This window comes from Tachyglossus aculeatus, chromosome 14 (assembly GCF_015852505.1).
Source record: "Tachyglossus aculeatus isolate mTacAcu1 chromosome 14, mTacAcu1.pri, whole genome shotgun sequence".
NCBI classification, from domain to species: domain Eukaryota; kingdom Metazoa; phylum Chordata; class Mammalia; order Monotremata; family Tachyglossidae; genus Tachyglossus; species Tachyglossus aculeatus.
In genome coordinates this window covers 18,956,222-19,023,375 of record NC_052079.1, presented here as the reverse complement: position 1 = coordinate 19,023,375, position 67,154 = coordinate 18,956,222, and the positions used below count along the sequence as shown (strand labels likewise).

At 49.8% G+C, this 67,154-nt stretch overlaps 3 protein-coding genes across 3 annotated transcripts; 1 reads left to right on the top strand and 2 right to left on the bottom strand.

The window, feature by feature from the left end:
• The first annotated feature begins 4,920 nt into the window (after window positions 1-4,920).
• On the top strand, window positions 4,921-6,049 carry LRRC10 (leucine rich repeat containing 10). The gene has a single exon (XM_038756437.1). The coding sequence runs from the start codon at window positions 4,971-4,973 to the stop codon at window positions 5,763-5,765; it is 795 nt and encodes a 264-aa protein (XP_038612365.1). The 5' UTR covers window positions 4,921-4,970; the 3' UTR covers window positions 5,766-6,049.
• A 12,678-nt stretch (window positions 6,050-18,727) lies between these two features.
• On the bottom strand, window positions 18,728-35,245 carry CCT2 (chaperonin containing TCP1 subunit 2). Its single transcript, XM_038756785.1, has 16 exons — window positions 35,164-35,245; window positions 31,566-31,640; window positions 31,407-31,472; window positions 31,204-31,315; window positions 30,022-30,098; window positions 29,550-29,662; window positions 29,177-29,379; window positions 27,420-27,520; window positions 27,202-27,329; window positions 25,507-25,610; window positions 23,913-24,032; window positions 22,496-22,624; window positions 22,249-22,352; window positions 20,621-20,720; window positions 19,693-19,834; window positions 18,728-18,973 (listed from the first exon to the last, which is right to left on the bottom strand). Exons 1-16 carry the CDS (start codon window positions 35,164-35,166, stop codon window positions 18,943-18,945), a joined length of 1,608 nt encoding a protein of 535 aa, XP_038612713.1. The 5' UTR covers window positions 35,167-35,245; the 3' UTR covers window positions 18,728-18,942.
• A 6,065-nt stretch (window positions 35,246-41,310) lies between these two features.
• On the bottom strand, window positions 41,311-60,768 carry FRS2 (fibroblast growth factor receptor substrate 2). The gene is given in 7 exon segments (XM_038756727.1): window positions 41,311-43,822; window positions 43,824-44,483; window positions 50,340-50,503; window positions 50,924-51,082; window positions 55,935-56,121; window positions 56,810-56,901; window positions 60,733-60,768. Coding segments are annotated over 6 exon segments (1,539 nt in total). The 5' UTR covers window positions 56,876-56,901; window positions 60,733-60,768; the 3' UTR covers window positions 41,311-43,519.
• Window positions 60,769-67,154: the final 6,386 nt, after the last annotated feature.

Below are 67,154 nucleotides of genomic sequence, written 5' to 3'. Positions count from 1 at the left end.
TGGGCAAGTCGCTTCACTTCTCTGGGCCTCAGTTACCTCAGCTGGAAAATGGGGAATGAGACTGTGAGCTCCACGTGGGACAGGGACTGTGTCCAAGCCGATTTACTTGTATCACCCCCACCCCCACCCCCAGCACTTAGTACAGTGCCTGGCACATAGTAAGCACTTAAATGCCACAGTTATTATTATTATTATTATTATTATTATTATTATTATTATTGTTGTTGTTGTTATTAGGGTGTGTGAGCCTCCCTTTAGATGTGCCTGCCTCCCTTTCCAGGGGACACCACAGCTGGTCATTTCAGAAAGATTTTCTTATTTTCACCAAAATTTAGGGAATGGAGAAATTGACTTCCAGGCATTATGATCTATCTCGCACTTGGATTTGCACCCTAATTTACTGCCCCCCTGGACCCACATCGCTTATGTTCATATCCAGAATTTATATATTTGTCTCCTGCTCTAATAATAATAATAATGGCATTTGTTAAGCGCTTATTAAATGCGAAGCACTGTTCTAAGCTCTGGGGGGATACAAGGAGATCAGGTTGTCCCATGTGGGGCTCTCAGTCTTAATCCCCAATTTACAGATGAGGGAACTGAGACACAGAGAAGTGAAGTGACTTGCCCAAAGTCACACAGCTGACAAGGGGCAGAGCCGGGATTAGAATCCATGACCTCTGACTCTCGAACCCGGGCTTTTCCCACTGAGCCACGCTGCTTCTCGCTCTAGACTTTGAGCTTCTCTGGGCCTCAGTTACCTCATCTTAAAGTGAGGATTAAGACCGTGAGCCCCGTGTGGGACAGGGACCTTGTCAAACCTGATTAGCTCGTCCCTATCCCAGTGCTGGGCACATCAATCAATCAATCAATCAATCGTATTTATTGAGCGCTTACTGTGTGCAGATGGTAAGTGCTTTACAAATGCCATCAGAACAAACGGGTAGCCCCTTCTGTACCCATTCTGCCTTTGGCCGCCTCAGAGAGAAAGGGCTTTTGTCGCCCTATGAAAGCCCTAAACCCTTGGGGAGTGGGCAGGTTAAGGGGTTAAGGAGATGGGGTGCTGAATAAGGTGTTGGGGGACGCATAAAGTAGGTGAGGATAGGGGTGGGTGGCTGTTTTTGTGAAAAGAATAGGCAAATGAGTCAGCGAGGGAAGGAGGAAGGCCGTGGGAGGGAGTGGAGAAGACAGGAGTGTGTGTTTGGAAGGCTGAGGAGAATCCTTCCCTTTCAAGGAGTCTCTCTCCCTCCCTTCCTATCACCCTCTGTCTCTGTCTTTCTTTTTTCCTTCCTCCTCTCCTCCCTTTCCTCTCTCCCCATTTCCCTCTCTATCTCTCCAGCCAAGCCCAGGCCCAAGGAACCACAAGTCTTCAGCGGCGGCGGTCTTAGAAAACACCCTTGTCTTCCCCTCATCGTCAACGGGCGGTCGCGTGTCAGGGAAAACACAGAATTCAGCAATTCTGGTTAGGTCACCGTGACTCTTTTCGATAACCCGAAAGAGTGATTAATGGGTAACTCAGGATGCCCGTTAAGGGCAGATGGAACTCGTTCTGTACCTCTCCATTCCTCTCCTGTTCAGGGGGTGGGAGGGAAGTACTCCGGCCAACCAATCAATCAGTGGTACTTATTGAGTACTTAATTTGCGCAGAGCTCCGTACTTAGCACTTCAGAGAGTACCATATAGTTTATAGACAAGATCTCTGCCTTCAAGAAGTCAGCAGTTTATAGTCTTGGCTCTGTCGCTTCTAGTTGGGGAGTTTCCCACCTATCCAAGGCACAGAGAAGTGAAATGACTTGCCCAAAGTCACACAGCTGACAAGTGGTGGTGCCAGGATTAGAACCCGGGACCTCTGGCTCCCAAGCCCGGGCCCTTTCCACTGAGCCACACTGCTTAGATAGTGCTCTACACACCCCTTTTAGACTGTGAGCCCACTGTTGGGTAGGGACTGTCTCTATATGTTGCCAATTTGTACTTCCCAAGCGCTTAGTACAGTGCTCTGCACATAGTAAGCGCTCAATAAATACGATTGATGATTAAAATCATACGATTGACTGACCGACTCCCGTTGAGAGCTGATGGCAGTTTCTCAAAGGATCCTTGAACTTTAATTCCGTAGGATTTTCTCTGGGTGATGATGATCGCATTTATTAAGCGCTTACTATGTGCAAAGCCCTGTTCTAAGCGCTGAGGAGGTTACAAGGTGATCAGGTTGTCCCACGGGGGGCTCACAGTCTTAAATCCCCATTTTACAGATGAGGTAACTGAGGCACAGAGAAGTTAAGTGACTTGCCCAAGGTCACACAGCAGACATGTGGTGGAGCAGGGTGAGCTTTCCTCTCCTTGGGTAGACTTGAAGTCCTCTCTGAGAATTTCTGGCTTGTCTCATTCGGCTCTTCCCAGTCACGGAATCATTGAAATTTCAGCCATTTTCTCCGTAAAAGGAATTATAAACACGGTGGGTCAGTCACCACAAACCACCCCTTTTTTATGGTATTCCTTAAGTGCTTACTGTGTGCCAAACACTGTTCTAAGCACTGGGGTAGATATGAACTCATCGGGATATTCACAGTCCTTGTTCCACATGGGGCTCACTGTCTTAATCCCCATTTTCAGAGGAGGGAACTGAGGCACAGGGAAGTAAAGTGACTTGCCCAGGATCACACAGCAGACAGGTGATCTTGGAGAAGCAGCGTGGCTCAGTGGAAAGAGCCCGGGCTTTGGAGTCAGAGGTCACGGGTTCATATTCCGGCTCCACCAACTGTCAGCTGTGTGACTCTGGGCAAGTCACTTCACTTCTCTGTGCCTCAGTTCCCTCGTCTGTCAAATGGGGATGAAGACTGTGAGCCCCACGTGGGACAACCTGATCACCTTGTAAGCTCCCCAGCGCTTAGAACAGTGCTTTGCACATAGTAAGCGCTTAATAAATGCCATCATTATTATTATTATTATTAATTGGAAGAGCAGGGATTAGAATAATAATAATAATAATTGGCATTCGTTAAGCGCTTACTATGTGCAAAGCACTGTTCTAAGCGCTGAGCACTGTTCTAGAACCCAGGTCCCTTCTGACTTCTAGGCCTGTTTTCTATCCATTTAGGCCACGCTGCTTCATCTACACAAAGGACCTTGCCGCGACTCATTGTGGGCTCATTATGTTTATTGTTGTGTTGTACTAACCCAAGCGCTTAGCACAGTGCTCTGCACACAGTCAGCGCTTAACAAATACAATTGAACGAACGAATGAATGAATCCTCTTCACATCCTGCAGACCCGCTCGCCTCATCTTCAAAGCCCTACTAAAATCACATCTCGCCCCTGAATCTCTCACCTCCCCACCCTGTTCGCTGCCACTTCAACACACTTCCACATCACTTACACACTTGTTTACCCATCCAGCCCCCTCCCCAACACATTTGCATAGATATTTAAACTCCGTCGCTCCCTGCCCCTGTCATTTATTTAAGCGTCCGTCTCGCCTGCTGGACTGTAAACCGAAGGCAGGAACGGTATTTTCCGACTGCATTGTACTCTCCCGATGCCCTGCACACCATAAACGCCCAATAAATAAGATTGAACGACACTGCAGTGGATGTTTTCTGGTAAAGGGAAAACACTTTTCCTTGGGCAATGCCCGAGATCTTTCTGTGTGTCGCCCAGCTTCGTGGAGCCAGAACCAGAGCTGAACAATCTTCTGGCCCCGAGTAAGGACGACAAAAATGCTACATCCTAGCCGATAAGGATTCTTTGGAGTGCTTCGGTCTGGCTAGCCTAAGTGGGAATTGTTGACAGGTTCGCATTAAACTATCCAGAGACAGCCAGGCTTTAAATCACACCCTCCCATCAATCATTCAATGACTGAGCACTTACTGCATGCGGAGCGCCGTAAGAGGTGTTCAGGAGAGTACAATACGGAGCACCAACTTTTCATTTTGTGAGTGAGGGCGGAGAGGGAGCAGATATTTTCTGGGGGTTGTTGGGGAGGGAGATAGGTTTCAAAGAGCTAGTAGGGCAGAGAGCCGTTATTGTGTGTCTTTTCAGTCCTGACTGAAGACCATCAGGCCCCGTTAAAGACCTGGGATGCGCCAGTCTGAGAGCCCAGCATTGAAAGCTTTGGGGTGACCGCTCAGGGGAATGGTCAGGCCTAAGCACCCCAGCTCCAGCAGGGAACTATTTACTAACACCAGGCTCCTCTCTCCAGGAGCCTCCGGCCATTTTCAGCCCAAAGAGTGAGAAAGGGCTGGTTTGACCCCATTGTGATGGTCAAGGCGAAGCCGACAGATTTTTTCCCCGAGGAAAACTCAGAACTTCCACCCGGACGGGACACCCCGACGGGGACCGGAAACATCACCTCATTCATTCGACCGTATTGAGCGCTTACTGTGGGCAAAGCATTGTACTGAGCGCTCGGGAGAGCGGAATATCACAATAAACAGACACGTTCCCGGCGCACGACGACACACCCGACACGTCCGCTCAGCCTGAAATTTGGTGGTTAGCTCTGCTTCAAAATCCAGGGGTAGGCCCGGGGCTGGCAGATCTTACCGTGCTCTCCCAAGCGTTCGGTACGGCGCTCGGCAAACAGTCAGCGCTCAATAAATACCCACCGGTCGATCCGTGAGTTCACCTAGGTGAGCGGGCCCCCTTCCCCGGCCCGGCGATTCGGACCAGACGGGCGGAGGGGGGCCGGGAGAGGGGGACGGGGGCGGCTCTCCCTTTCTCTCAGCCCCCAGCCACCTCGTCCCTCTCGACGCCGCGCGAGCGGGCCTTCGGGGTGGCGTGCGTTTTTCCCATCACCCCACACTCATTCCGTTATCAGGGACATTTCTCAGCTCTCCAGACGAAGGGGGTTGCCACGTAAGTGGTGGGATATAACGGGGAGCGCGGAGGGGCCTCCGGGAGACGGGACCGTCCCCGCCATGGGCAGCGCGGTGAGCTGCCCGGCGGCCTGGGGCCCCGGGCCCGTCGGGGAGATGCCGGCTGACCGTACGGTGGACCTGAGCGGCCTCCGCCTGCGCCTCCTCCCGCCGCGGGTCTGCTCCTTCGGGGACCTGGTGAAGCTCTACCTGAGCGACAACAAGCTGGCCAGCCTCCCGCCCGAGCTGGGCCGGCTCCGCCACCTGCAGATCCTGGCCCTGGACTTCAACAAGTTCAAGGCCCTGCCGCCGGCCGTGTGCGCCCTGAAGCAGCTGGGCATCCTCTACCTGGGCAACAACAAGCTGCGCGACCTGCCCGCCGAGCTGAGCCTCCTGGGGAACCTCCAGACCCTGTGGATCGAGTCCAACCGGCTGGGCCGGCTGCCGGCCGTGGTCTGCGAGCTGGGCCTGCTCAGGACGCTGCACGCCGGCTCCAACGGCCTCCGCCTCCTCCCGGCCCAGCTGTGGCGCCTGCGGGAGCTCCGCGCCATCTGGCTCTCGGGCAACCAGCTGGCCGACTTCCCCCCCGTGCTGCTCCGCATGCCCGGCCTGGAGGTCATCGACGTGGACCGCAACGCCATCCGCTACTTCCCCAGCCTGGCCCACCTGCCCGGCTTGAAGCTGGTCATCTACGACCACAACCCCTGCCGCAACGCGCCCAAGGTGGCCAAGGGCGTGCGCCGCGTGGGCCGCTGGGCCGAGGAGACCCCCGAGCCCCAGCCCGGGAGACGCCGCAGAGCGGAGATTGCCGAGGAGGAGGAGGAGGAGGCGGCTCGGGAGCTCCAGCCGGGCCCCCCTCTCCCTCTTCTTCCTCCTCCTCCGGCCGTCGCCACCACCACGGAACCGGACTGACCAGAAGCGTAGGCCCCACGGAACCGCTCTCTGCCCCTCTACGCTGGAAGCTCATCGGGGTGTCTGTTGGATTGTTTTATTCCCGGCATTCAGTACAGTGCTTTGCACACAGTAAGCGCTCGATCCGTATGACCGACCGACCCCTGCCTCACGTGGCCCAAGAGGACTGTGGCCGATGGGCCGACAGAACGTAAGTGGATTTAGTGGCGAATAGGGGATCTCGGTGTGCTTTTTTTTTTAATGGTATTCGTTAAGCGCCTACTCTGTGCCAGGCAATGATATTTACCGAGCACTTAATAGGTGCAGAGCACTGTACTAAGCGCTTGTACTAAGAATTAGAAGGCACATTCCCTGTCTATAACAAACTGACAGCTTAGAGGGGGGAGACAGACAGACATGCGCTGTACTAAGTGCTGGTGTAGACATGGGCTTATCAGATTCATTCATTCAATCGCATTTATTGAGCACTTACTGTGTGCAGACCACTGTATTAAGCGCTTGGGAAGTACAAGTTGGCGACATATAGAGACGGTCCACGGTCTGTTCCACATCATAGCCTTATTCCTCATTTTTATAGATGAAGTAACTGAGGCGAAGAGAAATGGAGTAACTTCCCAAGGTCACCCGGCAGCAGGCGAGCGGCGGAGCCGGGATTAGAACCTAGATCCTTTTGACTCCTAGGTGGGTGTCGGGGACCTGGGTTCTAATCCCGGCTCCAGCACTTGCCCGGTGTGCGCACCTGTGATCGTTTCTTCACTTCTCTGGGTTTCGGTACCTGTTGTCCCTCCCCGTGAGCCCCAGAGGGGACAGAGACTGTGTTTGACCTGATGATCTTGTATCGACCCCGGCGCTTAGTATAGTGCTCGGGACATAGAAAATGCTTAACCGGTACCACATTTATTATTATTGTACTTGTCATGAGAAATCCCCATTTCTGTTCCAGCAACCCTCTGGGCCTGAGAAAAAGCTTCAATTTCAGATCACCGAGCAAAGAGGCAGCGTGGCCCAGTGGATAGAGCCCGAGCCTAGGAGTCAGAAGGACCCGGGTTCTAATCCCAGCTCTGCCACCCGTCCACCCCTTGAACTTGGGCAAGTCGTTTCACTTCCGTGGGCTTCGGTTACCTCATCTGTAAAATGGGGACTAAGATCGTGAGCCCCATGTGGGACGGAGACCGTGTCCAATCCGATTAGCTTCTATCTACCCCAGCGCTTAGTACAGGGCCTGTCACTTAGTAAGCGCTTAACAAATACCATAAAAACAAATTAGACTGGTTTGACTGATAGACCGTTTTCTCCTAAGCACCCCGTACAGTGCTCTGCACACAGTAAGCACTCAAATACGATTAATTGATCGATATTCCCAAGGTTTGAGCCACTGCCTGGGGGAGATTGGGTCCCTTTATTTACCCTCTTACCGGAAATTGTTTGGAGAAAAAGTCCTCTCCCCACACAGACCATGGGGCTCATCGGAATCACATCCAGCTCGAGCCGCCTCTCTGGCTATCGGATACGCCCGAGCTGGAGTTGAACCCGAGGGGTCTGAGGCTCCCGGATGATAAATGAGGAATGCTTCCACCTACTTAAGGACACATCGGCATCACAGACCGCACTGGGAAAAGGAAGAAGCAGGACGGGCAACTTTCCTCCCGTCGGGAGCCGCGTTCCACCGGGGCCCCATCCGTCCAGCTGGGGACGACCACCGAAGTCCGCAATCCGAGAGCGGAGCCGTTTTAAGGGTATTGATGGCGAGACGTCCGGTTAGCCGGGATTCGTTGACTTTGGCCGAACCTCTGATGGATGTTAATTTAACGGCAGAGCGCCTTGACTCCTCGAGACCCCTAAACGCCGACTACGGGAGGGCGTTCTATTCTGAACTCAGTACCGTAACCCCCGGGGTATTTCGGCAAAATGGCTTGACAATCCTAACGTGCCATGTGGATGACGCAGTAGGCCTCATTTGGTATCATTTATTGGCCATCAGCCCACAGGACGCCCTGGGTCAGATTTGGGCTCGTTGCTTTGGGCTCTTTGCTCACCCATTTGCTTTTTCTTTGTGAGTAGCCGCACGGCATCGTGGATAGAGCCCGGGCCTGGGAATCAGAAGGTCATGGGTTCGAATCCCGGCTCCGCCACATGTCTGCTGTGTGACCTTGGGTAAGTCACTTAACTTCTCTGAGCCTGTTACCTCATCTGTAAAATGGGGATTAAGACTGTGAGCCCCACGTGGGACAACCTGATCACTTTGTACCCCCCCCCAGTGCTTAGAACAGTGCTTTGCACATAGTAAGCGCTTAACAAATGCCAACATTATTATTATTATTATTCTGTGTTCTAATCCTGGCTCTACCCCTTGTCTGTTGTGTGATCTTGGGCAAGCCACATCACTTCTCTGGGCCTCAGTTACCTCATCTGGAAAATGGGGATCAAGATTATGAGCCCCACATGGGACAGGGAAAGGGACTGTGCCCCACCCGATTTGCTTAGTAGTGTCCGGCACATAGTAAGCGCTTTACAAATGCCATAATAATAATTACTCAAGGATTCTACTCAAGCACTGCTTTTCTTTTTTTACCACCAGCGTTGTCCAGAATAATGACTTTTCAACAATCTATAATAATGCATTAGAAGTGACTCACTATCTTGTGCAATGTTTTCCTTTTCATAACACTTTTAATAATAATAATAATAATAACAGTAATGGCATTTATTAAACGCTTACAATGTGCAAAGCACTGTTCAAAGCGCTGGGGAGGTTACAAGGTGATCAGGTTGTCCCACAGGGGGCTCGGAGTCTTAATCCCCATTTTACAGATGAGGGAACTGAGGTACAGAGAAGATAAGTTACTTGCCCAAAGTCACACAGCTGACAAATGGCGGAGCTGGGATTTGAACCCATGACCTCTGACTCCGAAGCCTGTTCTCTTTCCAGTGAGCCACGCTGCTTCGCTGCACTTTCTCTGTCCTTTTTAAATTTGGAGGTTTCCTGAATTCTTAATGCAAGTCCAAAGGAAAATCTGCACCGTGGATTGGTTTTTTCTTTTCCTGGAGGGGGGAAGAGGTCTATGAGTCTTTTACATCTCAGCAAGTTTTTTAAAGTTGGAGAGTATCCCGTTGCAAGGGCCCTTTTGAAATATTTTTAAATACCAATTTAGATATTTTCTTTCCATTTGGAATTTTTGTAATGATTATAAGTATACGGGGGTAGATTGGCAGTCAGTAAAATAAACCGAAGAAAAAACCATGAATCTCCCTAAGGAATGTAAGGCAATATATTTCCACAAATGAAAAAGCCCCCAAATTCCAACATTACTAGAATTCCACAAAGCTGGGGGAAAAAGTGACTTCAAAGGCTTACACAGAAAATGAAAACTTATGATTTTCCATAAACACCACGGATCATCCCAACCAGGAGACGTATTCTCATCCTGTGACTCTCAACAGGCACTGTGAGACAGAAAATCTTTGAATTGTGTCTTGCTTAGAAATTCACTGTTGCTTTATTATTGATTTTAAAATATGATATGCATGTGTTGCCCCCAAATTTTGCACTCCCTTGCAAAATGAAAATAAAAACAAAGGTTTCAGGCAATTGACTTTTCTGTCCGTCTGCCGTGATATTTTAGTTATTTGTGGTATTTAGTAAGTACTTTTAGGTAGCAGTAGTAGTAGCAGTGCTAGAAATAATAGTAGTAATATTATTCATCGAGTCCAACAAGTCAGGGACACATTCCTTGCCCAAATATTTACAAATGGAGTAAAAAAGGGAAGTACTTGAATGCATAACTGAATTGCATATATGCAAAAATGTTGAGGATGGATGAGGCTGTGACAGTGCTTTGCACATAGTAAGCACTTAATAAATGCTGTTAAAAAAAAGTGCTGGAGATTGCTGATGGTATTATATGACTTAGAGTGCCGGTAATTAATTGGGAAAGGCTTGTTGCAGGAGGTGGGATTTTAGGAGGTAGAGCCAAGCACGGTGCTAGATACCTTTTTTCCTTTTAATTGCATTTGCTAAGCCCTTTACTCTGTGCCAGGCACTGTATTAAGCGCTAAGGTAGATACAAGATAATCAGGTTGGACTCATTCCATGCCCCACACAGGGCTCACAGTGTTAATCCCCATTTCACAGATGAGGTAACTGAGCCACAGAGAGGTTAAGCGACTTACCCAAGGGGACACAGCAGCCAAGTGGCAGAGCTGGGATTAGAACCCAGGTCCTTCTGTTTCCCAGGCCTGTGCTCTATCCACAAAACCAGGCTGTTTCGCCACCTCTCACTCATCCATCCACACTAGGTTTAGGCTTTTTTACATGAATAAAAGTTATATGACCATATAGCTAAAATAAAATCTCTCACTTTCCAACTCCAAACTTTCATTTTTGCAATACGAAGTTCGGGAGCATTTCTCATTCCAATGGTCTCCATCCCCCCCATCTTACCTCCTTCCCTTCCCCACAGCACCTGTATATATGTATATATGTTTGTACATATTTATTACTCTATTTATTTATTTATCTTACTTGTACATATCTATTCAATTTATTTTATTTTGTTAGTATGTTTGGTTTTGTTCTCTGTCTCCCCCTTCTAGACCGTGAGCCCGCTGTTGGGTAGGGACTGTCTCTATGTGTTGCCGACTTGTACTTCCCAAGCGCTTAGTACAGTGCTCTGCACACAGTAAGCGCCCAATAAATACAATTGATTGATTATTGGGCATTTCCTGCATTCAGAGCACTGTATTAGCTTGGGAAAGGACAACAGCAAAGACATTAAATATCACTTACACCCTCTAATGATTAAAATTCCTCTTTATACTGAAGTGAATATATTAGTCTTCCATTTGTCTCAGCCTTTCATAAATTGCCACTAAATATTTGATAGTTTGAGGTTTTGGCTGGAAAAGTTATGAGCTTTCCATACGGGTTGTGCCTCAGGATTATTATAATAATAATAACTGGCATTTAAGTGCTTCCTATATACCATAAAAAATACCATAAAAAAACAATAAAAATTAGGGAGGAAATAGCACTCCTTCTACAGGAGTCTTGAGGGGATATCCTAATCTGCCTAGTAACGAGGCACCCACCTGAGCCCCACGTGGGACAGGGCCTGCGTCCAACCTGATTAGCTTTGGATCTACCCCAGCATTTAGTACAGTGCCTGGCATGTAATAAGCGCTTAGCAAATACCATAAAAAACAATAAAAATTAGGAAGGAAATAGCACCCTTTCTACCAGAGTCTTGAGGGGATATCCTAATCTGCCTAGTAACGAGGCAACCATCTGAGCCCCACGTGGGACAGGAACTGCGTCCAACCTGATTAGCTTCGGATCTACCGCAGCATTTAGTACAGTGCCTGGCTCATAATAAGCGCTTAGCAAATACCATAAAAAACAATAAAAATTAGGAAGGAAATAGCACTCCTTCTACCAGAGTCTTGAGGGGATATCCTAATCTGCCTAGTAACGAGGCACCCACCTGAGCCCCACGTGGGACAGGGCCTGCGTCCAACCTGATTAGCTTTGGATCTACCCCAGCATTTAGTACAGTGCCTGGCATGTAATAAGCGCTTAGCAAATACCATAAAAAACAATAAAAATTAGGAAGGAAATAGCACCCTTTCTACCAGAGTCTTGAGGGGATATCCTAATCTGCCTAGTAACGAGGCAACCATCTGAGCCCCACGTGGGACAGGAACTGCGTCCAACCTGATTAGCTTCGGATCTACCGCAGCATTTAGTACAGTGCCTGGCTCATAATAAGCGCTTAGCAAATACCATAAAAAACAATAAAAATTAGGAAGGAAATAGCACTCCTTCTACCAGAGTCTTGAGGGGATATCCTAATCTGCCTAGTAACGAGGCACCCACCTGAGCCCCACGTGGGACAGGGCCTGCGTCCAACCTGATTAGCTTTGGATCTACCCCAGCATTTAGTACAGTGCCTGGCTCGTAATAAGCGCTTAGCAAATACCATAAAAAAAACCAATAAAAATTAGGAAGGAAATAGCACTCCTTCTACCAGAGTCTTGAGGGGATATCCTAATCTGCCTAGAAACGAGGCAACCATCTGAGCCCCACGTTGGACAGGAACTGCATCCAACCTGATTAGCTTTGGATCTACCCCAGCATTTAGTACAGCGCCTGGCTCTTAATAAGCGCTTAGCAAATACCATAAAAAACAATAAAAATTAGGAAGGAAATAGCACTCCTTCTACCAGAGTCTTGAGGGGCTATCCTAATCTGCCTAGTAACGAGGCAACCATCTGAGCCCCACGTGGGACAGGAACTGCATCCAACTTGATTAGCTTTGGATCTACCCCAGCATTTAGTACAGTGCCTGGCACATAATAAGCGCTTAGCAAATACCATAAAAAAACAATAAAAATTAGGAAGGAAATAGCACTCCTTCTACCGGAGTCTTGAGGGGCTATCCTAATCTGCCGAGTAATGAGGCAACCATCTGAGCCCCACGTGGAACAGGAACTGCGTCCAACCTGATTAGCTTTGGATCTACCCCAGCATTTAGTACAGTGCCTGGCTCATAATAAGCGCTTCGCAAATACCATAAAAACCAATAAAAATTAGGAGGGAAATAGGACTCCTTCTACCGGAGTCTTGAGGGGATATCCTAATCTGCCTAGTAACGAGGCAACCATCTGAGCCCCACGTGGGACAGGAAATGCATCCAACCTGATTAGCTGTGGATATACCCCAGCATTTAGTACAGTGCCTGGCACGTAATAAGCGCTTAGCAAATACCATAAAAAACAATAAAAATTAGGAAGGAAATAGCACTCCTTCTACCAGAGTCTTGAGGGGCTATCCTAATCTGCCTAGTAACAAGGCAACCATCTGAGCCCCATGTGGGACAGGAACTGCGTCCAACCTGATTAGCTTCGGATCTACCGCAGCATTTAGTACAGTGCCTGGCACATAATAAGCGCTTAGCAAATACCATAAAAAACCAATAAAAATTAGGAAGGAAATAGCACTCCTTCTACCGGAGTCTTGAGGGGATATCCTAATCTGCCTAGTAACGAGGCAACCACCTGAGCCCCACGTGGGACAGGGCCTGCATCCAACCTGATTAGCTTTGGATCTACCCCAGCATTTAGTACAGTGCCTGGCTCGTAATAAGCGCTTAGCAAATACCATAAAAAAACAATAAAAATTAGGAAGGAAATAGCACTCCTTCTACAGGAGTCTTGAGGGGATATCCTAATCTGCCTAGTAACGAGGCAACCATCTGAGCCCCACGTGGGACAGGGACTGCGTCCAACCTGATTAGCTTCGGATCTACCCCAGCATTTAGTACAGTGCCTGGCACATAATAAGCGCTTAGCAAATACCATAAAAAACCAATAAAAATTAGGAAGGAAATAGCTCTCCTTCTACCGGAGTCTTGAGGGGATATCCTAATCTGCCTAGTAACAAGGCAACCATCTGAGCCCCACGTGGGACCGGGACTGCGTCCAACCTGATTAGCTTTGGATCTACCCCAGCATTTAGTACAGAACCTATCTCATAGTAAGCGCTTAGCAAATACCATAAAAAACAATAAAAATTAGGAAGGAAATAGCACTCCTTCTACCCGAGTCTTGAGGGGATATCCTAATCTGCCTAGTAACGAGGCAACCATCTGAGCCCCACGTGGGACAGGAACTGCGTCCAACCTGATTAGCTTTGGATCTAGCCCAGCATTTAGTACAGTGCCTGGCTCATAATAAGCGCTTAGCAAATACCATAAAATACAATAAAAATTAGGAAGGAAATAGCATTCCTTCTACCAGAGGAAGCAGCGTGGCTCAGTGGAAAGAGCATGGGTTTTGGAGTCAGAGGTCATGGGTTCGAATTCCGCTCCGCCACATGTCTGCTGTGTGATCTTGGGCAAGTCACTTAACTTCTCTGGGCCTCAGTTACCTCATCTGCAAAATGGGGATGAAGACTGTGAGCCCCACGTGGGACAACCTGATCACCCTGCATCCTCCTCAGCGCTTAGAACAATGCTTTGCACATAGTAAGCCCTTAACAAATTCCAATTATTATTATTATTATTACCTTGAGGGGATATCCTAATCTGCTTAGTAACGAAGCAACCATCTGAGCCCCACGTGGGACAGGAACTGCGTCCAGCCCAACTCGCTCAGATCCACCCCAGCGCTTAGTACAGTGCCTGGCACATAGTAAGGGCTTAACAAACACCGCAAGTATTATTCATTCATTCATTCAATCGTATTTATTGAGTGCTTACTGTGTGCCAAGCACTGTACTAAACGCTTGGGAAGTACAAGTTGGCAACATATAGAGATGGTCCCTACCCAACAGCGGGTTATAAAAGATAACAGGTGGGATATGGGGTCTTACAATTGGAGGAAGAACAGGTTTTGAATCCCCATTTTACTGATGAGGAAGCTGACCGAGTGAAGTGATTTGGCCAAGGTCACAGAGCAGGCAAGTAGCAGACCTGGGACTGGAACCCAGGTGTTCTGACACCTATTTTATTTATTTATTTATTTATCTTACTTGTACATATCTATTCTATTTTATTTTGTTAGTATGTTTGGTTTTGTTGTCTGTCTCCCCCTTCTAGACTGTGAACCCGCTGTTGGGTAGGGACTGTCTCTATGTGTTGCCGACTTGTACTTCCCAAGGGCTTAGTAGGGTGCTCTGCACACAGTAAGCGCTCAATAAATACGATCGATAGATTGATTGATCGACACCCGGGCCTGGGTTCAACCCACAAGGTGACTCTGGCTCCCGTCACTCACCTTCTCATCCCAGGCATCCTTCGAAACTTCTGTTCTTGGTGCCCTTCTCTTCTAGCTCCTTGCCCACTCTCTCTCGGTGAATTCTTCCGTCTTCTCGCATGGCCTCATTGTCGCCTGCTCCCCAAATCTCTCTCCCCAAGCCCTGACCTAATAGAACAGTGCTTTGCACATAGTAAGCGCTGAATAAATGCCATCATCATCATCATCATAATCATCATCATAACTGTGGCATTTGTTAAGCGCTCACTATGCGCCAGGCACCGTACTAAGTGTTGGGGTGGACGTAGGCAAATCGGGTTGGACACAGTCCCTCCTGTCCCATGCGGGGCTCACAGTCTCAAACCTCATTTTACAGATGAGGGAACTGAGGTCCAGAGAAGTGCAGCGACTTGCCCAAGGTCACACAGCAGACAAGTGGTGGAGCCGGAATTCGAAGCCACGAGCTTCTAACTCCCAGGCCGTGCTCTATCTGCCACGCTGGTCCTTAGTTTGGGTAAGAACACCACCGGATTCTCTCTCTCCGAAGCTGCCTCGCAAACCTCCGCTTCCTAAAAACCCAAGACGTCTGTTCACAAGTAGAACCCGGGAGGGTTGGTCAGATAGGAATGGCTCCAAAGTGGTTAGTATGGTGATTTGCACAGTGAGCGCTCAATAAATACGACTGAATGAATGAATAGGGGAGGGAGAGGAGGGTGTTCAGAAGTGGGGGGCTCGCGGGGCTGACGGGTCAGCTGCGAGAAAGGCCAGGCAGCCATTTCTGGGGAGAGGAGGAAGGGGAGACCCAAGCGCTTAGTACAGTGCTCTGCACACAGTAAGCGCTCAATAAATATGATTGATTGATTGACGGGAGAGTTATTACAGTAAGGACTCCCTACATCATTCAGAGCAATCTCCGTCACCCACAGAGCAGATAGTTCTCCAGCAACTCCATCAGCAGATCGCTGCCTGAATTCTTCCCCGCCGTTCGTGTGCAACCAGGCTCCGGAAAGGGAGCTTTTGTCTCACATCCAATATGTAATGATGATGATGATGGCATTTATTAAGCGCTTACTATGTGCAGAGCACTGTTCTAATCTCATCTAAGCACTGTTGAATCTGATGAACAGATTCAAAAAGCACAGAATTTGATCTGTAATGCTGCAGAAGATACCTTGGGTCCCTTTGGGATAGGTGATTTTATATGTGTATAAATATTCATATTGTGCGTTGTGTATATACACACGTGCACAATATAGGCATCTAGAGAGCTCTACATGCATATCTATACAGATGCATGCATATATAGATATAGCATATCTTGATATATAGAGATGTGTATATATATGTAAAGTTATCTAGATATATGTATATATGTATACATATATGTATGTATATGTAGTTATCTAGATTTACCATAGCTATATATATATATATATATATATGTATATATGTATACATATATGTATGTATATATATATATATGTATATATGTATACATATATGTATGTATATGTAAAGTTATCTAGATTTACCATGGCTATATATATATATACATATATATATATATAAGCAGCATGGCTCAGTGGAAAGAGCCCGGGCTTTGGAGTCAGAGGTTATGGGTTCAAATCCCAGCTCCGCCAATTGTCAGCTGTGTGACTTTGGGCAAGTCACTTCACTTTCCTGGGCCTCACTTCCCTCATCTGTAAAATGGGGATTAAGACTGTGAGCCCCATTGGGACAACCTGATAACCTTGTAACCTCCCCAGCGCTTAGAACAGTGCTTTGCACATAGTAAGCACTTAATAAATGCCATTATTACTATTATTAATAAGCATGTATATGTAGATATAGGTAGTTATATATGTAGATATAGCTACATTTATCTGGAGAGAGGTATCTGCCACAATGTCACACTTTAGCAGATGGCTTGGGTAGTTCCATAAAAGCCATAAATTGGCTGTCATCCCACAGCTCCGTGGAACTGTGCCTTGAGGCAGACTACCCGGTGCTTATGTAGCCCAACACTGTATCGGTTATTTAGGCAAATGTTTCTTTTTAAAATTCTCTAGTTCCCCTAAAACAGTGACCTGAAGGCGACTGCAGAGTGCTGCCAATAGAATGCTAGTTAACTAACTAGACTGTGAGCCCACTGTGGGGTAGGGACTGTCTCTATATGTTGCCAATTTGTACTGCCCAAGCGCTTAGTACAGTGCTCTGCACATAGTAAGCGCTCAATAAATACGATTGATTGATTGATTGACTGATTAATACAGAAACACGACGGAGCCTCCGGTTGCCTTCTTGAAAGCCCTCATGTTGATAAAAATACAGTATCGTTTCAGTGGTAAACAAGGAGTTCAGACAATCTTCTCTTTCAGCAGTGCCCTAGAGAGAATGCAGACAGCCCTCCACCACCCTCGAGGCACTTCGGCTTGCTGCGGGACGGCACGATGACCATGGTGACTGGACACCAGGCCTTCAGGGAGATGAGGAATGGCTTAGTGGCTAGAGCCTGGGCCTGGGCCTCTAATCCGGGCTCTGCCACATGTCTGCTGTGTGACCTTGGACGAGTCACATGACTCCTCGGGGCCTCAGTTACCACTTCTGGAAAATGGGGACTAAGAGTGTGAGCCCCATGTGTCCAACCCAACTACCTTGCATCTACCCCAGCGCTCAGAACGGTGCTTGGCACATAGCAAGCGCTTAACAAGCACCATAATAGTAATAAAAATAATGAGGCTCTAGACTCTTAAGTTCATCGTGGGCGGGGAACCTGTCTACTCTGTTTCATTGTCCTTTCCCAAGCGCTTAGAACGGCGTTCTGCACACCGTAAGTGCTCAATAACTACCACCAATGGATTGATCATTTAGACTGTGATCATTGATCATTTAGATCTTTTAGACTGTGAGCCCACTGTTGGGTAGGGACTGTCTCTATATGTTGCCAATTTGTACTTCCCAAGCGCTTAGTACAGTGCTCTGCACATAGTAAGCGCTCAATAAATACGATTGACTGATTGACTGATCAGGCTGATATGGTGAGCAGCGGGCTCTCCAGGAAGAGGAAAGACTGACCGACGATAGTCCAGATGCACGGCCTCGGGCCGGAGGGAAATGGGAGAAGTCTGGGAAAGGCCACTGCTGCCCACCAGAATAAGCCAGAGGAGGCCGGAGGCGGAGCCGGCCAGCCCTCTCCGGGTGGGGAGGGTTGTTACCCCCCCAAAACACACTGCTCTAGCCTTCCGGGCCCCCTCAAATGCCCATTCTTTCTAAAGACAAGAGACCCACGTACCTCTGCCCCTCCTCCGTGAGTGGAGATTTCCGTCAATCCGTGTTGCAGGTTGCTTTTGTCCAGTTCCAGCTAGAACAACAAAGCTGATGACCACCGTAGGCCCACATTATCCCCCAAGCACTTAGTACAGTGCTCTGCGCACGGTAAGCGCTCAATAAATACGATCGAATGCTTGAATGAAGGGTGGGTGCGTCATATGTCTCGGTGAAAAGCACCTAGAACAGCGCTTAACAAATACCATTATTACAACTATTATTAAATCACCCCCATTTTCCTTGGGGGCGGGCATAATGTAACTGGAGTTTTCCTCCTTAGAAAAGTCCCTCCTCTCAAGGTTCAAGGCAACGCTATTTATTTATTTACTCCATTTATTTATCTTACTTGTACATATCTATTCTATTTATTTTATTTTGTTAGTATGTTTGGTTTTGTTCTCTGTCTCCCCCTTCTAGACTGTGAGCCCGCTGTTGGGTAGGGACTGTCTCTATGTGTTGCCGACTTGTACTTCCCAAGCGCTTAGTCCAGTGCTCTGCACACAGTAAGCGCTCAATAGATACGATTGATTGATTGATTGAACACGCGGCAAAAACCGTCTGGCGGTTTCAATTTCAAAACAGCACTCTCATTGCCGAAAATTAAGTGGGTCGCAGATGCTAAACGAAGGAACAAGTAAATGACAGAGAGGCAGTAAACTAGGCTTTCATCCGTGAGCTGCTGTGCCCCTCGGTCCTGTCTTGTATAAAACTAAGATAAAGGAAAACGACGGAAACAGTGGCAAATAACCCTTGCCCCATTTTATCTCTAAGGTAAAGGACTTGCACGTCTAAAAGTACATCAGCCAGGACGGTAGGCGCCCATCCGTGCCAAGCAAACCGTTACCAAATCTGGGTTTGAACGTCTCAGTGAACCACAGGACAAGATGGGAATGACTAGTTTTAATGACGGACGCCTTTCCTCCAATTGGTTTCGTGAAACGGCAATAAATTAGACCCATTTTCAAACCAAAAAATCAGCACGGCGCCCGCGACTTGGAAATGCTGTTCTGAAGGAAGGCTCTGCTCCCTGGCCACCTTGGGGGATCACGTCCAACCTGGCGACGGTCGGGTCGGCGTCCGTCGAGCCCCCGGGGTTGGCCTAGCAGGGGTGATGATCTGGGACGCGTTTCCTGGGGGCGGATCGGGGAGAAAATACCCGTCAGTTTTAAAAACGGAACCCGGTTAAGGTGAGCGGCCTCTCCGAGCCAAAACGCAAACAGGTATCGCCTCCAAACCCACGTTACAATAACTGAATGGGCCCGCGTTCCTCCGCCACTCCGAGGCTTTCAGCGACCGAAGCCCTGGGAAATAAAACCTTTTCAAGCTATCATTTTTACCTCTAACGCACAATTGGTATATGGAGGTCTCTCAAAGCTGGCAGAAGGCTTCACTGGTCTGATGTTCCCTGGTTGGCTGGGACGCCACTGAACCAGATCCGCAGACCTCGCCCCGCACCCAAAGCTCAGATAACCGGGAATTGCTTAGAATGGTGCTCGGCACACAGTAAGCGCTCAATAATAATAATAATAATGGCATTTATTAAGCGCTTACTATGTGCAAGGCACTGTTCTAAGCGCTGGGGAGGTTACAAGGTGATCAGGTTGTCCCACGGGGGGCTCACATACGATCGGAAGAACTGAACAAAAGCTATTCCACCTCATTTGCGGAGGTTTCTCCAGCCGACCTCTCAACCCCTCAGAACACCGCGGGACGCGACAACGATTCTCAGTGAATGTAGAGGCGGGAATGTAAATCCACAGCCAACCTTGGGGCTAACAGCTTTTCTCTTAACTTACCCCCCTGGTTGGTTGACCCCATATTTTAAAGAATTTTAAAAGGAGCAGGGTACCTGGGGGCGGCTTTAATAATGTTGTCTACGCGGAGAATCACTTCGGCTGCTTCGGCCGCGCTCAGGAGAACTTGTCTCTTCACTTGGAAGCTCTCAGTTATGCCCAGGGTGGCCATGTCTCCAATTGTTCCCTCCTTCATATCTTGGGGGGGAGAGGGAGACAATTCTTCAGGTTAGTGGAGGAAAAAACTCCAAAGCCAAGCTTAAAAACCATGCGAGTTTTTGGTCAAATAGCAAACTACAGGAGCAGAATCTTGTGAAGAAGGGTGAACTCTGGGCATTCACTTCTTGTAATTAATTATGGTATTTGTCAAGCACTTACTACGGGCCAGGCACTGTACTAAGCTCTGGGGTGGATACAAGCAGATCGGGATGAAAAAATACAGTCTTGCAGCGAAAACACGGCTCCCAAAGGAGAACCTTAGAAAAGTATGGCTTAGACTTGGACCGGGCGTCTGAAAATCTGGGTCCTGGTCCCAAAACAATCCATCCACTTTATACCAATTACAGCCTCTTTTTCAATATTCTTACGGTATCTGGTGAGCGCCTGCTCTACATCAAGCACTGTTCTATGCGCTGGGGCAGAATCGAGTTAATCAGGTTGGTCAGTCAGTCAATCGGATTGAGCGCTCACTGCACACAGAATACCGTACTAAGGGCTTTGGAGAGTACGCTACAACAATAACCAGACACATTCCCTGCCCACAATGAGCTTACTAAATAGCTTATTAAACTTATTTAATAAATGGGGAGAGCAGCTGTTCTTTAAGAGCCAGGTGATGGAGAACTTGGTACAGTGGATGATTAGCTATAAGGTATTTTCAGCTCCATTAAGTTTTCGAAGATGAGAACAACGTTCTACGGGGCAGACGGACACTCCCCCGCCCCTGAACACCCCCAAACCCTAAAATAAGACCCCATTTCTCACCAAGTCCATACGTTGTCTTATTCTCGCTGTGGGCAGCTCGGAGCTGAGCCACCAGGTCTGCACTGTCGTAGCCGGCGTTGTCAGCGATGATGGTTGGGAGCTGAGGGAGGAAGAAGCACGCGGTCAGTGTTAATCCATTCGGGTGCCTTAGTTATCTACCCAGGTGAAATAGGAAAGAAAAATAATCCTCACGGGAAGGCAAGCGAGATCACCCATCTGAACGGCGAGGAAAACTAATCCCTTTAGCTGCACTGCTGATTCCTTGGATTTTGGTAAAACCTTTTTTTAATGGCATTTACTGAGCACTTACTATATACCAGGCACTGTACTAAACTCCAGGGTAGATGATAATAATTATGGCATTTGTTAAGCACTTACTATGTGCCAAGCGCTGTTCTAAGCACTGGGGTAGGTACAAGGTAATCAGGTTGACCCACGTGGGGCTCACAGCCTTAATCCCCATTTTGCAGATGAGGTAACTGAGGTACACAGAAGTTAAGTCATATAGCAGACAACATGTCCTCCGACTCCCAAGCCCTGGCTCTTTCCACTACGCCACGAGGCTTCTCTAAACAGCTAATCAGGTTGGACACAGCCTCCTGTCCCTCATGGGGCTCACCGTCTTAATCCCCATTTTACAGACGTGGTAACTGAGGCCCAGAAGTGAAGTGACTTGCCCAGGGTTCCCCGACAGGTGGCAGAACCAGGATTAGAACCCAGGTCCTTCCGACTCCCAGGCCCGAGGTTCTCAACCTCCGGGCCACCAGCTCCAGCATCCATTTTTAACAGCTGAAACTCTGACAGTAAGAAATGCTGTGGGCTCCCTCTCCAACTTATAATAATAATAATAATGGTATTTGTTAAGCGCTTACTATGTACCAAGCACTGTTCTAAGCGCTGGGTGGGGATACAAGGTGATCAGGTTGTCCCGATGGGGGCTCACAGTCTTCACTCCCATTTCCCAGATGAGATAACTGAGGACCAGAGAAGTGAAGTGACTTGCCCAAGGTCACACAGCTGCCAAGCAGCAGAGCCGGGATTAGAACCCACGACCTCTGACTCCCAAGCCCGGGCTCTTTCCACTGAACCACGCTGCTTCTCTTATGGATGTTTTCCCTAAGGACGCCATTCATTCATTCATTCATTCAATCGTATTTATTGAGCGCTTACTGTGTGCAGAGCACCGTACTAAGCGCTTGGGAAGTACAGCCTAGAGCGCTAGAGAAGCAGCCCGGTCTTTGGAGGCAGAGGTCATGGGTTCGAGTCCCGACTCTGCCACATGTCTGCTGTGTGACCCTGGGCAAGTCACTTCACTTCTCTGAGCCTCAGTGACCTCATCTGTAAAGGGGGGACTAAGACTGTGAGCCCCACGTGGGACAACTTGATCACCTTGTATCCCCCCCCAGCGCTTAGAACAGTGCTCTGCACATAGTAAGTGCTTAACAAATGCCATCATTATTATTATTATTATTATTATTATTACAAGTTGGCAACATCTAGAGACGGTCCCTACCCAACAGTGGGCTCACAGTCTAGAAGGGGGACGCGAGGAGACGGCCGGAGCTACCATTTGGGCCCGTCCCCGGAGTAAATTCGTTTCCACCCCATCGGCTGCGGTCCCAGCTCACCATTCTCAACGCCTTCGCAAACGACTCCATCGCCACGGCCTCCTTGCCCGGTGTTCTGTTGGCAAGCTCGGTGACGGCATGGGCCATCAGCATCTCCGAACACCCTGTCAAGGGAGCGAAGGCGCCGCTCGTTATCGTTTGCGGGACACCTGAACTCTAGGGAGCCGTGCCGCCCGGGCCTAAGGGACAAGGGGTAGCCTCCCCGCGGGCCCGAGGAGCCGCCGTTCCTCCGCCGCCGGGCACTCACCGCCTCCGTAAACCGTCCGGGAATCCTTCACGGTCTGGGCCAGGACGCAGAGGGCGTCGTGCAGGGATCGCTCCGCTTCGTCCAGGATCTGCTGGGTGGCCCCGCGGAGGACGATGGTGCACGCCTCGCCTAGAAACCAGGCCGCCCGTCATCATCATCATCTATTCTATTTATTACATATCTATTCTATTTATTTTATTTTGTTAGTAGGTTTGGTTTTGTTCTCTGTCTTCCCCTTTTAGACTGTGAGCCCACTGTTGGGTAGGGACTGCCTCTAGATGTTGCCAATTTGTACTTCCCAAGCGCTTACCACAGTGCTCTGCACATAGTAAGCGCTCAATAAATACGATTGATGATGATGATGATGATGATGACGGGAAGCCGGCGGATGCCGACTAGGTGACGGCCTAGTATCTATTCTATTCCATTTATTTACATATCATCATCATCATCAATTGTATTTATTGAGCACTTACGATGTGCAGAGCACTGTGCTAAGCGCTTGGAAAGTACAAATTGGCAACATCTAGAGACAGTCCCTACCCAACAGTGGGCTTACAGTCTAAAAGGGGAAGACAGAGAACAAAACCAAACATACTAACAAAATAAAATAAATAGAATAGATAGGTAACATACTAACAAAATAAAATGAATAGAATCTATATGTAATAAATAGAATAGATATGTAAATAAATAGAATAGCGGGCAGGCCGAGCGAGGAGGGAGTGTCGTCCCTCCACTCCCCCCGAACCTCACCCCACCCAAGCCCCCGAGTGCGGGCACTGCCGGGGAAGCCGGCGGATGCCGACTAGGTGACGGCCTAGTATCTATTCTATTCTATTTATTTACATATCTACTCTATTTATAGTGCAAAGCACTGTTCTAAGAACTTAAATAATAAATAATAATGATGGCGTTTATTAAGCGCTTACTATGTGCAAAGCTTTATCCACTAGGCCACACTCCGTCCTGATTCATCACCCCTTTCCTTACATGAATGGGTAATTAAAGGACTATTTAAACAAGCCTTACATTTTATAGACGGCATGAAAGCGCGCGTCCAGGGTACATTTTGGGTGAGATGAAAATGCAGTCTCACCACCGACCCAACTGCTGTCTACACAAAAATCCAGATTTCTCGGTAGTTGGCACGTTCTGGGCCTTTCAGTTCTCTAAACCGGAATGTCCTCAGACTCCAGGATTGACTCTTGTACTCCACTCTCCCAGGTGCTCAGTACAGAGTACAGTGCCCAGTACCCAGGTAAGCGCTCACTAAATACCACTGACTGTAATTCCACTCAAGACGCCTCTCCTCCGGGCGGCACCACAGTCTTCCCGCGAGTCTTTTCCCGGAAAACGGCGGGGTGGGTCTCACTACCTTTTAATGTCAACCTTCGGCGTGAACAGGGGTCATTACCTAGTGCCACTCCGGAGAAGTGGATGAGTTTGTCTTCTCCAATCATGACTTCTTCGATGAGCTTGCAGCTCCCGAGCTTTACCAGCTCTGGGTGGTCAAAGGTGGAGGCGATTTCACCACCTGCGAGCAAAAAGTCCTCGTTAAATTCGGGACAAGGCTGGATATTTCAGTTGGCACCAAGGAGCCCACGCAGACGGCCCCGGTTAACTGTACCTCCACGGAGTTAAAGGGTTAAGTGAAGTTTCTCGGGTTTTAATTTAAATTCAACTACTAAGTTCAGAATTGAACTCTAACGATCTGCTCTAGCGGCTGCCAAAGCCTTCCATCACATCTCGTAGCCAATCTTTTCCCCAATTAGAAGTTTTCTCACACATTGTCAACCTCCTACAGGATTTTCTTTCTACTTTACGCTCTTTCGAGAGCCCCTTGCTGGCCTCGCTTCCCTGTCCGAGATGTAGAATTTTCTCTACTGATAAATAACGATATTTGCTGAGCGCTTACAAAACACCAGGCCTCGTTCGAAGCGCTGGAATGGATACACAGTCCCTCACACTAACCCCCATTTAACAGGTGAGATAACCAAGGCTCAGAGAAAAGACTTGCCCACGGTCACACGGTAGCAGACAGGGGAGGAGCCGAGACTAGAACCCAGGTCCTTCTGACTCCCCGGGCCGTGTTTTATCCGTTAGGCCACACTGCTTTAACACGCAGAGCCCACCTGGCCGGACGAGAGGTCAGAGGGTGGTTGTGGAGGGCGGGAAGAGAGGACATCGGTTATGGGTTTTAATCCCGACTCTACCACGTTTCCTCACTTCTCCAAGCCTCGGTCACCCCATCTGCAAAATGGAGATTAAGGCTGAGCTCCATGCAGGACAGGGACCACTTCCAACTCGATTTGCTAGTATAATAATAACGGTGTTTGTTAAGCACTATACTAAGTGCTGGGGTGCATACAGCAAATCGGGTTGGACACAGTCCCTTGTCCCACGTGGGGCTCACAGCTTCCATCCCCATTTTACAGATGAGGTCACTGAAGCGCATAGAATAATAATAATAATAATGGCATTTATTAAGCGCTTACTATGCGCAAAGCAGTGTTCTAAGCGCTGGGGAGATTACAAGGTGATCAGGTTGTCCAACAGGGGGCTCACAGACTTTAACCCCATTTTCCAGATGAGGGAACTGAGGCCCAGAGAAGTGAAGTGACTTGCCCAAAGTCACACAGCTGACAGGTGGCGGAGCCGGGATTAGACCCCATGACCTTCAGATTCCCATGCTGTATCCACCCCAGCACTTACTACAGTGCCTGGCACATGGTAAACGCTTAACACCACAACTATTGTTACCATGATTATTATTACAGTGGTTGACTAGTAGCTAACAGCAAATATCTTGTATGTAACAACACACACTATGCACATACTAAGCGCTTAACAGGAACCATAACAATTACTATTATTATTAATACAGGGGACAGTAGCCACCTGGGCGCACAATGAATATCTTGTCTTAACTGATCCTATGAGAAACCCCGCGACGGATTGCTATGCATTTCAACAAACTCTGCCACCGAGTAGACTGCCGACTCCCTTACCTGTCACGAGAGCTAGGCGCTCCACGCCGGCGAAGTCTGCGTGTTCGATAGCCATGACGCCCGCGGCACCGAACAGTTGTTCGGGGTAGTTGTAAATCAACTGCCTACAAAACAGACGGACACAAAAAGGCAGAAGTTCTAACAAGTCTCCTGATAACCTAGCCTTAAACTTCCAACACGGTTTCCATAAGCGGTGCATATTTAACAGTAGGCCGGAAGATCACTGCGGGCAGGGAAAGTGTCGGATTCTCTTGTATTGTACGCTTAGAACAGCGCTCTGTCCAGCACTCAATAGACGCCATGGATTGATTGCTTTTTTAAGTGCTAACCATCTCTGGGATAGGTCGAACCTCAGACGCTGAAGGTGGTGTTACTTACTGGGTGTAGTCAAGTCCTAGGTTCCCCTCTGGCAGAACTTGGTCCTGCCCCAGCGGACGATTACCTAAAATCTGGGCATCTCCCACCAGTCTACGGCCCAGACTGGAAGCACATCTTCTTCAGCCCAGGCTAATAACCATCATCAAAATAACGGTCTTTGTTACGCGCTTTTATGCGCCAAGCTCATCAGGTCCCGCAGTCTAAGTAGGAGGGAGAACAGGTATTCTCCAGATGAGGCAACTGAGGCCCAGAGAGGTGACGTGACCTGCCCAAGCAGGCCCGTGATGGAGCCGGGATTTGAACCCGGGTCCTCCGGGGCCCAGGCCTGACTCTGCCCTACAGGCCACGCTGCTTCCGAGGGGTACTGTGTATGTGTGTGAGAGACTGAAGAGCAGAGAGAGGCAGAGACAGTGGTCCCATGTGTTCTGGTATACTCTCATCACAGTGCTTGGCACACAGTCAGCGCTCAATAAGTAGGATGGTATGAATGAATGAATGAATGAAGAGGCCCAGGCTGGAAAAGCTTGCCCTTGCTTAGGAACCCGGGGCCATCTGTTACCGCACACGTGCCCCACTGGAAGAACTGTTCTGTTCTGTCAGATGGAGGTGTACTGACAGAAGGCTCTGGGTGAGAGAAAAGGTGAGTTCAGGTAAAAAAGAAAAACGCCTTACACTGTAGGGGCCTGTTTTTTTTTTAAAAAAAAAACCTGAAACTCCTCCAGCAGTCTGCGGAAGCAAAGGCTTTTTCAACTGCAAAAATGATCCCTTCCGCTTGTTCCCCGGGTTCCTCAACTGTTCACGACTCGTGGCTTAGTGGAAAGAGCCCGGGCTTGGGCGTCAGAGGTCATGGGGTCTCATCAGGGCTCCGCCACTTGTCAGCTGTGTGACCCCGGGCAAGTCACTTAACTTCTCTGGGCCTCAATGACCTCATCTGTCAAATTAAGACAGATTAAGACTGTGAGCCCCACGTGGGACAACCTGATTACCTTGCATCTACCCCAGCGCTTAGAACAGTTCTTGGCACAAAGGAAGCGCTTAACAAATACCATCGTTAATATTATTATGATTATAAAGGAGCGCTAATGGTTCGACCCCGAAAGGGACGTTCTTGGGACAGTCACTTCAAAGCCAACCGGAAGCCTCGTGGACAAACTCCGTGGCCGAAGTCAACTTTACACTGCATCCGCTAAGTACCACAACCACGCGTTTTGAAGTCCCAAGATCAGCGGCGGGTTTTTCGGAACAGAAATCAACCTCGGCTTAGCCCCTCTGACACTGAGATATGTGAGACTGTTCCGCCTTCCACCCACAGCCTACCTGTTAATAAAGCAGTTTATTCCGTGCTTCAGAATGCGCTCCACTTTCTCCTTCATTTTTTCCTTTTCCGCTTGTTCTATTTCTGCCACTTTGGCTGTGGAGTCCACCCTGACTCGGGAACCGAATATCTACGGAGAGTGACAACATCGCCGGTGAGTGATTTTGATGAGACACCCAGGTGGAGGACCAGACTTCAGTAAATAATAGGAGCCGCTTACCTTTATTTTGTCCGTGTCCATGCCAGTGTTGGCAATGAGAATCTTCGCATTTTCGACTCGTTTCGGTTGATTCACTCCAATTTTTTTATCTAACAGGAAGCCTGTGTTAAAAGAAAACCGCCGTTACGCTTTTGCAAATTGGGCACGCAAAAGAAAAGATAAGAAGCCAGTCTTCGGTGAGCCGCCCAAGTGGATTCTGCTCCGCGTGGCTATAACAGTCCCCCAGAAAGGTTTGAGCCCCCCTCCTCGGCATTGCTCCCTCGAGACCCTGGGCCTAACCCCCGGTAACTTCAGTCCAATCGCTCCATCAATCGTCTTTACTGAGCTCTCGATAGGGAGGGAGAGAAAATTCTTCTGCTGCTTTACCCATGAGGGTGGACCACGGAGCAACCGGGGCTCTTTCAAGACCAATGCGGGGGAATAGAGCAAAAATCCGTACGGAACTAAGGGAAACACTCCTCATCCATCAGCTCCGTGCTTACTGTGTGCAGAACGCTGGACTAAACGCTTGGGAGGGTGCAATACAACAGAGCTGCTGGACACAATCCCCAACCTCAAGGAGCTTAAGGGTTCCTATGCTTCCCCTCTACTCCCAATTAGCTGGGTATATCTGTGCGGTCGGTGTGACCTATTTATTACTCTATTTATTTATTTTACTTGTACATATCTATCCTATTTATTTTATTAGTATGTTTGGTTTTATTCTCTGTCTCCCCCTTTTAGACTGTGAGCCCACTGCTGGGTAGGGACTGTCTCTATATGTTGCCAATTTGTACTTCCCAAGCGCTTAGTCCAGTGCTCTGCACATAGTAAGCGCTCAATAAATACGATTGATTGATTGTGACAGGCCAACTGGCCCAGGAATCAAGTTGGTGGATGGCACTTTGCATCGTTAAAGCCACGGCCTCTCGTGGCTACGTAGTTCTGTGGACTTTCAATCAATCAATCAATCGTATTTATTGAGCGCTTACTGTGTGCAGAGCACTGTACTAAGCACTTGGGAAGTCCAAGTTGGCAACATATAGAGACGGTCCCTACCCAACAGTGGGCTCACAGTCTAAAAGGGGGAGACAGAGAACAAGACCAAACATACTAACAAAATAAAATAAACAGAACAGATAGGTACAAGTAAAATAAATAAATAAATAGAGTAATAAATATGTGCAAACATATATACAGGTGCTGTGGGGAAGGGAAGGAGGTAAGATGGGGGGGATGGAGAGGGGGACGAGGGGGAGAGGAAGAGAGACCAAGGACTACAGCCATTTAGAAGCAACCTGAGTGAGGCAAAAGGGTTAGGCCACAGACACGGCTGCAGTAAGTTTCTCAGTTGTGCAGGAAAACGGATGAATTCAGCGAACTGATGACTGGATTCATCCTCCCCACCACTGGTTGTCCCCCAAGGCTCTGCCCCGGGTCCTTTACTTATAATAACCATAACGACGATATCTGTTAAGAAGCGCTTACTACGTGTCAAGCATTACTCTAAGCGGTGAGTTCTCCTCTCGCCACTTCCGTACCAACGGGGAGACTTTCCCCCCCACCACCACGCTTCCTTTTCCAGCAGCTCGCAATTTCGGTGTCATCTCTGACTCTTCGATAACTTGAGTCGGTGGTGCACCAGAAATACTGCAGATGGGTACTGCAGGTGACTTTTTTTTGCAGATGAGATAAACGAGGCTCACAGAAGCGGAGGGGCTGGCCCGAGGTCACAAGGCAGCCAAGGACATTCACCCGGCACTTCAAATCACACCCACCTTCGTCTAAATAGGAATCTGCCAGGCTCCCTCCGAGTTTCTTGATAACGTGGATGGCTTCTAGGTTGCCAGAGCCTTTCAGCCTGAGCACGGCTTCTACGGCCAGCTTAGTGAAGTGGTCTTTGTGATGGGTCAGCAGCTTTGAGGAGAGTGTGGTGCTCGCAATGTTCATCAAATCCTCCCGGAATTTAGCTTCATCGTTGCTGAAACAAGCACAAGTTACAGCGAACCTTCATGCCCTTTTCCCTTTTTAATTTAATCTTCATGACCTTTTTAATTTATTTACAATCTACTCTATTTCTCCCGGCTATAACCAAGAACGGGACCGCCATTTAGCCCCGTAAAATTCCAGCCGATACTTTAATGAACCAACCCGTGATCCACTGTAGCATTCAACAGAGCCTCTCGGGCTGCTTTTGTGGCTTCTCTCCAACCGGCAATGATGGTCTGGGGATGAATCTTCTTGGCAACCAGGGATTCCGCCTCCTGACAAGGACAAATGCGACGGGTGAACCGACTGAGCACTTACTATGTGCAGAGCACTGTGTTAAACACTTAGGAGAGTCCAACACCAACAGGGTTGGCAGATACACTCTCTCTGACCACCATGAGGTTACGGTCTAGAGTGGGAGACGGACGTAGCTATAAATAATTTGAAATATCAAATTCAAAGGTACGGTCACAATACACATGAAGGTTAACAAACAGGAATATGCAAGACTGAAGAGAAAACTCTATTAAAAAACCCCCCAAAACATGATTCTTTTCAAGCCTGCCCCTCATTCAAAAATAAAGTTGAACGAAAAACTATCTGTGATGCCAAAATGGGCTCGTCGTCCTCTTACCCTTAATAACTCAGCTGCCAAAACCGTTACAGACGTAGTTCCATCACCGACTTCATCATCCTGGACTCTTGACATATCTGAAGAGAAAGCCACCTATTAGACGCCTAATTTGCCCGGTTTTACCTGAAACTGAATCTTCTTTCCCTTTTTAAGCTCGACCTGTTAGCTGGTGGTATCCCAAGCAAGTCGCTGTCAACCACTGCTTTTCTTAGCTTTTCTTCCAAGTACGTGCACCAAATCCTCTTCCCAATCCGAATGAAATTCCTAGCCAATTTACACTCGTAATCTGGGCGAGCATTAAGCAGAAGTGTCGTCTAAAAGGTAAACGCTCTCAACGGTGCGGTCCAGTGTTGGGGATACTGACTACATGTTTTGTTTTGTCGTCTGTCTCCCCCTTCTAGACTGTGAGCCCATTGTTGGGTAGGGACCGTCTCTAGATGGTGCGGACTTGTAATTCCCAAGCGCTTAGTACAGTGCTCTGCACACAGGAAGCGTTCAATAAATACGACAATGAATGAATGAATAACTTGTGTCTCCTCTATCCTCCAGAAGTTTGAATTCTTGGTGCGTTTGGGCTGCCTCTGTTGCGGCTACTTCCAATTTATAGTGAGGGAAATACTTGGCTAATGATCAATCGTATTTATTGAGCGCTTACTGTGTGCAGAGCACTGTACTAAGCGCTTGGGAAGTCCAAGTTGGCAACATATAGAGACGGACCCTACCCAACAGTGGGCTCACAGTCTAGAAATGATGGCCCGATGAAAAAAAAACTAGTCTTTTCTCACCGGACAACAAGTGTAAGAAACCGCGGTTCTGTTGCCACGAATAAAAGCTTTTGTAGAGAAGCAGCGTGGCTCAGTGGAAAGAGCCCGGGCTTTGGAGTCAGAGGTCATGGGTTCAAATCCTGCCTCTGCCGCTTCTCAGCTGTGTGACTTTGGGCAAGTCACCAACTTCTCTGGGGTTCAGTTCCCTCATCCGTAAAATGGGGATGAAGACTGCGAGCCCCGCATGGGACCACCCGATCACCTTGCAACCTCCCCAGCGCTTAGAACAGTGCTTTGCACATAGTAAGCGCTCAATAAATGCCATTATTATTATTATTACTTCTGACTCATCTACTTGACAGGGTAGGGAACCGGAAACAGCTGAAGCTTCGAACGACGAAGCGTTCTTCAGACTCACCGACCAAAACTTTCGCCGCTGGGTTGTCGACGCCAATAGACTTCAAAATGGTGGCCCCGTCATTGGTCACCATGAGGGAAGCTTCCCTTCCGCTGCTCAGGAGGATCTTGTCCTAAAGGGGATGAAGGACATCCGCGGTTGGAAAACGGCCACGGGAGAATTTTGTGAAGGCAAGTCGGATACACTTCTGGGTTATTTCTTACCATTCCTTTAGGTCCCAGGGTACTTTTGACCAGGTCTCCAATGGCGATGGCCCCGATGAAGGAAGACTGAAACAGAGATCAGAGGGGGATGTAGAGGCCGCCGGGGTAAGCGGAGGGCTTTCTGGGGTGGGCGGGAGGGAGGGAGGGAGGGACCCTTACCAGACGGGCTGTCTCCGCTCTCTCTTCGTCGGCCCCAGCCTTGAAGATGTTCACAGGTGCTAGAGAAAGGGAAGCCTAAAACCCAAAAATCATGAGAAGAGATGAAGACCTCCTAAAAACCTTAATAATAATAATGATGGTATTTGTTATGCGCTTACTACGTGCAAAGCACTATTCTAAGCGCTGGGGGGGGGGTACAAGGTGATTAGGTTGTCCCACGGGGGGCTCACATTCTTCATTCCCATTTTCCAGATGAGGTCACTGAGGCCCAGAGAAGTGAAGTGACTTCATCATCATCATCAATCGTGTTTATCGAGCGCTTACTGTGTGCAGAGCACTGTACTAAGCGCTTGGGAAGTCCAAGTTGGCAACATCTAGAGACAGTCCCTACCCACCAGTGGGCTCACAGTCTAAAAGGGGGAGACAGAGAACAAAACCAAACATACTAACAAAATAAAATACAATAGATATGTACAAGTAAAATAGAGTAATAAATATGTACAAACATATATACATATATTGCCCAAAGTCACACAGCAGACAAGGGGTGGAGCCAGGATTCGAACCTATGACCCGACTCCTAAATCTGTACTCTTTCCATTGAGCCACACTGCTTTACCCACCCCTCTCCACAATCCGACAGACCCTCTGGGCCACCCCCGATTATTGGCGCGCTCCTCCAACTGCAAATAATCATGCCGCTCTTTGTTGAGCGCGTACTGTGTGCCAAGCACCGTGCTAAGCGCTGAGCGCCGTCCGACAAACCCAGGAGGTCCAGGTGGGACTGGGTCCCACCGGACCTACCTCGGCGTTTAGTACAGAGCTTGGCACGGGGTTGGCGCTTAACAAATGCAGCTGTTTAGGATTACGATGATTAAGAGAAGCAGCATGGCATTGTGGCTAGAGCCCGGGCCTGGGAGTTAGAAGGTCGTGGGTTCTAATCCCCACCCCGTGTCTGCTGTGTGACCTTGGGCAAGTCACTTTACTTCTCTGGGCCTCATCTGTAAATGGGGATTGAGACTGTGAGCCCCATGTGAGACAGAGACTGTGTTCAACCCCATTTGCGTGTACCCACCTCAGCACTTACTACAGTGCCTGACACACAGTAAGTGCTTAACAAGTACCACAATTATTACTTATGTTATATATTGCATATAAGTATAACATTATATAAAATATTATATTATATAAAATATATTATATATAAATATTATTTATTTATTTTACTTGTGCATATTTATTCTACTTATTTTATTTTGTTAATGTCTTGTTTTGTCATCCGTCTCCCCCTTTCCCTCCTCACAGCACCTGTATATATGTTTGTACATATTTATTACTCTATTTATTTTACTTGTACATATTTACTATTCTATTTATTTCATTTTGTTAACAAGTCTTGTTTTGTCATCCGTCTCCCCCTTCTAGCCTGTGAGCCCGCTGCTGGGTAGGGACCGTCTCTAGATGGTGCCGACTTGTACTTCCCAAGCGCTTAGCACAGTGCTCTGCACACAGTAAGCGCTCAATAAATATGATGGAATGATGGAATGAATGAATGAATGAATGAATGAGCATTATAGTAAACCGGGAATTTGGTGAGGGTGCGATGATGGGCAGGCGCAGCACGTGGGGACCACGTGGGGTCAGGCCCCGCCCCCTCCTCCAAGCCCCTCTTCCTATTGGCTCCCGCCAAGGCTGAGGGGAGGGGCTGAAGTTAGGCCCCACCCCCTCTTCCAAGCCCCGCCTCCCATTGAATCCTGCCAGGGCTGAGGGGCGGGGCTGAAGTTAGGCCCCACCCCCTCCTCCAAGCCCCTCTTTCATTGGCTCCCACCAGGGCTGAGGGGAGGGGCTGAAGTCAGGCCATGCCCCCTCCCACAAGCGCCTCCTCCCATTGGCCCCTGCCTGGGCTGAGGGGCGGGGCTGAAGTTAGGCCCCGCCCCCTCCTCCAAGCCCCTCCTCTCATTGGCCTCCGCCCGGGCTGAGGGGCGGAGCCGAAGTTGGGCCCCGCCCCCTTTCCACGGGCCAACGCCCCCTGGTGGGCACTAGAAGGTGTTCCTATAGGCTCCCACCGGGGCCGAAGGTCGGGGCTGAGGTTAGGCCCCACCTCTCCCTGTATGCCCCGCCCCCTGGCGGCCACTCGAAGCTCCTGCCACCGGCCCCGCCCCTGGGGGCACTAGACACTCCTTTTATAGGCTCCTGCCAGGACCGAGGCTGAGTTTAGGCCCCGCCCCGTGGGGGGGCACTAGAAACTCCTCCCACAGTCCCCCCCCCAAGTTCCTCCAAGCCCCACCCCTGGGGGCACTAGAAGCTCTTCCCATAGGCTCCCGACGGGGCTGAGAGGCGGGACTGAAGAAAGGCCCTGCCCCATGGGGGGCGCTAGAAGCTCCTCCCACTGGCCCCACCCCTTTCCTCCTAGCCCCACCCTGGGGGGGCACTAGATACTCCTCCACAGGCCCCTGCCCGGGACTAGGGGCGGGGCTGAGATTAGTCCCCGCCTCTTCCTCCAAGCCCCGCCCCCTGGGGCACTAGGAGCTCCGCCCATTGGCTCCTGCCTGGGCCGAGGGGCGGGGCCTATCTTAGGCTCCGCCCCCGGGGGTTAGAAGAAGCTCCTCCCACAGGCCCCACCCCATTCCCTCCTAGCCCCGCCCCCTGGTGGGCACTAGAGGCTCCTCCCACAGGCCCCTGCCGGGGCCTAGGGGCGGGGCTGAGATTAGTCCCCGCCCCCTGGGGCACTAGGAGCTCCCCCCATTGGCTCCCGCCTGGGCCGAGGGGCGGGGGCCGAGATTAGGCTCCGCCCCCTGGGGGGCACTAGAAGCTCCTCCCACCGGCCCCGCCCCCTTCCGGCAGGCCCCGCCCCTGGAGCTTCTAAACGCTCCCCCATTGGCTCCCGCCTGTGCTGAGGGGCGGGGTTGAGGACAGGCCACGCCCCCTGGCGGGCGCACAAGAAGCACCTCCCACAGTCCCCGCCCCCTTCTGCACTAGGAGCTCCTCCCATTGGCTCCCGTCTGGGCCGAGGGGCGGGGCCGAGCTGAGGTCCGTGAGCCCCCCGTGGGACAACCTGATCACCTCGTAACCTCCCCAGGGCTTAGAACAGTGCTTGGCACGTAGTAAGCGCTTAATAAATACCATTAATATTATGATTCGGTCCCGCCCCCTGGCGGGCACTAGAAGCTCCTCTCACAGGCCCCGCCCCCTTCCTCCAAACCCCGCCCGGGGGGGGCACTAGAAACTCTTTTCACAGGCTCCCGCCCCCTAGCGGACAGTACAAACACCTCCCACAGGCCCCGCCCCCTGGCGGGCACTAGAGGCTCCTCCCATAGGCCTGGGCCGAGGCTCGGCTCCGCCCCCTGGCGGGCACTAGAAGCGCCTCCCACAGGCCCCCGCCTGGGGCGAGGGGCGGGGCTGAGATTCGGCCCCGCCCCACTGGGGGGCGCTAGAAGTTTCTCCCGGAGCGCCCCCCCCCCCACCATCAGGCCTCTCGTCCCGGGCCGAAGTTCCGGCCGTGGGATCCCGGTTCGAAAGGTGCGGGAGGGCCGGACCCCCGTGGGGACCATGTGCGCGGGCTTTGGGGCGGGACAGGGTCCGGCCGGGCCCGCCTCACCATGTTTCCGAGCCTCCGAGATCCCCCAGTGCCGTCCGTCGAGCGGGTCCGATGGCGGGCAGGAGCCGGAAGTGACGTCGGCGGCCCGGCCGGAAAGCGCGGCGCCGCCGAGCGGGTGGCAGCGGCGCGGTCTCGCGAGAGAGCGGACATCTTGAGCGGTGCATTGTGGGACTTGTAGTCTCGGCGGAACAAAGGCCGGGCCGCGCCCGGGCTGTTGCCATAGCAACGGAGATGACTCTTCTCCTTTTCCCATTCGGTTTTTCACAAGGAATGGGAAGGTCCCCCGGTGGCCAGAGATTCAATCAATCAATCAATCAATCAATCAATCGTATTTATTGAGCGCTTACTGTGTGCAGAGCACTGTACTAAGCGCTTGGGAAGTACAACTTGGCAACATATAGAGACGGTCCCTACCCAACAGTGGGCCCACAGTCTAGAAACCATAGTAATAATAATAATGATAATAATAATAATAATAATAATAATGGCATTTATTAAGCTCTTACTATGTGCCAAGCACCATTCTAAGCGCTCAGGTAGATACAATAATAATGATGGCATTTGTTAAGCGCTTACTATGTGCCAAGCACTGTTCTAAGCACTGGGGTAGATACAAGGTAATGAGGTTGTATTTGTTAAGCGCTTACTATGTGCCAAGCACTGTTCTAAGAGCTGGGGGAGATACAAGGTAATGAGGTTGTATTTGTTAAGCGCTTACTATGTGCCAAGCACTGTTCTAAGCGCTGGGGGAGATACAAGGTGATCAGGTTGTCCCACGGGGGGCTCCCAGTCTTCATCCCCATTTTCCAGATGAGGTCACTGAGGCCCAGAGAAGTGAAGTGACTTGCCCAGGGTCACACAGCAGACAAGTGGCGGAGCTGGGATTCGAACCCATGACCTCGGACTCCCAAGCCCGGGCTCTTTCCGCTGAGCCACGCTGCTTCTCTGGTAATCAGGTAATTACAAGGTAATCAGGTTGTCCCACGTGGGGCTCACAGTCTTAATCCCCATTTTATAAATAATAATAATGGCATTTGCTAAGCGCTTACTATGTGCCAATCAATCAATCGATCAATCGTATTTATTGAGCGCTTACTGCGTGCAGAGCTCTGTACTAAGCGCTTGGGAAGTACAAGTTGGCAACATATAGAGACGGTCCCTACCCAACAGTGGGCCCACAGTCTAGAAACCACAGTAATAATAATAATAATGGCATTTATTAAGCTCTTGCTATGTGCCAAGCACCATTCTAAGCGCTCAGGTAGATACAATAATAATGGTGGCATTGGTTAAACGCTTACTATGTGCCAAGCACTGTTCTAAGCGCTGGGGGAGATACAAGGTGATCAGGTTGTCCCACGGGGGGCTCCCAGTCTTCATCCCCATTTTCCAGATGAGGGAACTGAGGCCCAGAGAAGTGAAGTGACTTGCCCAGAGTCACACAGCAGACAAGTGGCGGAGCTGGGATTCGAACCCATGACCTCGGACTCCCAAGCCCGGGCTCTTTCTGCTGAGCCACGCTGCTTCTCTGATTACAAGGTAATCAGGTTGTCCCACGTGGGGCTCACAGTCTTAATCCCCATTTTATAGATAATAATAATGGCATTTGCTAAGCGCTTACTATGTGCCAATCAATCAATCGTATTTATTGAGCGCTTACTGTGTGCAGAGCTCCGTACTAAGCGCTTGGTAAGTACAAGTTGGCAATATATAGAGACAGTCCCTACCCAACAGTGGGCTCACAGTCTAAAAGGGGGAGAACAAAACCAAACATACTAACAAAATAAAATAAATAGAATAGATATGTACAAGTAAAATAAATAGAGTAATAAATATGTACAAACATATATACATATATACAGGTGCTGTGGGGAAGGGAAGGAGGTAAGATGGGGGGGATGGAGTGCCAAGCACTGTTGTAAGCGCTGGGGCGATACAAGGTAATCAGGTTGCCACAAGTGGGGCTCACAGTCTTCAGCCCCATTTTCCAGACGAGGTAACTGAGGTTCAGAGAAGTTAAGTGACTTGCCTGAGGTCACATTTAAGTGCTTACTATGTGCCAAGCACTGTTCTAAGCACTGGGGAGGTTACAAGGTGATCAGGTTGTCCCACGGGGGGCTCACGGTCTTCATCCCCATTTTACAGATGAGGGAACTGAGGCACAGAGAAGTTAAGTGACTTGCCCAAAGTCACACAGCAGACAAGTGGCGGAGCCGGGATTTGAACCCATGACCTCTGACTCCAAAGCCCGGGCTCTTTTCCACTGAACCACGCTGCTTCTCAAGGCAATCAGGTTGTCGCACGTGGGGCTGACAGTCTTCAGCCCCATTTTCCAGACGAGGGAGCTGAGGTTCAGAGAAGTGAAGTGACTTGCCCAAGGTCACACAGCGGACAAGTGGCGGAGCTGGGATTAGAACCCATGACCTCTGACTCCCAAGCCCGGGCTCTTTCCACGGAGCCACGCTGCTTCTCAAGGTATAGATGAGGTAATAATAATTCTTACTATATTCTAGCAGTTATTAGGCGCCAAGCACTGTACTAAGCCCTGGGGTCATGATGATAATGATCATAATGATGATGGCATTTGTTAGAGAGGCAGCGTGGCTCAGTGAAAACAGCCCGGGCTTGGGACACAGAGGTCATGGATTCGAATCCCGCTCCGCCCCTTGTCCGCTGTGTGACTTTGGGCCAGTCACTTCACTTCTCTGGGCCTCAGTTCTCTCATCTGGAAAATGGGGATTAAAAGTGTGAGCCCCACGTGGGACAACCTGATCACCGTGTAGTCCCCCCCAGTGCTTAGAACAGTGCGTCGCACATAGTAAGCGCTTAAAAAATGCCATCATTATTATTACGCGCTTGCTATTTGCTAGGCACCCTCCCTCTGCCCTACCCCTCTCACTTCCCCATAGCACTTGTATATCTTTGTACACATTTATTACTCTATTTTATTAATGATGTGTATATAGCTATTATTCTGTTTATTCTGATGGTACTGAAGTGAAGCCCCTCAGGGCTTAATAAAGGGAGAAACAATATAAATGGGTATCTAGTTCTGAGCTCGGCCCCCTGCCAACTCTGCCGTGTAAAGAAATTTGTAAACATGAAAGTGACACCCAAATAAGTGGGAGTTCGTGCTGTGGCAAAAGACTAGAAACTTGGGGGGGGTGGGGGGTCCTCAAGTCTGCATTAATCTCAGTTTCTTCGGCCAAGTCATTTCACTTTGAGGCTTAAATTTGCTCCTCTGTAACACACTGGAGAGATGATCTTGTTGGCGACTGAACGGACTGAAAGAGCAGATATTCTTTTCTTCACTACTGATGGCTTTAGCTTATCACTTTTCTCCCCTACTCTTTTTTTTTTTTTAAGTCTTGGGGCTGGTTCTCCCCTAAATTCTTCACAGTGCAGAGAAAGTGTACACGTAAATCCCATTTTTGATGGAGCTGTTTTTTGCCACAGAGATCAACCTTGATGTAAATGTCATATGCCTACTGAAAAAATTGAGGAATATCAAATCACAGTCATCTGTGCAAGCAAATATTCTGTTCCTCAATGCCATGGCGTGAGCTTCAACATTTCAAGAAAAAACAAGCATTGCTGTTTATCCACAAACATTCAGGGAACGTACAGGCGTTGGCTTAAACGCTTTCAAACTCTCATCTTCCTTCACTGCCAAGTGCAAAGCATTTTGGACCCGATGCTCTTTACCAATCGATCAATCAATCGTATTTATTGAGCGCTTACTGTGTGCAGAGCACTGTACTAAGCGCTTACCACTTGAAGTTGCCATGTGGCAATGCCGAAACAACCAAGTTGGTCCCTCCTTCCCCAGCCCCAACCAAAAACACACCGCGAAAATGTAAAATCAATATTTTATTGCCATGCTACAAAAATTATGAAGTTGGCACTGACGGGGAGGGAAGGAGGGCGGGGGGGGGAAGGGGAAACCGAGGGCTGAGGGAAGACAGGAGGCAAACAATGTTGTCAATATTTCATAATACAAGGTTTTATTTTAATTAACATTTGGAAAGCTATATCGATACTAAAAATGCAAACCAAAATGCAAAATGCCGGTAGGAAACCGCATCAAAAATACACAATTTCTGCATAGTACAGTATCACTTTAGTCTTTTATAGAGAAATGTGGAATGTCTATAAAAAGAAATCGTAACCAAAGGGGGCAAAATTCATATTTCATGTACAATTTGGCAACGGTAGTCCCACTGTTAGACAACTTTTTATAAAAGAAAAAAATTATAAATCTAGTAAGCTACCTTTATACAAAGTTGCTATATTTATGCCTTTAAGTAGGAAAAAACAAACATTTGATAATGCAAATTAGGACATACAATCATCTTACAATATCATACAATGAAGTGAGAATAAAACGTAACGTGATTTTGGCCTTTATAAAAAAAAACGACTCCTTTGCATTGAACAATGCAGCTGTGGCACGTTGGTGGCTACTGTACTATTAATCAGGCAGCTTCAAACTGAAAAGGTGTTCAGTTGTACCAGAATTGCAAATCTAGAGTGTAGTTTGCGATGCAGACCAACGGTTTAAAGAAGTTAGACCTAGCGATGCTGAAACGGATCAAGGTGATGGAGGGAAAATAAAAAAAGGGGGACGGGGGCACGGAGGGGGAAGCGACAGGGAATGGAGAGATGGTTTAGGGGGATGAAGGATAGAGCTATTTAGGCATATCGTTTTAGGGCATTCCATGCCGATTTTTGACTCAACTCACACCAGGAGCATTTTCTATACATTCAATCCCTCTACACCAGTCTCCTTCAAGTGCGGAGAATGCCAGGGTTCAAAATTTGGCAAATTTCAGGGCAAGAAGAGAAAGTTAGTACCATAGACCTCACGCATCAGACTTTTCGAAGGAAACTGCACGGAAGCAGCGATTTACCTCATAAGGAGGCATGCTCTGTGTGTGTGTGTGCAATTGTACATATCTACGTATACACAGACACGCATCCTCGGCCGCGTCCTCGTGGACTAGATAGCATCGGGGGAACAAACTACAGCTGGAAACGTCGCCCGGAGGCAAAAAACACAGTGGCGGAAGGCTGGGAAACAGTGAAAAATATAAGGCCCCTTTCCCATTGTGACGTCGGAGAACGTGTTTTGAGGTACTTGACATGCTGTACCGCATTTTCTGAGAAAAGATTACAGCATCGTGTCATCCCGTACACACGTGTACTGTTTAACCGCGGGATCTGCATCGACAGCCCTCAGGAACCCAGAGCCTACCGGCGGGTTTTCCTAGAACCCGAGCCTAGCGTCCGTGGAGCCGACTGGGGATGACAAGCTAGACGGGCTGAGGAGAGAGAAAGCTATTTGCTTAGTCAATCGAGAGTAAAGTGCATATCTTGTCACTCCACAGCAGCAGTAAAAATGAAAGAACCACTTGCTTTATCTTCCTGGTGGGAGGGAAGGCACCAGATTACAGTTTTTTGCAAGGACAGGAGAGTTGAAAGAAGGGAGGAAGAAAGGACGACGACAAAAAAAAAAAAAACAACAAAATCCCACAGTCTGAGGAAAAAGCAGGCCGAGGGCACCCTCGTCCGATTCCGAGCTTGGTCGGGGAGAAAGTGTACCGCAGGTGGGCGAAGGGAAGAGAGGGATGGCGTTACTGCGGGTTCACGGCAAACCCCTTTCGTGCAAAGACCAACGGCCGATACGACGGAGGCGACTCTCCCGCGGGGCGGCTCGCTAAATTCTGGAGGGGGGCAGAGGGGAGTACTCTGAATTTTGCCGGACTAGACGTTCACAACTGAATTCCATCAGTCATCACGACGTGACCGGTTGCACACAAATTTTCCCTCGTCGACCCAGAATACCAGGGTGCGACCGTCACGGCTCCTCCGTTTCCCCCTTTTCATTCATTCAATCGTATTTACTGAGCGCTTACTGTGCGCAGAGCACTGCACTAAGCGCTTGGAAAGTACAATTTGGCAACAGAGAGGGACAATCCCTACCCGACAACGGGCTCACCGTCTAGAAGGGGGAGACGGACAGCAAAACAAAACAAGTCTTTCCCCTCTCCCCTCTTCCCCAGGTACCTTTGGCCAAGCTCTAATCCGCCCCTCTCTTCTCCCAGAAGCCTCGCCGAGTTCGGGGGTGATGGGGGCGACAAGAGGGTTTTTTCTTTCCCATCGGAAGGAGTAAGGTTAGTGCATTAGCCCTTTAGTAGAAAGATGAGCAATCCTGTCTCGGTCTCATTTCCCGGGGTTAAGGGACGCCCGTCCCCTTCGTCCTCGTTCCCGGACCGCGCTGCCCAACCCGCCGCCCGCAGCTGGTCCGGTGAACGCCCTCCGCGTTAAAAACCCAAGTCTGGAACGGCGAGACGAGGGGCAGAGGGGAATCGGGAGGCTGCATCCCCTCCGTCCTCCCCGTTCCCACCCACCGGGCACCCTCTGCCTCTAAGTGAGCACTTAAGTAAGCACCAAGTTCCCAGAGGAAAATCCTGGGAGGCACATTGACGGAATCGTGGTTTCGAAGTAGTGAACCCCACCGGGGCGCCTTATCTTCCCTACAGTGGTCCCCGCTCTACCGGAGTGACGGATCCGGGGGGAGGGGGCGAACACAGTCGAGCCTGATTCCCGGGCTGATTCCCGGCCTGTCAGCGCGGAACTCTGACGGGAAAACCTCCCCCCGAAACCGGGGGAAGAAAAGGCGAGGAAACAGCCGCGACATGTGGAATCCAGAGGGTGGGGAAAAACAAACAAACAAAGATCCGTGAAAAGTTTTGGCAAGGTGACTCGATCCTTCTTCTGATCCTCCTTTCTGTCCTCGCGGACACCTGGACCGGGCGATTTTGATTTTTCCGACCGATCTGACTCCAGAACTCACGTCCCTTTAGGGGGGCGTCGGTTCCTCGGCCGCCCAGGTCATGACTTAATCCCTTTGCTACTGGTCCTCCGTCGCACCTGTTGCGCCGGCAATTCGTTCAGTCGTATTTATTGAGCGCTGACTGTGTGCATTCGTTCATTCAATCGTATTTATCGGGCGCTTACTGTATGCAGAGCACTGTACTGAGCGCTTGACTCGTGACGCTCCGGGAGGGATGCCTAGACGTTCCCGCAGCACAGCTGATGAACGCTCCGAGAAGGCGGGCTAACAGCGCGACTGCAGTCAAGCGAGGTCGCTTGGCTGAGCGAACCACTGCTAAAGTGCTGGGGGGTGAGGGATCGGGGCGGACACGGGCTACATCTCGGGGCTCCCTGTTTTACCACCGCCTCTCCCCCCGACGACCCGCGAGGTCGCCGCCCACGGACCCGCGGGTGAAATTTCCAACTGAAGCGAATGTCTAAGCAGACGTGAAAGGTAAACAGCGTGTCAATAAATACTGGAAAAGGACGACCCTGTTAAATCTAACAGTGAGTTACAAATGAACCTGCCGAAGGAAAAAAAAAAAGGAGAGGAAAAAGAAATCAGAGTTTGACAAGAACGTAGACTATATATATATATAAGGATGGACGCACGATCGGTGTAAGGATGGACGCACGATCAGACGTGGGACTATGTACAGACTCAACCGATCGGGACGTAAAGACGTCACGGGACCAAACGAGACCGACATCCCGACACCCAATTAAGGTACGTGGAAACCTCCTACGCCTTCCGGCGAGCACTGCCGACGCTACCCGTTCAGGTACACTGAGGGGAGGTGGCGTGGCACAGCGTTGCAAATTCGTTTCCGGCGGGACTGACCTGAGGTTGATTCTAGATCCTACCGTGGTTCGTGCCAAATGACCTTTGGCGCGTCCTTCTCCCGGGAAACGAGGAGGCCGGGGGAGGAAGGGTCGGTCCCTTCCCCGGCCGAAGCCCCTCACGACGCCGACCGACGCGGTGCCCTCGCCGAGGGGAGAGAAGCCGGCGTGTACAGAGAGAGGCGAGCCGACTACCCCTCACCCGTCCGACGCGTCCCGGCTCACGTCCGAAGGCCTCGAGCTAAGGAGACGGCACAGAGCGACGCGCGATCCGGAGAGGGGGAGTCGACGGCCAGCTCCCGTCGGAGGCCGGATGCCCGCGGGGGCCGACGCGCGGACCGCGAGGCTTTTAGACGCCGCTCGCGGACCCCGAGCCGGCACGTCGCTCGCTTCGCCGGGCACCGGGCCGGAGGCGAGCCCCTGGGAGCAAGGGACGACAGTCGCTTCAACGCGAGGACTTGGCACGAAACGAGCCCGCGAGGGGTGGTCGGGAGAGACCGTGCCTCAGTCTAGAAAAGGGGTGAGTGTTTAGAAACGAAAGCGGGGCAGTCGCATCTTCATTTTTTTTAAAAAAAAAGAAAAAAAGAAAGAAAACTTCACAAAGGTGCAAACGGCGGGTGGGCGGCCCCCTCCCCCGGCCTCACATGGGCAGGTCGGTACTGTTATGTCTCGTTTTCCTAGAAGTGCCGTCGTCGCGGGGCAGGGCTTTCTGCAAGCTGGACATAGCAGCGGTCCGTTCGATGTCGATCACGGCGTACAGCTCCGTGCGCCGGGTCGGGGTCTGGGGGAGCGGGGTGGTGGGGGTTTTGGGGGTCTGGGGGTTGTCCGAGTCGCTGCCGCCCTCCAGGTCCACCTGGATGTAGTTCAGCTGCCTGTGCTCTAAGCTGGGCCGCCGGAGGTCGAAGTTGAAGACGGAGGGGGCACAGTCCCGGCGCCGGGGGGGGCTCCGGCTTGTGGGCGCTGGCCGGCACCGCCACGTTCTCCGTGTTGACGTAGTTGTGCGCGGGGTCCAGCGCCGGGTGATGGCCGTTCAGCGCCGGGGTCTTGGGCCCCGGGAGCTCGGCCCCGGGCCGGCCCGGCTGGCGGGCCGCCTCCCAGACCGGGGGCAGGGACGGCAGGTTCTCGTAGTTCAACAGCGCGGTCCGCCGCTGGGCCGAGTTGTTGGCGTTCTGGGCGTCCGAGGGGCCGCCGGCGGCGGCGGCGGCGGGCGGGGGCGGGAGCCGGCCCCTGCGGCCGGCCGGGAGGGAGAGCCCGTTGATGTTCTCGTACGCCAGCTTGGGCGCGGCGGCGGGCCCCTCGCGGCGCTCGGCGCCGTCGGGGCCCGCGTCCCGCTCGCCGGGCGGCGGGCCGCGGCTCCCCGCCGCCTCGGCTCCGAGCTGTGCCAGTTTCTCCCTCTCCATCAGCTGTCTCTGCACGGGGGTCGGCCCTAACACGAATTTGACCCCCTCCGGCTCGAGGACCACCTGGGGGTCCCGCTCCTCGGGGCCGCCGGGTTCGCCCCGGGCCTTGCCGCTCTCGGCGCCGGGGAGCTCGGCGGGGGCGTGCGTGCCCGCTCGGGCCTTGCGCTCTTCCTGGACCCCCGTGGTGTTGACGTAGGTGTGGACCTAAAGAGACACGGTGAGAAGGGAAGCATCAGGAGGGGTCCACCCCCGCCGGGGCCCGGGGGTTCTCATCCCCGCGCGGCCGCGCGTCTGCTGAGCGACCCGGGCCAAGTCGCTCCGCTGCTCTGGGCCTCAGTGACCTCGTCTGGAAAATGGGGATCGAGCCCCACGGGGGGACAGGGGACTATGTCCGACCTGACAACCTGTCATCTACCCTGGTGCTTGGCACAAAGTAAGCGCTTAATAATAACGATGATGGTATTTGTTAAGCGCTTACTATGTGCAAAGCACTGGAGGGGATACAAGGTGATCAGGTTGTCCCATGTGGGGCTCACAGTCTTCATCCCCATTTTACAGGTGAGGGAACTGAGGCCCAGAGAAGTGGAGTGACTTGTCCAAAGTCACCCAGCTGACAAGTGGCGGAGCCGGGATTTGAACTCATGACCTCTGACTCCCAAGCCCGGGCTCTTTCCACTGAGCCACGCTGCTTCTCTCAATGCCACGGCTATTATTACGATCAGGGGGTATTTACTGGGCACCGGCTGCCTGCGGGGGACTGGACTGAGCGCTTGGGAGAGACCCAAACCACAGAGTTGGTCGAAACGTTCCTTGCCCTCAATCAGCTTACGGTCTAGAAGGGGAGACAGACAACAATGTAAATAATCCAATTTTGGGTGCGTATTCATTCAGTCATATTTACTAAGCGCTGACTGCATGCAGAGCGCTCTACTAGGCGCTTGACAGAGTACAATACGACAATAAGCAGACATGTTCTCCCCCTTTTAGACTGTGAGCCCACTATTGGGTAGGGACTATCTCTATATGTTGCCAACTTGTCCTTCCCAAGCGCTTAGTACAGTGCTCTGCACGCAGTAAGCGCTCAATAAATACGATTGCTGCTGCTGCTGCTGATGTTCCCTACCCACAAAGACCGTACGGTCAAGAGGGGGAAGCAAGGAGCGTGGCTTAATGGAAGGAGCACGGCCTTGGGAGACGGGGGACCTGGGTTCTAATCCCGGCTCCACCACTTGTCGGCTGTGTGACTTTGGGCAAGTCGCTTCACTTCTCTAAGCCTCGGTGACTGCATCTGTAAAACGGGGATTAAGACTGTGAGCCCCACGTGGGACAACCTGATTACCTTGTATCTCCCCCAGTGCTTGGAACGGTGCTTGGCACATAGCAAGCACTTAATACCATAATTATTTATTATGTATATATGTATATATATATATATATATACATATATACCTGTATATACGTATATATGTTTGTACATATTTATTACTCTATTTATTTATTTATTTATTTTACTTGTACATATCTATTCTATTTATTTTATTTTGTTAGTATGTTTGGTTTTGTTCTCTGTCTCCCCCTTTTAGACTGTGAGCCCACTGTTGGGTAGGGACTGTCTCTAGATGTTGCCAATTTGTACTTCCCAAGCGCTTAGTCCAGTGCTCTGCACATAGTAAGCGCTCAATAAATACGATTGATGATGATGATGATGATGATGATGATGATTATTCCGTAGATTACAGATATGTGGACTGAAGCACTACGGGGCTGAGGGTGGGGTGAGTGGCAGGTGCTTAAAGGGACCCACGAGCACAAAACCCTTGCCTCTGCAAAAGGAGTCTGTAATTTAACAAACTGTGGCGCCGATGGTGATTCCTTCCCCAAAGTTGAGAGGCTGGTGTCCTTTCTGAACCCAGCAGAGTTGAGATCAACTCTTCCAACTGTAGACTACAAATTTCTAATGGCCAGAATCTAACGACTCTGTTGGATTGTCTTCTCCCCAGCACTTAGTACGGTGCACAAGGTAAGCGCTCGATAAACACAGTGGGTACCAACTCCTATCCGAGCCTGCAGGCAGAGAACGGCTACATTGTCGCGCCTCAGCCAGAAGTCTGTATGCCGGAAATGCACCCGGTCTCCGCCTAAAAGAGAGAGCTTACTTAAAATCTAAGGATTACCCTCGAGGGCAAGAAATAATAATAATAATAGTAATAATAATAATAATAATGGCATTTACTAAGCGCTTACTATGTGCAAAGCACCGTTCTAAGCGCTGGGGAGGTTACAAGGTGATCAGGGTTGTCTCACGGGGGGCTCACAGTCTTCATCCCCATTTTACAGATGAGGTCACTGAGGCCCAGAGAAGTGAAGTGACTCGCCCAAAGTCACCCAGCTGACAATTGGCGGAGCTGGGATTTGAACCCATGACCTCTGACTCCAAAGCCCGGGCTCGTCCCACTGAGCCACGCTGCTTTGCTTTATTTTATTTTGTTAGTATGTTTGGTTTTGTTCTCTGTCTCCCCCTTTTAGACTGAGAGCCCACTGTTGGGTAGGGACTGTCTCTACATGTTGCCAATTTGTACTTCCCAAGCGCTTAGTACAGTGCTCTGCACATAGTAAGCGCTCAATAAATACGATTGATGATGATGATGGTGCTTTGTTTCTGGTGAGCGCTCCCCAAGCGCTTAGCACAGGACTGTCGTACCCAGAAGGTGCTCAATAAATACCACTGACTGGCTGACGCTCCCGACTGTATCAATTTTTACAATTCCACCGTTCTTTCTAATTAAGGGCTCGGTAACTGAAAAGGCAAAATTGAAAATGCAACTTGCAGTGGCTGTGACCAATCCATCGATCGATGGGATTTGTGGAGCACTTGCTACGCACAGTAGGCGCTCAGTAAATAGGCCTGAATCAATCAATCGTATTTATTGAGCGCTTACTGTGTGCAGAGCACTGTACTAAGCGCTTGGGAAGTACAAGTTGGCAACGTATAGAGACAGTCCCTACCCAACAGTGGGCTCACAGTCTAGAACGACTCAATGAATTTGCTATAAGCAGAGCGCTGTGCTAAGTGCTGGGGAATCGGTACCCATTCTCCTCCCGCCGTCGACCAAGTCCAGGGACCGATGTTTCCCGCTTATCCTGAGTTGTGTTCGGCATAGGGAGTGCCTAACACAAAAGGTCAAAATGGGCAACAGGACAAAAGGGACCAGCGACTTCCACAAACCCCCAATGCCCCCACCTTCTGAGAAGATGACAGGAGGGCACCCTACGTGATGTTATCCAGAGGGATGGGGTGGGCAATGGGGAGAAATCAGGCACCATCTTCTCCACGACAGAGGCCCTTTCCGGCGAGTGCGAAATACACGAGGACTCGCTGTCTCCTAGGATCTAGCGGCATCGCTTCGATTTGAGTCATTGCCAAGATCCGCCCTTTCCTCTCCATCCAAACTGCTACCCTGCTCATTCAAGCTCTCATCCTATCCCGTCTGGACTACTGCACCAGCCTTCTCTCTGATCTCCCATCCTCGTGTCTCTCTCCACTTCAATCCATACTTCATGCTGCTGCCCGGATTATCTCTGTCCAGAAACGCTCTGGGCATATCACTCCCCTCCTCAAAAATCTCCAGTGGCTACCAATCAATCCGCGCATCAGGCAGAAACTCCTCACCCTGGGCTTCAAGGCTGTCCATCACCTCGCCCCCTCCTACCTCACCTCCCTTCTCTCCTTCTACTGCCCAGCCCGCAACCTCCGCTCCTCCACCGCTAATCTCCTCACCGTACCTCGTTCTCGCCTGTCCCGCCGTCGACCCCCGGCCCACGTCATCCCCCGGGCCTGGAATGCCCTCCCTCTGCCCCTCCGCCAAGCTCGCTCTCTTCCTCCCTTCAAGGCCCTGCTGAGAGCTCACCTCCTCCAGGAGGCCTTCCCACACTGAGCCCCTTCCCTCCTCTCCCTCTCGTCCCCCTCTCCATCCCCCCATCTTACCTCCTTCCCTTCCCCACAGCACCTGTATATATGTATATATGGTTGTACATATTTATTACTCTATTTATTTATTTATTTATTTATTTATTTTACTTGTACATTTCTATCCTATTTATTTTATTTTGTTGGTATGTTTGGTTCTGTTCTCTGTCTCCCCCTTTTAGACTGTGAGCCCACTGTTGGGTAGGGACTGTCTCTATGTGTTGCCAATTTGTACTTCCCAAGCGCTTAGTACAGTGCTCTGCACATAGTAAGCGCTCAATAAATACGATTGATTGATTGATTGATTGAGTCTGGGGACGACCTGGATGGGCAGTTTTGTCTAACCTCGCCTTCTCCCCCGTCATCCCTATCTTTCCCTAAGATCGAAATGCGGGGCTCTCGCAGGGAGGACCACTCAACTGTTCTCGGTTTGCTCTTTTTCCGTGTTTTCGGGTGGAATCTGACAGCTGGACAAGATCAGCCGAAGGAGAGGAAGTCTGCTGATTTCAATTCAAGGAGCTGACCGCCCAAAGAACCGAGCCTGGCTGAAACCTAGGTCCCCAAGCAACTTGCAAGTACGTGGGGGACCCCGATTCCAGCAATGAAGCTTTCTCCAAGGTAGTTTCTGCTGAATTAACCTGTCCCCGTCAATCAATCAACCGATCAGGATCACTCCCTGAGCACTTACTGTGTGCAGAGCGCTGTACTGACGGAGCTGGAAGACACGTTCCCCTCCCACAACGAGCTTAGAGTCTAGAGGGACTGTTCCTTGCCTCTATGGCCACTGACTCATCAGAATTTACGACCTGAAGACAAAACTGTTTCCACCTTCGCTGTTTCCTCTTGTGGCTCAAACCTTCGTGCAGTATCACAACACCACAATCTAGTCTATGGATTATTTTATCAACTTTATGCTCGTGAACTGGGTTGACCCAAACACTGAATTACACTAGCCAAATGGCAAGTGGTTATTTATTCATTCATAAAGTACCTGTGAAGCACTAAGCCCCCCTTTTCCTCAGCTCCCCCTCCCCATCGCCCCAATTCGCCTCCTTTGCTCTACTCCCCATCCCCGCCCGACAGCCCTTATATATAAATGTACATAGCAATAATTCCATTTATTTATATTAATGCCTGTTTACTTGTTCTAATGTATATATATATATGTATATATGTTTGTACATATTTATTACTCTATTTATTTATTTATTTATTTTGCTTGTACATGTCTATTCTACTTATTTTATTTTGTTAGTATGTTTGGTTTTGTTCTCTGTCTCCCCCTTTTAGACTGTGAGCCCACTGTTGGGTAGGGACTGTCTCTATATGTTGCCAATTTGTACTTCCCAAGCGCTTAGTACAGTGCTCTGCACATAGTAAGCGCTCAATAAATACGATTGATGATGATGATGATATATAATTCTATTTCTTTATATTGACGCTATTGATGCCTGTTTGTTTGTTTTGATGTCTGTCTCCCCCTTCTAGACTGTGAGCCTGTAGTGGGCAGGGATCGTCTCTCTTTGGTGCTGAACTGTACTTCCCAAGCGCTTAGTACAGTGCTCTGCACACAGTAAGCGCTCAATAAACACGATTGAATGAGTGAAAGCGCTTACTACGCGCCAGGCACTGCATTAAGCGCTGGGGTGGATACAAGCAAATTAGGTTGTACGCAGTCCCCGTCCCACGGGAGGCTCACAGTCTTCATCCCCGTTTTCAGCTGAGGTAACTGAGGCACAGAGACGTCAAGTCACTTGCCCAAGGCCACACGGTGGAGCCGGAATTAGAACCCAGGTCTTTCTGATTCCCAGGCCCGTGCCCTTTCCGCTAGGCCCCGCCTCGTCTCTTTATTGAAGAAACGCTTTTTAACAACACTATTCGCAAAGGAAATCGAGTTCTCATTTAGGGCGGTCGGAGCAGATTTCCACAGTGGCGTTTCTGACAGCCCAAAACCTTTCCCGAACGCTATGGAATCGGCGGCGGTTCCGGAGGACGGACGGAAACCTGCAGGCAGCGATGCCATCGAAAAGAGCCCCTTGGTCTAGGGATGGGGACGGCGGTCTCCCCAAGGGCGTCGGGTCCCGCGCACTTACTTGCTCCTCGGCCACCAGCAAGGGATGCGTGGACTCTTCGCCTACGGACGGGAGCCGAGCACTGCCCACCGACGGGTGTCTACTGGAAGGGTGGGACGACGCGTCTCCGAAGGAGGGATAGCGGGGATACCCGTTGGGTACAGCTGGGGCGCCGAACCCGGGAGCTGATACCATTCAAAACAAAAAGCAGGAAAACGGCCACGGTGAAGCCCTTTAATCCTGCCGCGGCTACGACTCAATCCGCGACCGGCCTCGGTTCCCCTCCTTTAGAAAAGCCTCCCGGGGAAAACTGCGCAAAACAATCGGCAAGTTCAGCTAGGGCCTTGGAAAACTGAAGATTTACAGAGCGGAGGTGACACCGCCGGCTCTCAGCAGTAGCCCTCTAACACTGAGAGAGTCCCCCTTCTGCAACTGACAGTTCGCCTTGAACTTGCTCCCGTTGCAAAGTGTGGGCAAAAAACAAAAAGTCCCGTAGTTTCCCGGAGAGAGCAACCAACTTGTTGACTCCCAAATAACCAAATCACGGAGTCAAGTTACATCGTACCTCATAAAGGCGACTCGGCCGGGTAAGCGGAATGACTTACTAGATGGGGTGCGAGGCGTTCGGGGGACTTCCAGCTCGGTCTGATGATGATTCCTTTCTACTACTGGCTCTTCGACCACATTTATGCTATTGTTCTGCATGATTTCTTGCAGCATGTTAAACAGTTCTTCTGCCCGGGCGCACTTGAAGGCAAATATTCCTACAAGCACAGTCGAAACACAGTAAACGTTAAAGGCTAGGTTGACTCCTTTCTTTCCACAGAATAAGAATAATATTGATGATGGTATTTGCTAAGCGCTCGCTACGTGCCAAGCGCTGTTCTAAGCGCTGCGGCAGACACGCGGTTATCAGGTTGGACACGTTATCAGGTTGGACCTAATCCCTGTCCCACGTGGGGCTCGCAGTCTCCATCCCCATTTTATGGATGAAGGGACTGAGGCCCGAAGGAGTGAAGTGACTTGCTCGAGGTCACCCAGCAGACACGCGGTGGAGTCGGGATTCAAACCCAGGTCCCTCTGGCTCCGAGGCCCGGGCTCCCTCCCCTAAGCCATTCAGCTTCGCTAACTCTTCAACAGCTGGAAAGGATGGCGGTCGATTGTACCTGCTACCGGATCTGCTCTAAGGGATAAAAACCAAAAGAAAACGGTTCTTCTAAAGTCACCTCAACTGTAAAATGGGGATTGAGACCGTTAGCCTCGTGTGGGACAAGGGACTGTGTCCAACCCGATTTTCCGGTACCCACCCCAGCGCTCAGTACAGTGCCTGGCACGCGGTAGGTGTTTAATAAATATGACTATTATTAGTATTAGGCAGTTGGACCCCAAAATGAAACGCTTCACGAAGCAGCAAACTCTCAGATGAGTAAGTAGACCTACCGAAAAATAAATCTGGGTGAAATAAGGGTTTCTTTCTAAATTAATTAATCTCTTGCTATGCACTGAGGCACTTTTCTGTAGGTGTGGGTAGGTATGAGATAATCAGACCGGACAGCCCCTGTCCCAGCTGCGGCTCACAGGTAGGAAGGAGTAGGATTTGATCCCCACCTTACAGATGAGGAAACTGAGGCAAGAGAAGCTAAGGGACTTGTCCAAGGCCTCTGAGCAGCAGGTGATAGAGCTGGGATTAGAACCCAGGCCCTCTGAAACCCAGGCCCGTGCTCTTCTCACTAGGTGAGTAGGTTACGGGTTTATTAACTTTCCACTGGACGGCCATAAAATCCCCAAAGAGGGAGAAAACACAAACACGGGATAAAAATCAAACTGGCTAAAACGACAAGCGGGGAGACTTTAAAAGACAGGCCCCAGGAAGGCACAGAGCCGGCGGTGGGTCGCCCCGGCCTTTCGAAAGCAGGAGGAGCCAACCTCACCAACAAAGACTCCATCAATCGTATTTACTCAGCGCTTATTGGGTGCAGAGCACTGTACAAAGCGCTTGGGAGAGTACACCATGACAGCTTTAATAGACACACTCTCTGCCTGCAAGGAGCTTGACAGTCTAGAGGCAGAGATGGACACTGACAGATAGAAATAAATAGATTACAGATAGGTGCGGAAGTGCCGTGGGGCTGAGGGAGGGGTGAATAAAAAAGCAAAGCGGCTTGACTCTTGCCCCCGAAAGCACTAACTTAAAGTCGTCACACTTAACACAACAATGAAACCCCCCTCAAATCGTGACATTTGGTTGCTTTAAAATACAAAAGAAAACTAGGTAATAATAATAATAATAATAATAATGGCATTTATTAAGCGCTTACTATGTGCAAGGTACTGTTCTAAGCGCTGGGGAGGTTACAAGTGATCAAGTTGTCCCATGGGGGGCTCACAGTCTTAATACCCATTTTACAGATGAGGGAACTGAGGCACAGAGAAGTCAAGTGACTTGCCCTAAGTCACACAGCTGGCAATTGGTGGAGCCGGGATTCGAACCCATGTCCTCTGACTCCAAAGCCCGTGCTCTTTCCACTGAGCTACACTGCTTCTCAATGGTAATATTTTAACCTGAGAATGACCTTCATTAAGATGACCCACAAATTGTGCTTTCGGGAAAAAATGTTCTTCGCGCCTCACGTGTTCACGGAGCCGCCGGCTTTTATAAGTAGCTGTTCCAGTTTTCAGACTGCTGTTCGTTGCCGAAATAGGACAGAGCTAAGAATAGTCCTAGTTCCAAACCCTGACTGGTCCAAAGGGGTATAACTGTTACCCAAAAATACCCACCTAAACATTTTGCTTTTCCTCGCTTTCACTCTCTCCAGCCAGCATCCCCATCACCGCCCCCCTTATGATGGCTAATATCGCCTATGCTGGAAGTGAGAATTCCCGCTCGACAACAACGTACAGAACAGGTCGGATCGCTAGTTTAGACGCCTCCCGGCCTGGGAGTCAGAAGACTGGGGATAATCTGGGGGGGACCTGGGCACAGAGCGAGAGAGTGGGGACGATTCAGTGCAAACCATCACCCCCCTCCACTGCAAAAATAATTCAGAAGCATGTCTTGCTGGGGTTAGGCACCCTTATTCACTGGTCCCTGAATAACGCTTATCCGCTGGGGGCCGGAGAAAAAATAATCCTAATAATAATTAATGATAATTATGATATCTGTTAAGCGCTTACTACGTGCCACGCACTGTGATGGATCCGGGGTAATCAGGTCGGACATAGCTCCTGTCCCACATGAGGCTCACGGTCTAAGTAGGAGGGGGAAAGCTACACTCCTGAATTTTCATGAACCACAAGTACTGGAGAGTGTGCGGACGTGGGTCTCTCCCCACGTAACCAAGGTTGGTCACATCCTCCAACCAAAGGACGAATTGAATTTGGGGGCCTCTTGGATTTCATTCATTCACTCAATCGTATTTATTGAGCGCTTTCGGTGTGCAGAGCACTGTACTAAGGGCTTGGGAAGTACAATATAGGGACAGTCCCTACCCAACAACGGGCTCACAGTCTACAAGGGGGAGGCGGATGGGCTGGGCAATTCTTTACACGGACTGAGCACGGGCCTCTGTCATTCGCTTGGAGCGAAAGATCTCAAGCGGATCGGGGGAGAGGGGTGGACGCTGGGTGGGACAGACGGGCTTCAAACAGCTAATCCCTTAACTTCACTTCAAATTGGTAGATATGCCGAGATAGAAGAATGGCATAAGAACAGACGAAGAGGGATGTCCTTGTATCTGCTTGAAAATTCAGCTATTTATACACTGGCACCTGATATTTCCCAAGTCCCCACACTATCCTGAGTTCTTATCCTAAAAATCCCATCTCCTCCAAGAGGCCTTCCCCGACTAAGCCGTCAGTGTCCTCCCCTCTGCATCGATTTGGCCGTGTACGCCTTAAACACTTCGATACTCAGCCCACCAGCTCGACACTCATCTACAGAGATCCTCACATACTATTCTTCCCCTAACGAGAGTTTTTAATGTCTGCCTTCCGTTGTAGATGGTCACTTCCCTCTGGGTAGCGTATTGTGCTCTCCCAAGTGCTCTGCACACAGTAAGCACTGAATAAATTCCACTGATTGACTGTCTGATTTAAACACACACACGTTTGTGGGGGCTTGGGAAGTGTTGGCAGATTCCAACACTGTCTGGATCAAAGACGAGACTGATTAACAGCACCTGGGGGAGGCGGAGGAAGAACTAAGACCTGAAATAGCTCATAAAGTAACTTTCCCCGTGGCAGGTAAACATCGCAACTCGAACTGAGCAAAACAGGTGGTGTTTTCCTTCAGGAAAAACCTTCAGGAACAGAAGCCTTACATAAGTGCACCCTTGTAGACGGACACTTACCGAAGAGTTAGTGGGGTCTGTGGGCAAGTCGGGAAAAAAAAAATGCCAATTTACTATTTTACTTTTGGGCCATAATATCCCCAGGAAACAGAACCAGGATCAAGAATAAAATGGGAACCCTGTGTGAGACAGGGATGAAAAGCGCTCTTAGAAGCAGCATGGTATAGTGGGTAGAGCCCAAGCCTGAGAGTCAGAAGGCTGTGGGTTCTAATTCCGACTCTGCCTCCTGTCTGCTGTGTGACCTTGGGCAAGTCACATCACTTCTCTGGGCTTCAGTTCCCTCATCTGTGAAACTGGGATTGAGACTGTGAGCCCCATGTGGGACAGGGATTCTGTACAACCTGATTACCATGTATCTATCCCAGCCCTTAAAACAGTGCTTGACACATAGTAAATGCTTAGCAAATACCATCTTCTTCATTCTCTTCTAACCAGCCATTAATATTAACCTTGGGCAAGTCACTTAACTTCTTAACTTAACTTGTGCCTCAGTTACCTCAACTGTAAAATGGGGACTAAGACTCTATTTATTTATTTATTTATTTTGCTTGTACATATCTATTCTATTTTATTTTGTTAGTATGTTTGGTTTTGTTCTCTGTCTCCCCCTTTCAGACTGTGAGCCCACTGTTGGGTAGGGACTGTCTCTATATGTTGCCAACTTGTACTTCCCAAGCGCTTAGTACAGTGCTCTGCACACAGTAAGCGCTCAATAAATACGATTGATTGATTGATTGATTGTGAGCCCCACGTGGGACAACCTGATAACCTTGTATCTACCCCGGCACTTATAACAGTGCTTTGCACATAGTAAGTGCTTAACAAATACCATTATTATTATTATTATTATTAACACACAGGGAACACTTAATGAATGCTATTCTTCCTGTTCTTCTTCTTCTTATCATTATTATTATTATTAATAAAGGGAACATAATCATTTCTAAAATGTGACCGTCTTCCAGTTAGGAATACAGGTTCTTGAAGACTTAGGGCAAATTTATCAGCCTTAAGCACAACAATGGTGTTTTTCACTCTGTTTCCAAAATGTATAACCCTCCAGATATAGACCCAAAGGATTTGAATGATGATGACCAATTGCCGAATCCACTTTACCTAAGGAACAAAAAAGACCAGTTCATTCTGAGTGCACTGAGAAAAGAAGCATCGGCATCTATTCTCAGAGAGATGACTGAATGACTCATTTAATACGCAGGTTGGTGAAAACAGTTCGAAGTAAAAAAAAAAAGGTCACGGCTTCACATACCTTGTCCAGTTTGACATCTTCGACCGCTTTCAAAAGAGAAGAGGTTGGAATCGTAGCCATAACGACGCAGACAGAGGTAATGCCATTTCACCGAGTCCCGTTTGCGGGTGTACAAAATCAGTTCTGTGTCTGTCAGCTCCATTACGCCAGAACCCAGCTCGTTACCATCGTCATCCACGTTAATGACCTAAAAAACCACCCCACAAAAAAATTAAAAAAAAAACAACAAAACACGTCTCCGTCAGCTTTGGATCTAACAGTAGGCTAAGGCTATTTATTCTACACCTCTGGCTGCTAATTCACTAGAAGTGCTTCGTTTTCAGGCTTTGGGCTGTTTAGGTGGATCTCGTGAGTTAATCGATTCTTGGTTCAAGGGGAAAAGGAAATCAAGTGATGTGAGGAGTCCCATAGGAAACAGACAGACGGGGCCTCTGCCCTCAGAGCTTATGATTTTAATGAACCAGAAGGAAATGGCCCTCTACACTGTGAGCTCGTTTTGGTCAGGAAATGTGTCCGTTTATTGTTAAATTGTACTCTCCCAAGCGCTTAGTACAGTGCTCTGCACCCAGTAAATGCTCAATAAATGACTGACTGAGGAGGCCAAAAAACCATCACTTCCTAGAAATATTACAACGTAGCTTCAACCCAAGGAATACACATAAACAAGTACACAAGGGCTCAATTTAAAGCACCACAGAGACAAAGAAATCTTGAATAACAGGTAGTTCAGAGGAGAAGAGAGCGGAAGGAGAGAAGAAGGGGAAAGCGGAGACGGGGGAAGGAGAGACGAAGGACAGATGAGAGGAGAATGGGGGAGGAGAAGGAAAAGTGGGGAGGGAGAGGAACAAGAGAAAGAAAACGAAGATTGTACTTACTTTAAACTTGTTTCGATGGTTATCTGGGACAGTTTCTTTATCTGGACAGCTACAACAACTACCCATGACTTCTTTAGAAGACCATGTGATCTCTAAATCAAAACAAAACACAACACAAAGGGCCATTGGGGAAGAGTTATTAGAAATACGATGCACTCTCGGCAAGAAAACCAATATTCCAGAAGAGACAGGTGTTTGCATGGTGAAATTCACAGGCAACTCATAATGATCACGATAGCACTGCCTATTTTTCGTTTTGGTCATTCCGTTCGGCAAGTATCCGCAAAAACAAGCCAGCCTGGGATTCATTCATTCATTTGATTGTATTTATTGAGCGCTTACTGCGTGCAGAGCACTGTACTAAGCGCTTGGGAAGTACAGGTTGGCGAAAGGAAGCAGCCGATGGGTCTTAGAGCAGGAACCAGAGTCTTCTCCGTTTGGGAGACGAAGCCTTCCCCCCGGGAAGGGAAGCAGTGTGGCCTAGTGGAAAGAGCCCAGGCCTGTGAGTCAGAGGACCTGGGTTCAGATCCCGGCTCCGCCACAGGTCTGCTTGTGACTGGGAATGTCACTTCGCTTCTCCGGGACTCAGTTCCCTCATCTGAAAAATGCGGATGGAGACTGTGAGGCCCGAGTGCGAGGGGGATTGGGTCCAACCTGATTAGCTTGTATCTACCCCGGCACTTAGTACAGTGCCTGACACATATCAGGTGCTTAACAAGTACCATACAAAAAAAGCAGAATGGAGGAAAGCTGCTCCAACTCGGCAGTTTTGCCCCGGAGTCTGACATTTTCAGAAAAGTGTCTACGAGCTTTCCCGTGGTGTTACTATGATGATGATTATTATGGCATTTGTTAAGCACTTACTATGAATCAAGCATTGTTCTAGAGCACTGTTGTAGCGTACTTTCCCAAGCGCTTAGTACAGTGCTCTGCAGACAGTAGTGCTCAATAATTGGTAAATAATAATAATAATAGTATTTGCTAAGCGCCATGTGCCAAGCACTGTTCTAAGCGCTGGGGGAGATACAAGGTAATCAGGTTGTCCCACGTGGGGCTCACAGTCTTCATCCCAATTTTACGGATGAGGTCAATACAAGTTTAATCAGATCAGACACAATCCCCGTCCCACGTGGGGCTCACAGTCGAAGTAGGAGGCAGAACAGGTGCTGAATTCCCACTTTACAGCTGAATAAACTGAGGCCCAGAGAAGTAAAATGACTTGCCCACGATCCCTCAGCAAACAGCAGGCACTGTCAGAATTAGAACCCAAGTCCTCTCGCTTCCCGGCCCGTGTTCTTTCCATTAGGTCCTGCCGCTTCAGCATGGGATCTGTAGGCTCAGAAAGCTGTGATTTTCAGCCTATGACTGGGACTGTCGGTGGTGGTGGTGGGGGGGTGTCGACCCTAAAATTCTGGGAAGGAAAAGGAAGTGGGGACACAATGGGAGTGAACTGTGGCGGGGGGGGGGGGGGGGGGGGGACAGAATGGGTTTAACGGGAGTGTCACAATCTGCCAAGCACGATGGCCTACTGACAGTCTGACATCATGCGCCTTCTTTGGACGGTTCTCCTTGGGATAATTCCACCTCCGCATCAAACAGAAACTCCTCACCATCAGCTTTAAAGCGGTCCGTCACTTTGCCCCCTCCTTCCTCACCTCGCTGCTCTCCTACTATAACCCCACGCGCACACTTTGCTCCTCTATTACCAACCTACTCACTGCACCTCCATCTCGTCTATCTCGCCGCTGACCTCTCACCTCGGTCCTGCCTCTGGCCTGGAACGTTCCCCCTCTTCATATCCGACTTGTACATCCCAAGCGCTTAGTACAGTGCTCTGCACACAGTAAATACGATTGAATGAATAAATGAATGAATATCTGACCCTCTCTCCTCTCCCCTCCTCCAAAGCGTTATTGAATAAGGCCCATCTCCTCCAAGAGGCCTTCCCTGACTGAGCCCTCCTTTCCTCTTCTCCCACTCCCTTCTGTTTTGCTCCCTTTATTCGTCCCTCCTCCCAGCGCCTCAGCACTTATCTCCATATCTTTAAAGTAATGTCTGTCTCCCCTTCTAGACTGAGTTCGTCATGGGCAGAGAATGTGTCCACCGACTCTCCCGAGTGCTTGGTATAGTGCTCTGCAAACAGTAAGCACTCCGTAAATGTGATCGATTGATGATTAGAAGGCATTTCTATAATCCAGGGTGGAGATCAATCCACGGCAACAGCTGAGCATTTACGAATACATGGATGAACTACCTTGAAGGAAGGGTCGTGGCTTTCCAGAGACTGGAAGATAGCTTAGCCAGTTAGCAGATCAATCAATCAATCAATCGTATTTATTGAGCGCTTACTGTGTGCAGAGCACTGTACTAAGTGCTGGGGAAGTACAAGTTGGCAACATATAGAGACAGTCCCTACCCAACAGTGGGCTCACAGTCTAAAAGAGGGAGACAGAGAACAAAACCAAACATACTAACAAAATAAAATAAATAGAATAGATATGTACAAGTAAAATAAATAAATAGAGTAATAAATATGTACAAACATATATACATATATACAGGTGCTGTGGGGAAGGGAAGGAGGTAAGATGGGGGGGACGGAGAAGGGGACCCACTAACTCTCCCGAGTGCTTAGTATAGTGCTCTGCAAACAGTCACCGCTCCATAAATGTGATCGATTGACTGATGGTTAGAAGGCATTTCTATAATCCAGGCTGGAGATCAATCCATGGCAACAGCTGAGCATTTACGAATACATGGATGAACTATCTTGAAGGAAGGGTCGTGGCTTTCCAGAGACTGGAAGGTAGCTTAGCCGGTTAGCAGATCTCCTCCAAGAGTCTAAGGAACAGGCCCGGAATGTTTCTAGAGTCCAGTATCATGCAAGGAACCCACAGATCAACCTTAGCTCGAATTATGGGCCTTCCGTTTTTTGCCACATTTTTAAAATTCCTTACCCACACTGATGAACCTAACTATGGTTCTCTTCAGGCTATGAGTTTGAACCAACAGAATTCCACAGATCAAAGCTCCAGGACATATCCTGCCTGCCTCACTCCCAAGATCACTGCCCAAATAACGGGAGCCTGCTGCCTGTCGACATGTTTTGTTTTGCTGTCTGTCTCCCCACTCTACACTGTGAGCCCACTGTGGGGTAGGGACCGTCTCTAGATGTTGCCGACTTGTACTTCCCAAGCGCTTAGTACAGTACTCTGCACACAGTAAGCGTTCAATAAATACGACTGAATGAATGAATCCAAGCTAGTTCAGGAAGAATCTGTGGGGGGGGGGTGGGAGGAATTGTTAGCTCAACGCAAAAAATGAGGGGGAGAGGAAACCCTGCAGAGGGAGGGAGGGAGAGATGCCTGCTGAGAGAGGGAGACCTCACGGAGGGAGGGAGAGAGACTCAGAGAGACGGAGAGAGATCCACAGAGGGAAAGAGAGAGACCAGCCGAGGGAGAGACAGATCCCTCAAAGACAGAGAGACTGAGAAGCCTGTAAAGGGAAAGCGAGAGAGACCAACAGGGCCCCCTTCTACACTGTGAGCCCGTCGCTGGGTAGGGACTGTCACTATATGTTGCCGACTTGTACTTCCCAAGCGCTTAGTACAGTGCTCTGCACAGAGTAAGTGCTCAATAAATACGACTGAATGATTGAATGAACAGAGGGAAAGACCCAAAGCGGGGGAGACAGACCCCAGAGAGTGGGAGAGACCCGCAGAGGGAAAGAGACCCACAGAGGGAGGGAGAGACCCATGGAAGGAGAGAGAATGACCCAGAGAGAGACCGACAGAGGGGGAGAGAGACAGACCCCTCGAGCAGCGAGACAGTGTGGGAGCAGAGAGGACGGACTTCGGGCTCGGTGTGGCCGCCCCACATTCTCCCCCGCCCCCCGCTTCCGCAGCCTCCCCCGACTCCCCTCACCCTGCCGCTCTCCGCCCCGCCGGAGCCCGGCGGCGGAGCCGGATCACCGAATCTAACTCCGCAGACGGCCCTTCTTCCGTCAGGCCCCGAAGGAAACGGCCGACGCTCCTCTGGCCCGATCGGTCGAGGGCGAGGGGGCCATTTCAGAGTCGAGAGAAATCCGCGGACTGCCAGTGGCCTCATCACCCAGAGACCGCACTGGAGGGCTCCCCTTGACTTGGGAGCAGGCCATTCGTTTTGAAGCTCCACATTCGGCTCTCGCTCCCGTCCAGCGAGAGAGCGGCTCAAAGCCGCAGCTATGCGGCTATCGGGTGAGGATTCTTAGGAGCCAAAACTCGGCACTTGCGAAACCCAAACAAACGGTCGAAAAAATAAAGAGGAAACACCCGAAGGCTCAAGTCAACGCCGGTGAAATTTCCCAGAGGGAGCTGCACAAATGAGGTTGTGTTTTTTTTTTTCCTTTCGGTTTCTTCCGTGAAGTAGCTTTACATCACTGACTGCAAAATTCCCTTTGGCACGCTTGGAAACGGAGATCTCAAATAGACCTCCTCCCCAGACTATCTCGGTGAGTGGCCCGGGCTAATTTTAGAAAGCTCGGCGCCAGCTCTGGGCAGCCTGCTGGGCATCAGGGACGGGAGGAAGGCATATGGGTTCGGGGCAACTACATGCTGACAGGTACAGTGCCCAGCGACCCCCAAGACTTACTACAGTGCCTGGCATATAGCAAGCACCTCACAAATACCGTAAACCAAAACAAAAAGGGGGCTGGGGGAAGACCCTCGCCTGTGCCTTCAGCTGGCAAAGTCAGGCCCGCTCAGAACATCCCAGTGGGATGGCACTGAGCCACCCTTCCCCGGCCCTGGCCAGCCTCAAATAAGGACAGAGGGCAGGGAATGTGCTACTGGGGGCTCCCAATTTCCCCGGGAATTTCCCTGGGAGCCCTAATAAATAATAATTATGGTATTTGTTAAGCGCTTACTGTGTGCCAGGCACTGTGGTAAACACTGGGGTGGATACAAGCAAACAGGGTTGCACACAGTCCCTGTCCCACACGGGGCTCACTGTCTCAATCCCCGTTTTACAGATGAGGTAACTGAGGCCCAGAGAAGCGTAAGTGACTTGCCCGAGGTCGTCATCATCATCATCATCATTATCAATCGTATTTATTGAGTGCTTACTATGTGCAGAGCACTGTAATAAGCGCTTGGGAAGTACAAACTGGCAACATAGGTCACACAGCAGATGAGTGGCGGGGCTGGGATTAGAACCCAATACCGCAGATGATGATAATAATAATAAGATTGGTATTTGTTAAGTGCTTAATAGGTGCTGCGCACTGTTCTAAGCGCTGACCACTGTTCAATCCGTACCATTCTGCACTTTCAGTGGGAGAGGAAGTCATCGCAGAGAGTCAACTTTCTGGGCTCCGCCGGCCTAGTTTATCAGCACGGTTTAAATGACAAAAATTCTACAATCCTAAAAGGAACCTCTAATTTTATCCGTGACCGTGAGGGAAAAAGATGGTACACGTGGATTTTCTTTTTTCAAATGAGTCCGCTCGTCTTTGGAAGGAAGATCCTCAACGTTTCGGGACCGTTTTTAGGAAGAACAAAAAGTAAGTGGGGAATACATTCCCCGCCTAACTCCCCAAGCATTCCGCTGTCAGAAATATCGTGCTGCCGAAGAGTCAACACGTGACCCCGCAGGCAAACGGCAAGCCCGGGAGGGGAGCAGGGCAAATGACAAAACAAAAGAGTCAACATTCTTGCCAGCTGGAAACACAAAACACTGCGCAGGGAACCCTTTACGGAGGAATTTGGATCTCCCAAGAGGAATGGGGAAAATCGCCCACACAGAGCGGGAGAAAGACAGAGGAGGAGACCCGGAGACAGGCAGACAAATAATGATGGTATTTATTAAGCGCTTACTATGTGCAAAGCACTGTTCTAAGCGCTGGGCAAATGACGGAGGTGCCGAGACCGAGCGGGATCCTGAGCTGTTGGGAGTGAGGCAATCAGTCGGCGGGATTTACCGAGCGTTTACGGTGTGCAGACCACTGTGCTAAGCGCAGGGGAGAGTACGGTATAACAGAGTTGGTAGCCACTTTGCCTGCCCACAGGGAGCTTACGATTCCCTGAAGCGCAGGACAAAGGAGCAGGGGACACCACCATCATCATCATCAATCGTATTTATTGAGCGCTTACTATGTGCAGAGCACTGTACTAAGCGCTTGGGAAGTACAAATTGGCAACATATAGAGACAGTCCCTACCCAACAGTGGGCTCACAGTCTAACCACCATCAGTTGCCGGTCACTCACGGTGCCCTGGCGGCCCTGCATCCTGATCATAAATGACAGCATTTGTCACATGCTAACTAGAATAATAATAATAATTAATAACGATGGCATTTGTTAAGCTGTTACTATGTGCGTAGCACTGTTCTATGCGCTGGGGTGGGTACAGGGTAATCAGGTTGTCCTATTTGGGCCTCACACTCTTAATCCCCACTCTACAGATGAGGTAACTGAGGCCCAGAGAAGGGAAGCAGCTTGCCCCTGGTCCCAAAGCAGGCAGGTGGCGAAGCCGGGATTAGAACCCACATCTTCTGACCCCCAAGCCCCTGCTCTTGCCACTGAATAATAATAATGATGGCACTGATTAAGTGCTTACTATGTGCAAGGCACTGTTCTAAGCACTGGGGAGGTAACAAGGTGATCAGGTTGTCCCGGGGGGGGGGCTCACAGTCTTAATCCTCATTTTGCAGACGAGGTAACTGAGGCACAGAGAAGTTACATGACTTGCCCAAAGTCACCCAGCTGACGATTGGCAGAGCTGGGATTTGAACCCATGACCTCTGACTCCAAAGTCCGGGCTCCTTCCACTGAGGCACGTTGCTTCTCTGGCTGGCAGGTGCCGCACTGGGGTAGAAAGGTTTGCTAGGCAATTCATTCGTTCACTCAGTTGTATTTATTGAGCGCTTACTAGCAGGCAGTGTGTCCGTGGTTTCAACTGCCACCTCGACTCCCCAATCTACAGCTTGGATCCCGGCTTTTCCCTGACTTCCGGGCTGCCTTCGCCATTCGGGACATCACCAGTCTGCGGGACTCGCCAATGCGTCCAACTGAATCCATCAATCCAGCGCATTTATGGAGCGCCTAGTGGATGCAGAGCTCTGTATTAAGCGCTCGGGAGACTACGGCGGAGCTACAAGACAGGGTCCTTGACCTCAAGGAGCTACTGAAACAGACACAGAGTAATTTGCAGATATGTATATTACAGGTACATCGGCAAATAAATTTATCTGGCATCTGTTAAGCACCTATTATGTGCCAATCAATCAATCGTATTTATTGAGCGCTTACTGTGTGCAGAGCACTGTACTAAGCGCTTGGGAAGTACAAGTTGGCAACATATAGAGACGGTCCCTACCCAACAGTGGGCTCACAGTCTAGGAGGGGGAGGCATGGAACAAAACCAAACATACTAACAAAATAAAATAAATAGAATAGATATGTACAAGTAAAATAAATAAATAGAGTAATAAATATGTACAAACTGTACGAGACACTCGGGTAGATCCAAGCTCATCAGGTTGGACAAAGTCCCTGTCCTACATGGGGCTCACCTGTCTCAATCCCCATTTAACAGACGAGGGAACTGAGGCACGGAGAAGCTGAGTGACTCGCCCAAGGTCACGGCAGACAAGTGGAAGAGCCGGGATTAGAACCCGGAACCTTTTGACTCCTGGGTCTGGGCTTTCTCCTCTCGGTCACATTGCTTCCCTACTGATTGATATGGAGGGGAAAACTGGATCACATTGCTTCCCTACTGATGGATATAGAGGGGAAAACTGGATATGAACATGAATGGGGCCAAATCTGAATTCACGTTACCTCCAAACCCACTCCTTTTCCTAACTTGGGCAAATATTAGTGATAATAATGAGATGCGGATGCCCAGTCCTCAAGTTACAACGTTTTGAGTAACGACCAACAGCCCTGCCGTCGTCAGAGGATTTCATTTTCAGGCGGCTCTGACTCTAGACTAAGCTCGCTACGGGCCGGGAACGTGCCCGCTAATTCTGTTGGGCGGCACTCTCCTCCCAAGCTATTAGGACAGCGCTCTGCACAAAGTAAAAATAATAATAATAATGATGGCATTTATTAAGCGCTCACTGTGTGCAAAGCACTGTTCTAAGCGCTGGGGAGGTTACAAGGTGATCAGGTTGTCCCACGGGGGGCTCTCAGTCTTAATCCCCATTTGACAGATGAGGGACCTGAGGCCCAGAGAAGTGAAGTGACTTGCCCAAGGTCACACAGCCGACAAGTGGTGGAGGCGGGATTAGAACCCATGACCTCTGACTCCAAAGCCCGGGCTCTTTCCACTGAGCCACGCTGCTTCTACAATTCTCCTACTACTAATAATAATGATGATGGCATTTGTCAAGCGCCCACTATGTGCACAGCACTGTTCCAAGGGCTGGGGGGAGATACAAGGCGATCAAGTTGTCCCACGTGGGGCTCACAGTCGTCATCCCCATTCTACAGACGAGGCAACTGAGGCTCAGAGAAGTGGAGTGACGTGCCCAAGGTCACACAGCCGGCAAGTGGCGGAGGCAGGATTAGAACCCATGACCTCTGGCTCCAAAGCCTGGGCTCTTGCCACTGACCCACATTGCTTTCTGCTTCCTACTCTACTACCCAGCGCTTAGAACAGTGCTTTGCACACAGTAAGTGCTTAACAAATGCCATCATTATTATTATTATTAGTGACGCGCAGAGAATCCACCCGTAGCAACGCGGCCTAGCGGGAAGAGCCCGGGGCTTGAAGTCGGAGGACCTGGGTTCTAATCCCACTCCGCTCAGTAAGTAAGTGCTCAATAAGTACCACTGACTGATTGACAGGAGCCGGGCCTCCTTTTTGCCATTAACCCCGCATCACCTGGAGTGGAATTCTTCATCGGAGTTAAGACGAATCTGCTGATCCTCCCAGGGGACTGGGAGGTTTATGTTTTATGGTTTACGTCTAGTGCTAGCTCCACTGTTCTCTCCCATGTGTACTGTTCTGCACACCCAGGAGGTGCTCAATAAATGCTACTGAGGGACGGACTGACTGCATGGCAATCAGGTAGCCCATCACCCCCGACCACGGCCTGGCATCTGCTGCTCTCCCTCCTCCCCCTGCCAAACTGTTACCCCATTCTCCTGTTCATCCACTCAGGCCATGACCCTCCCGCCCCCAACTTTTTAACTTTTTTGGGGAACAACAGGACACGTGTTTGCGTCTCTCCCAACCGGAGCCCCTTTCCCGGCTGCAGCTGGGGTCCAGGGGCAGATATCCCCCACTGCTCCCCTGTTGTTCCCTGCATGCAATCCTGGGACTGATGAGGATGACTAATTGAGGTTTTTGTTATGCGCTCACTGTGTACTAACCTTGGGGCTCACAGTCTAAGAGTTGCTTCCCTTCTATTTGCCTCGGTTCCCTCATCTGCAAAATGGGGATCAATACCTGCTTTCCCTCCTACTTAGACTGTAAGCTCCACGTGGGATCTGATGCTCTTAATAATAATAATAATTATGATGGTATTTGTTAAGCGCTTACTACGTGCCAAGCACTGTACTGAAGCACTGAAGCAGCGTGGCTCAGTGGAAAGAGCCCGGGCTTTGGAGTCAGAGGTCATGGGTATTTATTGAGTGCTTACTGTGTGCACAGCACTGTACTAAGCGCTTGGGAAGTACAAGTTGGCAACATATAGAGACGGTCCCTACCCAACAGGGGGCTCACAGTCTAGAAGGGGGAGACAGAGAACAAAACATATTAACAAAATAAAATAAATAGAATAAATATGTACAAATTAGAGTAATAAATAATAATAATAATAATAATAATAATGGCATTTATTAAGCACTTACTATGTGCAAAGCACTGTTCTACGCGCTGGAGAGGTTACAAGGTGATCAGGTTGTCCCATGGGGGGCTCACAGTCTTAATCCCCATTTTACAGCTGAGGCCCAGAGAAGTTAAGTGACTTGTCCAAAGTCACACAGCTGACAATTGGAGGAGCCGGGGTTTGAACCCATGACCTCTGACTCCAAAGCCCGGGCTCTTTTCCACTGAGCCACGCTGCTTCTCTGTATGTACAAACATATGTACAAACATATATACATATATACACGTGCTGTGGGGAGGGGAAGGAGGTAAGGCGGGGGAGAGGAAGGAGGCGGGTGCTGTTTCAGTGGTAGGTGTCAAGCGCTTACTAGGTGCCCGGGACCGTACTAAGCGTCGGGGTAGATACAATTTAATCAGGTTGGACGCAGTCCCTGTCCCACACTGGGCTCACGGTCTTAATCCCCGTTTTTCCGATGAGGGAACCGAGGCCCAGAGAAGTGGCTCGCCCAGGGTCACACAGCAGACCAGTGGA

What these genes read in the sequence shown, in the direction of transcription:
- CCT2 (XM_038756785.1), bottom strand. An exon ending in CTTCTCCGGAGTGGCACTAG is followed by an intron (nt 22,625 to 23,912) that starts GTAATGACCCCT and finishes CCTGGTTTCTAG; the next exon opens with GCGAGGCGTGCACCATCGTC. An exon ending in CCGGACGGTTTACGGAGGCG is followed by an intron (nt 22,353 to 22,495) that starts GTGAGTGCCCGG and finishes CTCCCTTGACAG; the next exon opens with GGTGTTCGGAGATGCTGATG.
- LRRC10 (XM_038756437.1), top strand. Translation starts at nt 4,971, where the DNA reads ATGCCGGCTGACCGTACGGTGGACCTGAGCGGCCTCCGCCTGCGCCTC.